Here is a 72,089-nt window from a genome sequence, read left to right as displayed (position 1 = left end):
GATCCAATCCAGGATTACTCTGGTATCTACCAAGCATACCAACTGTAAAACTAATATCTGGTCGTGTACAAGTTTGAGCATACATTAAACTCCCAACAATAGATGCATAAGGTATATTCTCTATCTGTTTCCGTTCCAAATCATTCTTTGGACATTGTATGAGACTAATTTTGTCTCCTTTTTGTATTGGAACAGGAAATGTTGAACATTTATCTATTCTGAATCTCTCTAAAACTTTATTAATATATGTTTTCTGAGACAAACCTAACAGTCCTTGTGATCTATCACAGAATATTTCAATTCCTATCACATAGTATGCCTCACCCATATCTTTCATCTCAAATTTATTAGAGAGAAACTTCTTAGTCTCAATTAATAGACCAAGATCATTAGTTGCAAGCAAGATATCATCAATATACAAAGTCAGGAATATAAACTTGTTCCCACTGACCTTCAGATATATACACCGATCAACGATGTTTTCCTTAAATCCAAATGACACAATAATATCATTGAACTTAAGATATCATTGTCTAGAAGCCTGCTTAAGCTTGTATATTGATTTCATAAGTTTACACACCATGTGTTCCTTTCCTTCTTCAATGAACCCCACTGGTTGGTCCATATAAACATCCTCTTCTAAATCCTCATTCAGAAAGGCAGTTTTGACATCCTTCTGATGCAACTCAAGATCATAATGAGTTACTAATGCCATGATAATTCTAAAGGAATCTTTCTTAGAAATAGGTGAAAAAGTGTCCTTATAATCAATGCCATCCTTTTGAGTAAAACCTTTAGCAACAAGTCGGGTCTTGTAACGTTCGATATTGCCATGAAAGTCACGTTTAGTCTTAAAGATCCATTTACACCCGACTTTCTTGCATCCTTCTGACAATTCTATAAGGTCCCATACATCATTCTGTGCCATTGATTTAAGCTCATCTTTCATGGCATCTAACCACTTATCAAAATTATCATCATTGATGGCGTCTGAAAATGAAACTGGATCATTATCAATACTTAAGTCATTTTCTGACTCTTGTAGATAAACCACATAATCATTCGAAATAGCAGACCTTCTTTCTCTTTGAGATCTTCTTTATTCTATTTCTTGTGGTTGTTCCACTACAGGTTCATTGTTAACCTCGTGATCATTAATTTGTTGTTCTTCATCATCGTTGAGTGGTTCAACTACATTAGGAACAACAATACTTGAAGTTGGAGTACTAGTTAAAGGAACTTGTACTCTAACTTCCTTAATCTCCACATTTTGTGAAGTATCACTCCACTGGTTTCACCATTTTCAATGAACCGTGCATTTCCAGATTCAACAATTCTTGTGCTATGGGTAGGACAGTAAAACATATACCCTTTTGACTTTGTTGGATAACCAATGAAATATCCACTGATTGTTCTTGCATCCAATTTCTTTTCTTGCGGATTGTATATTCTAACTTCTACCTGACATCCCCAAACATGCAGGTGTCTCAAACTGGGTTTCCTTCCTGTCCACAATTCAAAAGGTGTCTTTTGAAATGCCTTACTAGGAACCCTATTCAACATATGCATGGCAGTTTTTAAAGCATACATCCATAATGAAACAGGTACAATTGACTTACTTAACATGCTCTTAACCATATCCATTAAGGTTCGATTACGCCTTTCTAAAACACCATTTTGTTGTGGTGTACCTGGCATTGTGTATTGAGCACAAATACCACGTCTTTCAAGGAACTTAGCAAACGGACCCGGGTGTTGTCCACTTTTATCATACTTTCCATAATATTAACCACCTCTATCTGACCTGGCAATTTTCACCTTTCTGTCTAATTGTCTTTCCACTTCATTTATATAAACTTCCAAGGCATTAACTGCTTGCGATTTTTCATGCAGTAAATAAACATAACCATAACATGAAAAATCATCAATAAAGGTGATAAAATACCTTTCTTTATTGAAAGAACTTGCATCAAAAGGTCCACATATATCAGTGTGTATAATTTCAAGAAGCTGAGTACTTCTTGTGGCTCCCTTCTTTGTGTGTATTGTTTGTTTGCCTTTAATACAATCCACACATACATTCAGATAAGTAAAATCCAAACTTGTAAGTATTTAATTCTTTACCAATCTCTCCATTCTTTCTTTGGAAATATGTCCCAAAAGTTTGTGCCACAAGAAAGCAGAACATTCATTCACTAAACTACGTTTAGTGCCAACATTATGATGCGAGGTCATAAGAGTTTCAGCATATAAATTATCAAGATTCAATCTATATAATCCATCATAAAGAGTACCAGATCCAATCAAATAGGTAAACTGATATAAATTGAAACATCCATTCCCAAATTTAAAAGAGTATCCAGCAACATCAAGTTTAAACAATGAAACTAAATTCCTAGATATACTAGGTACATAAAAAGTATCCATCAAGTCTAAATAAAATCTAGTCTCGAGGATTAAACGATAAGTCTCAACTGCTTCCACTAGAACCTTCTCTCTATTCCCCATGAAGACAAACTTTTCATTTGGCTTTATGATTCGGGTTGAAAGAAATCCCTGCATCATATTAGAAACATGAGTTGTGCATCCAGAATCGATCCACCAAGAATATGTGGAACTTCAGTTAAGTTTGATTCAAAACATACATAATAAGCATTATGCTTACCCTTCTTTTCGAACCAAGCCTTACGTTTCAGACAATCCTTTTGAAAATGTCCAGCTTTCTTACATAAATGACATTTGTCATTCTTCTTTTGGAGCTTAGTAGAGGACTCATTTATCTTCAGTGGTCCTTTACCCTTTCCATGTTTCTTGAAAACTTTCTCTTTCCAACTCCCTGATTTTTCACATAATGTATGGAGTGGTTTCCTCGATTCCTCAATCTAGTTTCTTTCTGAATTAACATGCTATGCAATTCATGCATATTCCACTTATCTTTCATAATGTTATAGTTCATCTGGAAATGACCATACTCAAACGGTAAAGAGTTCGAAATGAACTGCACGAGAAAATTATCATCCACTGTCATTCCAAGAGACTTAGTCTTGTCGCAATATTAGTCATTTCAATGACATGTTCATGCATAGTACGAGAACCATCAAATTTCATGGTGATTAATGTACTCATTAATGTCTAAGCAAGAGACTTATCAGCTGTTTAGGAGCGCTCTTTCATAGACTTCATGAATTCTTTTGCATTCTCAGTTTTGTGAAGAGCGGACTTAATATTGTTTGCTATTCTCATTCGCATAAACATCACACTAAGTCTATTTGACTTTTCCCAAGCCATATAATGAGTAAGCCATATAATGAGTTTTCTCCTTATTGCTATTATCATCAGTAATAGCAGCAGATTTCTCGATTCGAATGGCCAAATCAAGATCCAATACACCTAAGTAAAATTGGACTTTTTCACTCTAGTAAAAAAAATTTAGCCCATTAAAGACTAGAACAGACGTAGCTTGCGAATGTAAGGTTACAGGAACAGATATTGCAATCACACATGCTTAACATTAATACTTCGAGTCATAAACTAAACATACAATACAAATTCAGAAAACATTCTATGTATACTAATGTTCTCCTTTGGGAGATTCATTAATACACAAAACATAATGATGCTAATAGTATTAACTTTATTTGGCAAGATATATGCATTAACTAGAAACACTTGTTATCTTTGGATATACAAGCAAAACTAATAACACATACTCACTATCAACAATCATATCCATTAATTATAAGGACAACTAATCAACCTTTGGGTGATCCAAAAAGGCCTTATAATAATGAATTTTCATTTACCCATATATAAATAATTTAGCATCCATTCTATAGGTAAATGAAATAAAATTTATCAGTAGTCTGGAAATTAAATAAAACTTAAAGATTTGATCACTTTGGTGATTAACAAATCTATCATACAAATAATTCCACAAATTATATCATTAATTGAAATAAAATTCATCCATAATTTGGAATTAAATAAAACATAAAGATTTGATCACTTTGGTGATTACCAATCTATCATACAAATAATTCCAAAATTTTAATTTAAAAAATTAATACATAAAGTGAAAAAAATTAATTTTCCATTCCTCACTTTCAATCAATTAATTAAACGTTAATATAATTCAAATTGAATTAATTATAATAATAACATAATAAAATAAAATAAATTGATGACGTAAAGCTGGATTCTAAAAAAATGGGACCAAAATGCTACCCCACATTATTCACAATTAAAAGTGCAGCCAATGACGTAAGGTGCACATGTGATTCATTAATTGAATTAAAAAAAAATTATGACTTGCAGGGAATCATTCACATATGGTTTATTTTTTTCTCTTGCTAAAAACCCCATAACATAATCACCACCACAGCACTACCATCGTGCGAACAAGGTCCATGAACTGCGACCACCGCTCGCGCCGCGCAACCTCCTCGTCACCGTGCCCCACTGCTCGAACCACCGCTCTGCGCGCAGGTTAGAAAACATAGTCGCGCCACTGCACCGCACATGCCACCGCACCGCTGCAGTTATGGTTGATGACGGAAAAACACAGGATGACAGCGGTGAAGGCTTGCGGTCCCACTAAATAGGTTCATAGGGTGTTTAACGCCATTAATGGCATTAGGTGCAGAAAATTTTGATCCATAAACCCTAATTTTAAAATTAAGGTTCTTTAATTGGGATTAATTATTGGGAACAAAATTAGGGTTCTTAAATTTTGGAAAAACACTAATGGAGAATCACAAAAAATGAGCAGTGAGGCTCTGATACCACATGTAAATTAAAACATGATAGTGAACGCACAATTGAACACATACAATAATGTTCACATACAGATCTTATCATATTATGATTCTCACATTCCATACATCAATTATAATAGAGATAGGCACTTACCTTGATCCATGAGAGATCCTATGTGAGTAGTTCCTTTACATACTTTTGTCCCAATCTATCTCTTGTCAATTCCGTTCGTGTCACACACTTTCTTGATGGCTAACAGTAAGACAAAACCTTATTGCTATAGATATATATTCTCACGTTAACCAATGGACCTTTAATTCTATTATTAATACTAAATCATATTCGGGCCCAAAGCCCAAACTCTAAGTCATGTGAGTCACTTTATAGAAATTAATTTACATAGTTTCTTACACATTTTTGTTGTTTTCCTCTACCGCCACCTTCAAATTTTGTTGATTTACCATATACTTTTAGGCTTTTCTTAATTTTAATGATGTTACTAAAAATACGTGTATGTGGTGACGATTATTTTTGTATGTAGTGTCATTTATAAATGTCGTTATTTACACGTGTGGTGGTTCCTCATACCATCACAGATCTGACAGCTACAAAGTATAATATGACGGTCAATTACTAACCTCCATAGCACCCGTCATACACTACAAAAATAAAAGGTTTTAATGGAGGTTATTTAGCAGAGGTTAATATAACCCTATGAATTGATTTAATTAATGGAGGTTTTTTTCTAAAACCTCAACAAAATAAGGGAGGTTTTTTAACCTTAGTTAATTTTCAAAGGTTTATTCTAAAACCTCAGCAAAATAATGAAGGTTTTTATAACCTTTGTTAATTTTCAAATGTTTATTTTAAAATCTCGACAAAATAACGAAGGTTTTTTTAACCTTCATTAATTTCCAAAGGTTTATTTTAAAACCTCCGTAAAATAACGGAGGTTTTTATAACCTTTGTTAATTTTCAAAGGTTTATTTTAAAATCTCGACAAAATAGCGAAGGTTTTTTTAACCTTCATTAATTTCCAAAGGTTTATTTTAAAACCTCCGTAAAATAACAGAGTCTTTTTTAACCTTAGTTAATTTCCAAAGATTTATTTTAAAACCTCTACAAAATAGCAGAAATTTTTTTTAACCTTAGTTAATTTTCAAAGGTTTATTTTAAAACCTCTACAAAATAGCAGAAGTTTTTTTTAACTTTAGTTAATTTTCAAAGGTTTATTTTAAAACCTATACAAAATAGTGTAGATTTTTTTAACTTTCGTTAAGTTTTAAAGAATTATTTTAAAACCTCATCAAAATAATGATTTTTTAAATTTTTTTTAAGTTTGACATGTTTATTGTAAAACATCAATAAAATATTTTAGATTTTCTCACATCTCAATAAATAAATGTAATTAAAGTTTTTATAAACAAATAATTAAAAATATAATTTTAATATATTTGATAACTAAATCTTTTAAAGTTTTGAAAGTGTAAATTTAAATATGTTAACGTTTTTCAAAATTAATCTGAAATATTTATTTAATAAAAAATTATTAAATTTTTTTTTTATTTAATTTTTTTTTAAAAACTAAAAATATTATTAATTATATTTTTAATATGTTTATAGAGAAATATTATATTAAAATAAATTTATTTATCAATGCTTAATATAACTTTCAGAATAAAATTAATTAAGAAAAACTTTTTTAAACTCCTTTAAATATCAAAGATCTATTTAACCAGATTTATTTGAAAACAACTAGGAGAGGTTTATTGAAAACCTCCAGTAAATGACAGAGGTTTATTTGAAAACCTCTGGTAAATGGCAGAGTTTATTTTAAAACCTCTGGTAAATAGCAGAGGTTAATTTGAAAACCTGTGATAAATGGCAGAGGTTTATTTTAAAACCTTAGTAAACTATTCTAATTTTATTTCAAATTCTTTCTTTTTTTATTTTTTTCTTATTTTTTTTCCTTTCCTCTTCACTTCCAGTAGACCTAAACCTGCCTTTCATTTCCATCTTCTCTTTTCTTCACTCTCATTTTTGTCTAACTCGCATCTCACTCCCATCGCACACCACTGGACCTTTGCTTTTACTGCTTCAACACGAAACGTGCTTCTACTATTCCAGCACGAAACATGGTTCTGCTACTCCACCATGGAACTTGCTTCAACCTTCGCTCCACCACAGAAGCGCTTGTCTACAAAGCGCAAGTATGTTCTGCGATTAGTGATGTGATGTTTGTTATTTATTTGACGATCTTGGAACTCTAATTTGAAGAACGCCGAACAAAGGTAATAATTAGTTTTTTCTTCTTCTTCTGTTTCTATGAGTTTAATGTTAATTAATTTTGTATATGTATAGCCTAATCAAGAGTTTGATTATGATTTTGTTGATAGGTATCGATTCTATTCATTGGTACCTTTTCCTCACAGGCTTCTTCTTCTCGTTCTCCCTTCAATCGGTGAGTTCTTCTCTACCTTTTCTCTCTCTCCAATTTGATTTCTTTCTCTTACAGCACTGAACGATGTGTGTCGACTCAGATTCTTCAATTGCTATGTGTTTTTTATATCGTGTCAGATCTCTGTTTCTCCCTAATTTTTTTCAATTATAATTTTGCTCACTTCGCTTGGTTTTCCTGTAAATCCCTTAATGAAGACAATTGCACCGATCTAGTCAGTGCTCTCAAGGTATCCTTAACTGTTTTGCACTTCCTGAAATCGATTTTGTATAATCTTTGTAAAGTTTTAAGGATAACGATTCTTCTGTTTGCCTCGCCAGAATACAAGTTTTTTTTTAATGTTTTCTTGAGTATTGGATTCATTCATGATTTTTGTTGGACTGAATTTGTGTGCAGAGTGAGATACAGAGTTTGGCTGGAGAGTATTATGATATTCTGGAGAGTTTATCGCCTATCGTCAGGAAGCTTTTGAATCTCTTAGAGAGATTTAGGTATATACTCTTTTTGTTAGTTCTTCAGTATTGATGCTGCTTTTTGTGGATTGCTTATATTTTTATAAGTTCAAATTTTAATTGGGAGGATTGATTTGTAGAGTTCCTGATATTTTTATATCTTCAAGTCTGTGTTTGTCTTCTAGTGTGTCAGGCTGCTGTCCTGCCCAGCGAATTACTGATATTGAAGAAAATATTGTTCAATCTTCTTGTCCTGCTTCTGCATTGTCTGATAGAGATTGCTCAATATTAGTTGAATCAGATGGGAACCAACAAAGATCAGTCAAGCGAAACATACAACATGTGCACAATGAAGATGTCTCTGAAATTTCTGAAAGTGAAAGTACTCAGAAACAATGTTGTAGTTCGCGGTCTTGTTGTGTGCCAGCTTTAGGAGTCAGCAGGAACAATTTGGGGCTGGGTTCACTCACTACAACCAAGTCCTTACGCTCTTTATCCTTCACTGCTTCTGCCCCGTCCATTAATTCTAGTCTTTTCATATGGGAAACTGACAACAACTCAAGTGATGTTGGCTCTACAGAAAGACCAATAGATACCATATTTAAATTCCATAAAGCCATACGCAAAGACTTGGACTATTTAGACATTGAATCTGGAAAGCTTTCTGATGGTGATGAAACAATTATTCGGCAATTTAGTGAAAGATTCCGGCTTTTGTGGGGTTTATATAGAGCTCATAGTAATGCTGAAGATGATATAGTATTTCCTGCACTCGAATCCAAAGAGGCACTTCATAATGTCAGCCACTCTTATACCCTGGATCATAAGCAGGAGGAAAAATTACTGTTTGGAAAGCATTTCACTGTGGAAGAACAAGATAAGATAGTGATTTTGTCATGACAATGCAAGCGACCACTCAATGGATAGGTATATTTTTCACAGGATTTCTTAATATTTAGTAATGGAATGTATTTCTTAATATCTGTTTAATGATTACAGAAAAGCAACAATGGAAATGATGTGTATGCGGTGCCTTACTATACAGCCTGTTGGGTCTGTATGCATATCTCCTTCATGTGATGGACTTACAATGGCAAAGTACTATTGCAACATTTGCAAATTCTTTGATGATGAAAGGTACTTTTTGGTTCTTTAGAAATCAATAGATTTAGTAGAAAACTGTTGTTTTCTTTTGTTTTTTTGTTACAGAAAGAGGCCTTAGTTATAGGCCTAAGAAAGGGGTCAGGGCCAGAACAGAATCCATGATATCAAAAGCACACCATTGTAATTATCATTCTAGCTGTCATGTGAACTATGAGCTCCTTGCCTGCTTTTTCCTTCTTACTGTCTTTATATACTTGCCTATTAATGGGCTAATAGTTGGAACTTACTTTCTGAAGTTGGCAGAATCTTGGTTAATCGTTAATCCTTCTCTTGGTTGAACTTATATTATTATTTCCCAACATACTGCACAATTTCTCAACCTTACCATTTCTATTAGCATTCCAATCCTGCATAATTTTACAATTCACAGAATTCATTCCTTAAGAATTTATCTCAGCCACAATCTTCTTTTCAGTTTTATACAAAAACAATATAATATTTTTAAGTTTTAGTTATAACTATTTTTTTTCATTTATAATTAAAAGTTGTAAATGTTATAACAATTATAACTATTTATTGTACTAATTTACATATAAAAGTCATTTACTTAGTGCTTGCTAAACACTAATTTATCTTTGCTTAATCTTCATCCTAAGATATTGTTGAAGATAAAACTTGGTCCCAATTATTTCTTTTATTTATTGAAAAAAAATACTTTAACAAACATAGATAGATAAATACAATAAATGTAAATAATTGTGGTTTAAAAAACACATGAATGCCTAAATGGTAAATGAATAAAAAAAAACAAATTTCATAATTTTGAAACCTATGGTATTTTTTAAGGAGATTCTAAAACATTTTATGGACATTTTGAAACCCATGGTATTTTAACGGGGTTGAAACCTATGGTATTTTACGGAGGTTTTGAAACCTATGGTATTTTACGGAGGTTTTGAAACCCATGGTATTTTACGGAGGTTTTGAAACCCATGATATTTTACGGAGGTTTTGAAACCCATGGTATTTTACGGAGGTTTTGAAACCCATGATATTGTACGGAGGTTTTGACACCCATGGTATTTTGAAAGGCTTTTCCTGATGTTTAAAAAAACCCTGGGGAACACATTCCCCAGAGATGGTTTAGCGGGAGAAACTACAACCCTGGTAAATGACTTAATGGAGGTTTTAACCCTGGATAATGTAAAAATAAACCCTCGTTAAAACCATTTTTTCTTGTAGTGATATAACATCTTGTATAAAGTTGACGATTTTAAGTGTGTAATTTACGTTAGTTATAAATGTCGTAATTTTGTAATTTGTCAAGACAACTTCAGCACAAATAATAACGTTTTTAAATGCCACTTTATACGTTACAACACGATATTTGTAATCACCATTATTATATTAAATTGTGAAATATTATTCATTGGTTATAACTATTGTAATTCGAGTATTACATATTTTAATTTTTAATATTTAATTTAACATGTTTTCATAATTTAATTAAACATATTTGCATAATATAATTAAACTTGTTTTCATATAATTAAACCTATTTTTATAACTTAATTTCATAATTTAATTAATTTTTTTCATAATTACTAATAAAATAGTTAAACTATGTACACAAACTTATAATAAGAAAACATATTCATTCATTCCATTTGAAAGATCAAAGTTCACATATTTTTAAAAGTACACCAAATTAAAGTATGATAACTTAACATTTGCAAAATAAATATTGTTCTTAATGTTGACACAAATTACAAGACACGTGTTAATATGTCTTTCTCCCTCCACTTGATTCTACAATTTATTGTAATTTATTAATTTTAATTTTTATAAAATATATAAAGACAACAATATTATTGCAAAATAACAAAGATAGCATTTTCATAATTCATAAACAAAAATGTTATGAATATGTTTTGATATTTTTTTGATAATTTGTAAACTATATTGAAAAAATGCAACACTTTAACATAGTTATTAAAATAGTTATTATGAATAAAGAGTATGCTTGGATATGTTTCTTTGTTAAGATGTTTTAAAAAAATATATATAAGATTATTCATAATCTAAAACTTTTAATTAGTCTATAGTTATTAACTTTAATTTATAAAAAAAATAATTTTAACTTTTTTTCTTTTTTAATTTTGTGAAAAATTACCTCCATTCCTATCAAATACACAATGATTAAGATTGTAAATCTATTCATACTTTATAGAAGAACTTAGTTGATGTTTCCACTTACTTTTACCTATGGAAGGAAGACACAGACTCATGTTTTATAAAAATCAAAACAAATACATGTTCTCTTTAACCCCTTCATTCCCATCTTTTTCTTTAGAAACTATTAATCCTTTCACCAATGTCCAACCAAGTTAGTTCAAGACTAGTATCCTCTATTCAGTGTGCAAAACCAACTAAAATATTAATAGTTCACGTAACTTTTAGTCAATAATTATTTATTAAGGGAAACACTTTGTATTAAAAAGTATGTAAGAAGAAAAATATAATAAAAAGATAGACCCTATAATCTAATACATCATTGTAATATCTATAATAAATTTAGAATGAAAATACATGATACCTCAATTAACATCATTCCATAGTTGATGACATATGCATAACATGCGAACAATTAAAAGAAAATTCAAAATAATGAATAATAAAAGTAATGATCTCGCCATCTTGAGGCATGATACAATACAAGAAGAAACTATAAGAAGTGAGAAAGTAAATAATATCATGAGAAAGAAACAATTGTCTAAACCAGGAAATGTTATATTTTTTAAACTTATTCGTACTCAATAACTACAGCCTCTCGGAAAATTCAATATTTCCAAGCCTTTCTAAATTATATTTCCTTTGTAAAAAAGATGCAATCACGAACTTTGAACTTAAAGGAATTTAAGTAAAACCAGCTTTGTGAACACAATGTGATAGTCAACTATGTATAGATATAGAGAATCCATTACTTTCTCTGCATTAGGTTTGACACTTTTCAGAGTGATCTCGAACACTTTTCATAGTGACTCCTGAACACTTTTGAGAGATCATCTCTGTAAGCTAACTCCTTAAGATTTTGGCCTGATGCAGAGTTATTGGATGCCAAACTGAGCACCTTGTCATGATAGTTGCAGCTGTTATGGAAATATGAAGACCAATAGGTTGATTCTGAACAGCTTTCCCATGGACGATAGGGCCACCAACTTGTTTTTTAGGGTCTTTAATACAAAGAAAGAAAAAATGAAAAACACAGGATGAAAAAGCAGTGCTTATATATGCAAGATAATTTATTACAACATAAAAGAATAGCAAGAGTTTTACCTTCATTGGTTATTCTCGCACCTCCATATAATTTTTAAATACCAATGATATCTTTGATGTTTTTTTATACAGAATTGATCAATCCATAATTCCTTCATTTCTTGAATTGAATGTCGACCTGTACAATCCAGAAGTTCGAACTAAATTTGATGTTGTATTTTGATTTGTCTAATTTGGTTTGAAAATTTAAAACACAAAGTACGGGATGATTACACGTGCTAAGGATGGAGTTTTTAAACCTCGCACTTTCGTTGCGCCTATTTCTGGTCTACCCAAGTCCACAAAGGATGCTTTACTGCATCCATAATGGTTATTTGCAATGCACGACGAAATCAAAACTTTACAAAATAATAACACATGGTTTCTCACTTATATTCCTTTTGGTGTTAAACCCATAGGCTGTAAATGGATTTTGAAGATCAAATACAATACGGATGGCTCATTCTAGGGGAACAAAGCTTGTCTCGTTGCCAAAGGATTCCATCAACTGCTAGGTTTTGATTATTTTGAAACTTTCAGCCCTGTTATAAAACCTGTTACTATACATCTCATTCTCACCTTAGCTTTACAATGAAATTGGCATGTATATCAAATAGATATAAATAATGCTTTTTTGTTTGGGGATCTGGAAGAATCTATTTATATGGTTCAACCACCTAGATTTGTAACTGGTATTCCAACATTATGTGTAAGCTCAACAAAGCTATCTACGCTTTGAAGCAGGCACCCAAATCCTGGTTTCACAAGCTAAGTGAAACTTTATGCTCTCTTGGTTTCAATTCAACCAAAAGTGATACTTCTCTATTTACTCATTTTAAAAATGATACCATTTTATTCATTCTAATTTATGTTGATGATATTCTCATCACATGGAACTCTCCAAATGCCATTCAATCACTCATCACAACCCTTAGTCATCATTTTGGCTTAAAGAACCTAGGTCGTCTTCAATATTTTCTGGGAGTTGAAGTTCATTGGACACTGATGGCGGTTTACATCTCTCTCAAACAAAATACATTCTTGATCTTTTATAGAAAACTAACATGGGTTCTTCGAAACCGCAACCAACACCAATGCTATCCATTTCTCGTCTCACAAAGGATGCCACCACTGCTGTTGAAGATCCTTCATTGTATCGTTCTGTGGTTGGGTCCCTCCAATACCTCCTTATCACTCGTCCAGAACTAACTTACAGTGTAAATCGCGTTTGTCAATTCATGCATAATCCTCAACACCATCACTGGAAAGCTGTCAAACGAATTTTATGTTATCTGGCTAGGACTTCTACACATGGCCTTCAACTTCTTCGTTCTTCCCAACTATCTCTCAATGCCTTTGCGGACGTTGACTGGGGCCTTGATCCAGATGACCGGAAATCCACCTCTGGTCTTGTTGTATATTTTGGATCCAACCCTATTGCTTGGTTGTCCAAGAAACAAAAGGTTAATTGTCTCCCGCAGTTCTACAAAATCAGAATATTGTAACATTGTTGTTGCTTTAGCTGAACTCAAGTGGATTCAGAACTTGTTAACTAAGCTTCATCTTCTTTCCACCACTCCCACCATTCGCTGTGATAATCTTGATGCAGTTCTTCTTGCTCCAATCCCATTATGCACTCTAAAACCAAGCATTTTGGGTTGGACCTTTACTTTGTTGGGGATGCTATTCAACAAAAACAATTGCACCTGCTTCATGTTCCTACAACTTTTCAAATTGTTGATATATTCACAAAGCCTACCACCTTTAATACTTTTCACGTAAATTAATGGTTTTTGACAAAACCAACCATTAATTTAAGGGGGTTGTTAGCTATAGCAATTATAACTGCTTTCTACTGCATACCTTTGTAATACTGGGTATTATAAATACTCATCTCATTCTCTCCATACAAAATACACTGTATTATATTTCTCTTTCATTTCCCTTTCTTCTTTCTCTCTCCTCTCTCTCAAACCTTATAATCCTCGTGTTCTTAAACTTATCATTAATAATTGTAATATTCATCATCCAATAAAAATATCTCTAAATTTTGTTCTTCTTGTTTAGGAAAGTCATACAAATTTCTTTTTTTTTTCTTTGAAACTATTTAAACAACCTTCTCAAAATTAATATTTACTAGCATGCAAGGAATCTCTCTAAAGTTCACGTGGATTTATTTTTAGAGATTCAAATATATGAAAAAAAAAATCAATAATATCAAGTCAAACTTGAACTTCAACTAAACACCAAAAATAGAAAAGTTTCCAATTGGATTGGGAGAAAAATTCAAATCATTTACTAATTTTCTATCCAGTCATGACAATCACTCAGAAATTAATTTGTCCTTACACACTACATGCAAGAATATTACACTCTTTTGAAGAATCACATGGGATTTAGTTCCTATACCCTCTAATAGAAAAGCAGTCAGGTGTAAATAAGTTTTCTAAAAAAAAATAAAAAATGTGCATGGGTCAACCAATAAGGACAAAACACAATTAGTGGCGAAGGGGTTCTATCAAGTTCATAATCTTGATTTTCATGAAATTTTATATTTTGTTCCCAAACCTATCACTACTAAACTTATTATTACTCTTTCGCTTGCCAATAATTAAGAATTATTTTAGTGGGTTGTGAATAACGTTTTTTTATGATCTTTTAGATGGAACAAATTACATGGTGCAACTTGTAGGATTTGAAGTTGAAAATAAGCCACGTATGTGTAATCTAAACACATTGGTTTGAAATTAACATTTAATGACGATTTACTATGATAACTTTAATCCACTCATCATAGTAAATTAGACGATAACACAATTGTAATTGTCATAAGACTTACTATATCATTTATTAACATAACCAATATATTAAGTCCTTACGTGAATAGTAAATTCTTACCATGATGATTCAATTAAGAAATTATATAATAAGTGTTTCCTAGGGTTAAAAATAACTTTTATTCATAATCATCCCTTTTTTTTTATTTGCGTTGGCCTCCATTTTCATCTTCAGCAAGTATGATTTTAGTCTCAATTATCATTTGTTTCTTTATTGATGCATATACTTTATGAATGGTTATGTGATTTTGTTTGCCATATATTTTGTATATGATTTGGTTGTTTCTCTATTTTAGTTTCGCCTGTTTATCTTTCTCATTGTTTTTATGACCCTTTTTGCACTGACCGGTGTATAAAGTTAAACACCATTAATAAAATTGTAATAATCTAATTAAATGGGCTCAAAATCAAAAAGTATGAAAAAGAAACATAACTGGAATAAAATGTGAAAATTCTTTTCTCAACGGTCAAATTTGTCCGTAGGGGTTTTGGATAAATGTGTATGGAAGTTGGATGAAAGTTCATACTATTTTATTAATTCGGCGTATAGTAGATTAAGGTTTGTTGAGGAGGGTACACATAATTCTATATACAAGGTTTTATGGAACCTTAAGGCTTTATCATCGTCAATGACTACTGCTTGGAGAGTCTTGGTTGATAGGTTACCAACACGTGAGAACTTGGTTAAAAGAGGGTTTATTTTGAAAAGTAGTTTGTGTGTCCTGGGTGGGGATGAGGAGGAATCTGGGAGTCATGTTTTCTTTAAATGCAAGGTAGCTTGGAAGGTGTGTAGTAAGTGGATTGGGGAGACCTCAGTATATCATTGGGATGCTTGCTCCCATTTCAATCAGTTTATCTTGGATTAGACCTCTCAAAAGATTAACAATTATTGGAGATGTATGTGGATTGTTGTGATAGGGAAAATTTGGAAACAAAGGAATCTCATCATTTTTAAGAATGGAAGAGTGAATGGTTTGGAGATTTTCACCTTGGTCCAACTCAAGGTGTGGTCTTGGCTCACGAGTAGAGTAAATGGTGTTTCGTTTACTTATGTCCAATGGTGTTTGGACCCTTTGGCATGTTTGAAGTCATTTAAAAGTAAGGGTGGTGTTGGAGGTCTTTATGGGCGGATTCGGCAGGTATGATCTTTATTATGTTTTATTCCCCTGTTATTCAAGTTGGATGTTATTAATGTTGGTCTATGGCCAAATTTGGAGTTTGGTTGGTGTTGCAGGTCTTTCAGTTGGTTCTGAGGTTGGGAAGAAGAGCGGGCACTTTTGGATGGGTGTTGTGTGGGTGGTTGTATTTGATTTGTATTTATATAAGGGTTTGTTTTTTTGTGTATTGTGTGGACTAAAGACTGATTGTTAGAACTCGGTTAGTGTAGCACGGATTTTTTTTGGCATGGGCTGCCATGCATTTCTTTAGAGGTTTAGTTTGGAGATATTTTGAGCTTGATTGGTCAGGTGTTGAGCATATTGGCTTTTGTCACTTTGTTTATAAGGGTTGTGACACCTCTGAAGTGTTTGTATAAGGGTTGTGACATCCCTGAAGTGTCTCATTTTATTTTATTTATTCTTTGCTGAGAAAAAAAAATCAAAGCATACACAAATTGGAATCTTAGCTAAGACTATAAGAAAATGATAAAAAAATGGTAAGAAGAGATGTTTCTTATTCTCTTATGTGTATATTACATCACTTCATGTATAGGAAATATATAGGGAGTTTCTCTCCCCAAATTACAATCTAATTAGGTAGGATACTAATCATGAGATTCTATAATTATTAAATTAATTGCATATAATTGGGTACAATATCGTCAAATATTGCATACAATAATTGCATATAATTTGGTAATTATTATTTCCTTAATACTCCCCCTCAAGTTGGTAGGTGAAAATCAAGAACCCCCAACTTGTGTCGTAGCGTCAAAAATCGTTCCTTGCCCAATGTCTTCGTAAAAATATCTGCGAGTTGATACTGTGTCGGCACATATGAAAGACTGATTATCCCAGCTTGTAATTTTTCTCGCACAATGTGGCAGTCTATCTCAATGTGTTTTGTACGTTCATGAAATACTGGGTTTGCTGCTATATGTAATGTCGCTTGATTGTCACAGAAAAGTTGAGCTAGCAAGTTACATGGCACCTTTAAATCCTGCAACAGATATCGCAACCAAACTATCTCCAAACAAGTATTGGCAATTGCGCGGTATTCTGCTTCCGCTGATGATCTTGATACGTTTGTCTGTTTTTTTACTTCCATGAGATAATAGAGGAACCAAGAAAAAATGCAATATCCAGATACTGATCTCCGAGTTGTCTGACAACCTCCCCAGTCTGAGTCGCAATAAGCTGTCAATGTCAGATTGTTTTCGGATGGCAATAACAATCCTTGTCCTGGTGATCCTTTGATGTACTTTAGGACTCGAATTGCGGCATCCCAATGAGGTTTTCGTGGATCCTGTATATATTGACTTAGGGTCCGAACCGAAAATGCTATTTCAGGCCGAGTAACCGTGAGGTATATTAGTCGTCCCACGAGTCGCCTGTATTTGACTGAATCTTTTAATAACTCTCCATCGTCTGGTGTGAGTTTTAGGTATTGTTCCATTGGAAATTTGTCTGGACGAGCACCTGTGAGTCCCGTATCCTGCAAAATATCAAGCACATATTTTCTTTGGGACATGTAAATACCAGCTTTGGAACGGGAAAATTCAATCCCTAGAAAATATTTTAGGTCTCCAAGATCTTTAATGCGAAATTGTTGTAATAAACAATCTTTAACACGCTGAATTTCTATCAAATCATTTCCTGTCAAAAGAATATCATCCACATAAATCAAAAGGACAGTAAATGATGAGTTATTCTGTCTTGTGAATATAGAGTAATCTGTCTTGGACTGTTGAAATCCTACAGATTTAATCACATGAGAAAATGTTGAAAACCATGTTCGAGATGCTTGTTTGAGACCATAAAGGGATTTGTTGAGTCGACATACAATGTTCTCCCCCTGTCGATGATGCCCGGGTGGCAAGTCCATGTAAATAATTTCATGCAATGTGCCATGTAAGAGGGCATTTTGCACATCTAACTGGTGAGTAAACCAATTTCTGGCTGCTGCAATGGTGAGGAGACACCTCAAAGTTGTTAATTTTGTTGTTGGTGAAAAAGTTTCTGAATAGTCGACACCTTCAATCTGAGTGTACCCCTTTGCGACAAGGCGCGCCTTATATCTGTCGACGCTACCATCTGAGTTGTACTTTATTTTATAGACCCATTTGCATCCGATGGGTTTCTGCCCAGCGGGTAACGGTGTCAAGGTCCACGTTTGATTTAGCTGCAAGGCGGAAAGCTCTTCGTCCATTGCTTTTTACCAATTTGGATCAAGGATAGCTTGAGCATAAGTGTGAGGTTCTTTGGTGGCTGTGATGTTAGCAAGATATGCACTATGTGTAGAAGAAAATCGTGAATTAGAAAGAAAATGATGCATAGGATACCTGGTTCCATTCGGTCGGTCTTGGGCAGTGGTCGAATGATTGGCTTGGGATCCCGTTACGTAGTCTTGAAGCCAGGAAGGTTGGGTTGATGTGCGACTGGATCGTCGAACAGGAAGGTCGGTTGGAGAAGGTTTGGTAATGGGTGCTAAACTTCTTGGCATGGGAGAAGAAGGTTGGTCTACTAGAGGTTTAGGTGTATTATGACGAGTAGGAGAAGAAGGTTGGTTTGATGGAGGTTCAGGTGCATTGTGACGAGTAGGAGAAGAGAGTTGGTTTGATGGAGGTTCAGGTGTATTGTGACGAGTAGGAGAAGAAGGTTGGTTTGATGGAGGTTCAGGTGCATTGTGATGAGTAAGAGAAGAAGGTTGATCGAGTGAATGTTGGACAGGAGTGGGTAAGTCAATGTCAATAGTGGACAAAATACCTTGTAACGGAGGTGAGGATTGTGTCTGTGACTGTTGGCAGAATGGGAAAACACTTTCATGGAAGATGACATCCCGACTTGTAAAAAAAGTGCCTGCATCTATATCAAATAATTTGTATGCTTTTTGACTGTGAGGATAACCAATGAAGATGCATTGTCGGGCACGCAGATCAAATTTTTGCTTAGGTGAAACAACAGTTGCGTAATTTATTTTTTAGTAAAGGTGATGGCAAGCGATTAATGATATATGTGGCGGTTAAAACGCATTCTCCCCAAAATTCTAATGGTAAATTAGACTGAAATAGGAGGGCTCGTGTTGTGTCTATGTTTGCGTTCTACTACTCCATTTTGTTGAGGAGTGTAAACGCAAGTGCGTTGACATTCAATACTTTTTTGAGAAAAAAAATCATACATTGAAATAAATTCCAGTCCGTTGTCAACGCGGATGGTTTTAATAGATGCCTGAAATTGATTTTGTGCAAATGTAATGAATGACTCTAAGAGATGTTGGGTTTCAGATTTGTGATTCATAAGAAATAGCCAAGTACATCTAGTATAGTCATCGACTATAGTGAGAAAAAAACGTTTTCCAAAATGAGTTGGGGTTTTATGAGGACCCCAAATGTCACAATGCAATAGATTAAATGGAGAATGAGATTTTATTGTGCTTAAAGGAAAGGGTAGCCTTGTCTGTTTAGCTTTGGGACAAATACTACAATGATTATGAATGGGAATGAGATTTTTACTGATAGGGATAGGTAGTAAGGAAGATACAAGTTGTAGACACGCCGGAGAAGGATGTCCAAGGCGCTTGTGCCATAAATCGGGATCGGTCGATATTTGAGATGCGTGGGCTTGGTTTGGAAAAGGGGACATGTAGTATAAGCCTGCGTGTTGTTTACCCGAGCCAATCATCCTCCCCGTAGCCAAGTCCTGTAAAACGCAACCATGTGGAGTAAAAACGACACAACAATTTAGTGAACTGGTTATCTTACTAATGGACATGAGATTTAAATTAAAAGAAGGAACACAAAGAGCATCTTTGAGAGTGATTTTGTCATTAAATTTAATTGTGCCGGTAGATGAGATGGGCGCAGTTGAGCCTGTGGGCAGATTAACATTTGAAATAAATGATGATGAAGTGTGTGTGAAAAATTGTGAATTAGATGCAATGTGATGGGTTGCTCCGCTATCCAAAATCCATGGTTTCGTAAAAGCAGAATTAGAAGGAGTTATGGGCAAGCAGACCTGCAGAGCTAACAAACGTGTCACTTTTACCGTTATTGTTGAGCGAGTAAATAGCCCTTGCCAATTGTTGAATTTGCTCGGCATTGAAGCGTTGTATGAGGTTTCTATCGGACTCGTTACTGGTGCCTTCTTTGCCAGACATGATTTTTTTATTTAGGGGATAAAAATGGAGAGGCTGTCAGGGCACCAAGATCGGTGCTCTGATACCATATAAAAAAATGATAAAAAATGGTAAGAAGAAGAGATGATGTTTCTTATTGTCTTATGTGTATATTACATCACTTCATGTATAAGAAATATATAGGGAGTTCCTCTCTCCAAATTACAATCTAATTAGGTAGGATACTAATCTGAGATTTTATAATTATTAAATTAATTGCATATAATTGGGTACAATATCGTCAAATATTGCATACAATAATTACATATAATTTGATAATTATTATTTCCTTAATAAAGACAATTTTAAATACAAGAAAGGAAAAAACGGAATTGTTTTTATTTTTACAAGATTTTTTGGCTTGTTCATAATCAAATCAAACAGATCATTACTAATTAATTATTTCCTTCATTGGAATTTGATTTTGGGATGCAAACAATTAATTTAACTTTGTATGTGTATTCAAAATAGTGATTAATTATTGACTAATTTTAGGTTTATTATATGTTATGTTGCACTGTGGTGGCTGCTAACATTGAACTTTTTCTTCATGTATCGTGGAACATTATTGGCCTTCTGACTACCGTGGGGTTTAACATGGTTTGGCTAGTATCGACACCCTTTTTTGAAGAGATTTGAATATAATTTACTTGATTTTTGCTTTGTGAGTTTTATGTGGAATGTTCTCACTCTTTGTTGTGTTTTGTAGCAAAAGAAATTGTCTATATTGATGGTGTCGACCTTGTACCTTTGCACCTTTGATGGGTGATTCTAGGAATGAATCTGTTGTTGTTTTCTTTTATACTTCTAATTATTATTATTATTATTAGAGTTATTGATGTTAGGTATGATTCTTTTGATATTTTGGTTGTCTTCTTTGCTTATTAGTGAAGCTTATTTGGACTTAATGAATATATGTGGTTTTAATTTAGGGTATATATTTTGATTTATGTTATATGCTCTCTCTTCATTTCTCTCTTCTCTATTAGATTAGTGTTTGGTGTTAAAATTTGATGTGTTAGCAATTATAGCTTATTACGATGGGTAGCATGTTCCCGATAAAAAAAAATATGATGGGTAGCATGCATTTTCTTTATTTCTTTATTCTATACAAGGATATTAGTTTATAGGTATGTTTTCTTCAACAATGCTAGTATCCATATCTATCTATAGTAAATTAAGAATATGGTTTAATGTTTGCTTTGAATGGACTTTTCTTGTCTACTAGAGTTATTATATAATTAATAGAATATCACCACTATATACAAATATAATTCCATGATACACAAAACCCTAAAATGTTATTTTTTACCCAATATTTTGTTTGATGGGTATTAACAATACAATTGCACACTCCTATTAGTTATCATTTAACATTTATGTGAGGACCACTAGTTTATCAATGAGACATACAAAATGGAATGCTTCTTTAATTTTTCATTCAACCATATAGGATCCATGTTAAGTAAGAAGCTAATAAGAATAGTATCTACATTCTTTGCTAAATTTGATGTTTTATGTTCGTTACTAATATGTATACTACAAGAAAAACATGAAATAAAAACCAATTTTAGATATAAAAAATAATTAGTTGCTATAGTAACTAAATAAAAGACATTTAACTTCCAGATTCAATAACTCAAGAAGTCTCTGAATTCCACATTTCAGAATTAAAGAAAAAACATTCAATAAAAATGTCAAAGGGTAATTTGAATATTTTTTGAAGTATGACGTGCAAGAAGAAAGACATGGAGGTATAGGAAGAAACTACCCTCAATCCCTATTCATAACACCTTCACAAAATTTGATAATGGTTTTTTAATATTTAATAGTGTTTTGTCTTTTTAAAATGCATAGATTGTTTTCAATATTCGTCAAGTGGTAGATACACTAGTCGGACTTTAATTTTTTTATAATAAAATTTAAATATTGTATCATATATATATATATATATATATATATATATATATATATATATATTATTTTTCAAATTAGAATAGTAATCATGTGTCTACATGTACTACCTTAAAAAAATTATATATTTAATAAAATATTTTATTAATCAATTTATTAGTATGATTGAAATTTAAATTTCGTTGAAAATCACATCACTGTAATATTTTTTATTCATATCTTATTAGGCATATATCATGAAAATAATTAATATTATGACATCATTAACCTAATTCACCTAAAAATAAATTTATTCAAAATTTATATTTAAAAAAATATTTTTCATTAATATTTAAAAAATATTTCTTATGTAAAGTAGTCCACATGTCAACCGGCATACAAAACAGAACCAATAAAATTAACTTGCATCCTCAAACGGACCTATACGAGACGAGTTTGTATTACCGTCCCTAACTCTCAGTGGTTACTTTCTTTAAAATATATGAAACCAAAGCAAAGCAAATCACGTACAACTTATCTTAAAATAATCTAAATTAATGACATAAAATAAGACACTAAATCAAGTAAAATTCTCAAAGTTAATTAAACTATTCGTACGTTGAATATTAAATAATAATAACTTTGAAAGAGAATAAATTATCTTATGATGAAAGTTAATGATAATGATATACGTTCCTCTTAAAAGTCAATTTTATTAGCCTTATAGTCTTTATTCTTTCAGATTAATTTCACTCACTGGTCCTGCCATGGCTATTCACTATACGGAGCTACACCATTAATAGAAATCCTACACAAAACTAAATATTTAAATGGCATCTTTAAGGCATACAAGACTCAGTAATTAAGATGATCTCTACTTCAACTATGATTCTAATTCTTAATTTTTGTTCTCGTTATATTATATATTTTTTAAGATTTTAATATTAATTATTCTCTCTTGAAAATAATACCTCATAATGCATAATCATTAGAGAAAAGGGGAGAAAAGAAAAGAATATAATACATTAGGTATATGAATCCTAAATAATTCTAAAAATAAGTTATTTCTTCCTCTAACCACATAGAGATTAAATTAATCCTAAATATCTAAATAAGTTACTCCTTCTTCTAACCACATAGAGATTAAATTAATCCTAAATAATTCTAAATAAGAAGCTATTCCTTCTTCTAACCACATTGATTTTTTCAAAAGCCTGATGCTTAAAATTGATTTTTCTTAGAACCATAAGATTCTTTTATGCGACTTTTTTTTTTTACAAAGAAAACATTACCTTTATTTTTTTTTTAATTCAAACAACTGTTTAAAAAAATTATAGTAGTAATTAGTATAGTTTTTAAAAGGAAAAAAACAGTGTTTTCTTATGAATATGAAATAATATAACATGTAGAAAGCAGTGATTCATTTAAATTTAAACAAATGGGGCTTTGCATATTCGAAATTAATAAAGTTTATTCAACAAATACCATAAAGTTTGCATTAAATTTGGAAGAAGAAAGACAATATCCATCTAAAGACATATTAATAACACATGTGAGAGGCTTAAATGACAGAAACTAACATAAATATGAAATATAAATGTTTTGAACTGAGTAAATTGACACACCAAACTAAACTTAGACTAAGAAATAATGAATCTCATGGTTTAGGCTTCATTCTTCCTTCATTGGCCATCTTGAAGAGCTGAGCTTGTGCTTGTGCAGCCTTGTTAGAGGAGAGTGAAGCCACAAATCTGTCCCTCACTTGGTTGGTTGTGTAAGGGAACTTGTTGTTCACCATGGAGTTGAGGAAGGAAGCTGTGCCTTCTCTGTAGAGTGCTCCTATACCATCACTTCTTGTGTTGGAAAGTGCTTGTGGCAAGCTCAGACCAGGACTGAACCCTGGAACACTGCTCACACCAAATGCACTTCCTAGGGTTCCCCACCAACCAAGGATTCCCCATATGATTGCTGGGTGATTCCTCCAGTAGCTGAACATTAAAGGAAAACACCCATCAGGTTTATAACAGGAAAAAAAATACATATTATCCACACAAAAATTGATTTTTTTAAGTTTGTACATCTTGAGAAGAAAGAATGAAATGATAAGAGATAAGAAAAAATGGGTGTACAAAAAATTTCACTGAAAAAGTTTTACAATGTTCTTCTGAAAAATAAGAAGAGAGACAAGGGAGATAAATTGATGGTGTAATGAGAAGTAGAAACAAGAGTATTATAAAAAATTACTGTAACAAGTTTAAATTAAAAGAACATGTAAAAGCTTATTATAAATTATATATTACATAAAAAAAAAATCATTTTAGGTCACTTTTTTCCCTGTACTTCTCCTTGTACCCTTATCTCATAGGTATAAACTGCTAGGTGACATGAAAGGACAAAAAAAACAGAATAAAATCAACAGGTGTAAAAATTATGGAAGTAACTTGATATATTTTATACAACCTAGGTTTTTTTCATGTCACAACTTTCTCTTCCTTTTTGGTCTAAGGATGTGTATATTATAGTGAAAAAACAAACATTTTCTGAAAAAAGAAATGTTTCATGTAAATGGTGATCTACATTATAAAGCTGTGAAAGTAACTTACTTGCATGTGCCAGTGAAGGGAGATGGGGAAGGAGTGTAAGGTGGTGAGGGGATAGAGGGGGTTCCAGGGTCTACTGGGGTGGTTGGTGGGCTCACAGTGATGGGTGTTGGGGGGGTACCTCCATAGTATCCACCTGAAGGAGGTGTGGATGGGGTTGATGGAGTTGATGGTGTTGGATCATGATGTGGGGGTGATGATCCACAGTTTCCACCAGAGGGTGTTGATGGAGTTGGAGTATAGCTTCCTCCACCATGTGAGGGTGGAGAGCTTCCATGGCCATGAGGAGGACTCCTGTGTGAGCCTGAAATGAGTGAAGAAGATATCAAGACAATGTACATCAATATCATCTAAACCTTCTATAAACTTCTAACTTGGTCCATTTCAAACTCCATGAATGTAAGAGCAACAAATTATAATTTATGAAAATACATCTTTGCTCATGAAGTTGTTAGAAACATATACTATTTGTGTTTTTTGTATGAATATTGAACTAATATTGTAAGTTAGAGGATTACACAGAGAATCGGAGAAACCTGAGGGGGGAGTTCCAGCATGTGGATCAGGGGTGTAGTAGTTCTTCTGATCTTCAACAGTGATGGACATTACAGGAATGACAAGGCTCTGAGAGAGCAATCCAACAAGCATTGCAAGCATGGTAAGAGAGGCATGGCTTCTTTTTCTCTCCATTGTTGCTTCTAGCTGCTTAGAACACAGGAGAGAGATATAGAATAGAGAGAAGGATTTTGAAGTGGTTTGAAGAAGGGAGAAAGCATGGAATATAAAATGGTTCAAAGAATAGTGAAGTAAATATTAGCAGGTGGGAAGAGTGTGTGGTTAGTTGATGTCTTGCAGGGTGCATTTACTCTTGATATTAATTCTCTTCTTCCAGTAATAAAGCCTCAAGTTCTCTGAAAAACCAATTCAGTTGGACATGTCTAAACATACAAATCCTCTCTCCACAAACCCTTTCTTTTTTATCAAAATCTTAAGGAATTAGTGTGCAAATGTGGTACTAATTGAAGGTCCACATCATTTTCTTTGCCATGCTTGCTCTGAAATGGTTTAGGAAACAGAAACCTTATTTTGCATTGCATCTTGTCCCCTTAATATAATTAGAAAAGTTCTCTTGAATATATAATAATCAATAACACAGTAGCTCCTCATTTATTGGACAATGACAGAGACATACATGCCCTAAGTATAAACAATATCAACATATATAATATGTTACCCTCTGAAACAGTTGCAATTGGTTGATTTTAACCACCAATTGATGGTATGTAAGTATGCATATATATATGGTTTCTGTATTCAGAAATAGACATTGAGAAGGCAATTACATAAACATGGAAGCTTGAGTGCACCTGATAGAAAGCAAATAATCTGATTTACCAATTTTCAATTTCCAACCCACCTTGGTTCCTACAAGGAAGAAAACTTTAATGACAATGGCTTGGAAACAGCTAGCAAGTTCTATATATAGGTTGTCTTTGAGTAGAGTACTATAGGTTACTGTGGCCAATATACATACACTAAACTTCTTCTACCATTGTGTTTGTGTGTGGTTGGAGTCAACAATGCCATAGATTTTCAGTCTTACATTAAATGAGAGTGACCAACATTGTTTTGTCTGAAAGTATGGTAAACAGTTGTAGTATTGAATTTTTGTATTCCAGAACAGCAAAAATTTTAATACATATTTCCTAGGTTTTATATCTTCTTCTACTACTACTGTTTCCATAAATCAATAAATAAAAATATACTCTTTGATGTTTTAGCATTTATAAAATCATACTCATTTACATTTTCACATTTTAATGAAGAGTTAAAACTTTTATTTCAATTTCGTGTGTTTTAGAATTTATAAAATCATACTGATCTGCATTTTAGATTTTAATTAAGTGTTGAAACTTTTATTTCAATTTCGTATTCACTTATAAAAAATTATTAAATATAAATTAATTTTAGAGACAAAAAATAATTAATTTTCATATGGACTAATTAGTACTACTTTAGATACCAAAAATATTATTAATATTTAAATTAGTTTCTATTATTTCTAAATTAGTATCAAATTAGTTACTAAAATTTTAACTACCAAATTTAGCATCTAAATATAATTGGTAGCTAATTAGAAACTATTTATCAATAACATAAATAAATTTAAATATCTATAATTTTTTTAATCTCTAAAATAATATTTAATTTAATCAGTATACCAACTATTTTTTTTTTCCTTCTCTAAGAATGATTTTCTAGTAGAACCTATTAATAAATGTTAAGATTGCGTTGATATATTGCATCAATCAATTTGTAATGAAAAAGTATAATAAAAATATATTAAGTTTCTATATTAAAATAATTTGTTTTATTGAATAATCAAAAAGTTTACATTTATCAATTGAATAACCATTAGATTTTTTTTTAATTAGGGTGACTGGTGGTTAGTTTTAGATTGTAGTTTTACATGGCACTCACACCGATACTAATACGGACACGAACACGAAGATACGTATAATCTTTATGTAAGACACGAGGAAACGAATTTATATATTATATAATTATAAATTATATAAATTGACAATAAAGATTTATGTGCACAAGTATTTTTAAGTTTTTCTTTTAGTAGAAAGATATTTTTCATGGTTGGTTTAAAAAGATTTGTTTCTTATTTTTATAATCATACTAAAAATTTATACAATAAACTTGAGTTTTTAAAAAATTAATGAGTTTCTCTTTTTTAAAATTGTGTTAGAATCGTGTTATAATTGTCAGAAATCCAACAAATATTTGTTGAATTAGACATTTCACCAATACATGTTCTACAAGTGTCAGTGTCAGTGTCAGTGTCTGTGTCCGATACGTGTGTCCAAACACACCATTTAAGAGGAATGTACAAGTCTCATGTAGTTAGTTGTTCACATGTGTCTACGTAAAAATTTAAAGAACGGTTTAATTAAGTTTGAAGTGTTTTTTTAATTTGAGTATTTTTAATTGAATATTTATTTTAAAAGAAAAATATTTTATTGAATATTTAAAAAAATTATACTTTTTAATTGACGATAAAAAGTAAAAAAAAAATTTAATTATCTTTATAAAAAAAATAATCATCGTTTTGTTTTATAAATTAAATATTAAAATAAAAAATAAAGTCAAACAGTCGTATTACACCAACTCACGACAAATAGTCAATTAAAAATAATTAAATTTATAAAATATTTAAGGTTTAACTGAAACAATTTTTATTTTTTAATTATGTAGAGACAATTAAACAATAACGATGCAAAATAGTAACTACGTCATCTCGCGAAATCCAAGTATACATAAACTCAATGGAAAAATGTAAGCATTTTAGATACTTAATTAAAAAAAATTATTTGGAACTTAATTAAAAAAATTATATTTATTATAAACTTAAAATTTAATTAAACTTAAAATATATAATTTTAATAACTTTTTTATTGATAAAAATGAAAAAAATAAAGAATCACTCCTACCAATAATAAATTGGAATTCGAAACAACTATCTACTCTAAATATTATTCACATGTCGAAATTTTGAATAATTTGAAGTTCTTTAATTTTTAGTTTGGATTCGAGTGAATATGAAAGGCATTGATTTGCATAAGAATATTATGTTTGTTTCCAATAAATTGTATAGAATGAAAGCAACTAATTGCGGAAGAAGAAGAAAATGGCAACATGCAAAACGGGAAAAGAAAAAATTCTGAAAACACTTATGTAATATAATATAATAATAATAAAAACTAATATAATTATATAATAATATAAATTTATTTATAAAATAATAATCAAATAAAATAAATTAATAATATAAATATAAAAATTATAAAATAATAATAATATACGTAAAATTTAAAATAGTAATATATAAAAAAGTAATAAAATTATAAATAGTAGTAGTAATTAAAATAAATTTTAAAATAATAATAATAATAAATTATAAAAAAATAAAAACAAATATAAGTTAAAAATCTAATAATAATTAAAATAAATTTATTAAATAATAATATTAAAATTAATTTTTAACTTTATTTTTATTTTATAATTTTTTTAATGTATCTATAATAAAATAATATTAAATATTAAATAAATTTAAGCAATAAAAATATTTAATAATATTATTAATAAAAATAAATACTAGCAATTAATAATAATAAATTATTTATAATATATAAAAATAAGTATACAAAATTTTAATTAACTAAAATTTATAAACAAAATTATTTTATTTTTAAATATTAGGATAAATTTGTAAACTTACATTCTAATATTTTTTTAAAATTCAAAATTCTCTCATGAACATCACATCGTTCACAAACATTAATAAATTTTTCTCATAAATTTACTCTACATATTTTAATCCAAACAACCGAATTTTCTTCACACTTCCCTCTCAAATCACTCTAAATTCACTCTTTCAAATCTTTACATTTTTCTTCCCTAATCCAAACACACCTACTTTATGAATAATAATTTTTTATAACTAACATATATTGTTAGTTTGAACAAAAATAAATCTAAAATTCGCGTTTTGTGAATAAAAAGACACTTAACTAGGAGAAAAAATTTCATTAAATTATTTAAAATCTTCAAATAATCGTACTTAAAAAATATTATTATTAGTTTTGAATTATTAAGTGTTAAATCTTATTTCTCCTTAACTCAAATATAAGAGAGAGAGAGAAAGAGAATAGGGCATGTTTTGTAGATTTAAATACAAAAAAAGTTGCAATCCTATTTAGTGCTGCTATAACTAAAGGTAATTTAGTAAAGGTGTCTCTTTATTTGTATGAAAATAAGACCAAACTTATAATTATTCTTCACAAGTGTGAAACAGTTAATCTTTGTTTATATAAGTTTAAAGTATTTTAGTATAATATATAATTTATTAGCTAAAACTACATAGTCATAATAATTGGACATTTAAAAGGATGGATAAGAAAAACATTTTATTATGATATTGAATATCTTAATTTATCCATAAAAACATATATATCAAAAAATTAAATGCAAACAAAATATATATTCCACTAAAAATATTAAATTAAATAAAATTGTAATTTCTAAATTTGTTTTAGACTTTTAGAATTCTTTTTGAAAAATAGGATATATAATTACAAGTAGAACTAATAAAAAAAGTATAACTATAAATTAAATATCAAAATTAAAATATCACATATATGTGGTGGAATTGGATTTAATTTGATTCAATCACACATCACACATAATACCCCAATTCAATATATCGAAAGTAAATTGTGTCTTATTAAAAAGTTAACCGAATAAACATCATAAATACAAATGTGTTCTTGTGGTTAAAGTGTGATTCTTATTTGGTATGTTATGACTATGTTAGGATTCAGCTGCTTTGGTTTATTAAGAACATATTTATTGTAGAAGTATTGTTTTTAAAGTTTTTCACATATTTAGAGAAAGTAATTATTGTGTGGAAGTATTTTTTTTTAATTTTTTTCATAAGGGTAGATGGTAGTTAGAATTTAGAGTATCAATCTAATTGAGATGTTAGGTTTTGTTATAATGTCTAACCTAAAATATTTTATAAAAAAATATTGTTTGTGATAAATATAAATGCATATGTACTAAACACTAATATAATGTACTACTTGTGAATAAGAAAGAAATATATAATTTATAAAATAAAGAAAATTTAATATTAAATTAACTATAATACAATATTTTTTATTAATATTAAAAATAAATTAAATATTAAAAACGTGTTTTTAAAGCTTTATATATATATATATATATATATATATATATATATATATATATATATATTTATATGTACAAAAGTAGTTAGATTTGGTTAATGGAAGATCGTTTTAATGATAATTTATAAATGTTTATCTAATAAATTATAAATGCTGATAGAAGACTACAAGAAAATTATTAAATAATAATTAAATTTAGATAAAAAAAATAATGAGTTATTATATTAACTAAATTAGATACTATTTTAGAGATTAAATAATTATTGGTAACTAAAGTAGTTTCTATTGTTAATAAAAATTTGTAAAATAATTTTTAAATTGGTATCTAAGTTAGCTACCAAAGTTTTAGTTACTAATATTTTAAATTATAAATTAGTCTCTAAAAAACTAATAGAGACTAATTTAGATTATAAAATATTAAAAGTTAAAACCTTTATAGCTAATGATTAGATATCAATTTAGAAACTATTTTATAATATTTTATTAATAATAGAAACTACTCTAGATATTATTAGTTTTTTTAATTTATAAAAAGATATCTAATTTAGTTAATGTAGTAACTAATTAATTTGATCTTTAAAATTAGTTTTATATAATTTTTTTTTTAGTGGAAGAAACCTGAGTATTAATTATATAGGAAAAGTAAAAATTTGCTTTAATTGAATAACTATATAAAAATATCGAGTTAATGGTGTTTTTAGTACCTAAATGTTTTTAAATTTTGATTTTACCCTAAAATTATAAGTTTCATCCATAAACCTTTTGAAAATAGCTAAATTTTGCCCCTAAACTTAGCACTTTTTTTCAGAGATCGGATTTTTTATATTACCAAAGCTATAAATACTAAAACCAATGTTTTAAAAGTTAAAGAATAAGTATAAAATTGAATAGGTTTTAAACATCATTAACCCCTTCAATTTCATATGGAAGTTGAATAAAAAAAGGAATTACTTTTTTTATACTAAAATGTATAAAGACTAATAATAGTTTAATATTTTTGGGAAATAATTTAATATTGAATTCCACATAAATGTAAGATGTGGTCTTGCTATATCTAAGATGACTTGTTTAGGAGTATTTAACATACTCTAGTCTATTAAATACTTTAATTATTTATAAAATATTAAATTAATGTCATATTTCTAGTTAGATTTCATTCAATATTACGATTTTAGGGACTTTTATAGATTTCATTTAACTTAACTTTTTTATAATTTTTCTTTAAATGAATAACTAGGTCAAATGTAGTTCTGACAGATAATGAAACTATCTTCTCTTAAATGATAAAAGCTCCAAAATAGAATTGTTAGATAAACTAATAAAAAAATCTTTAAAAAACCAAAAACACTAAAACAGATACTTTAATAACTATATAGATTAAGTATACTTTAACATATATTTTTACAAGATTAGAGAAGAACACTACAAATTTGAGTATAAAACTTAAGTCACATATAATGTAAGTGGAAGACCAACAAAAGAAGTTTTTATAAAAAAAATATCAATGACTTTTTGATATGATTTGAATGCATTTAAATGAATTTTTAGAAGAAAATGTTACTTATTAATTCTTTAACTAATACTCCTACTACATTTTTAAGACATTAAGTTAGTTACCAAGAACTTGGGTGTGTCTAAATGTTTTGCAGATAGTATTGTACGAAAAGGAAATATTTGGCATATATATAGGTGGAAAAGAGGCCCCCCAAATATTGAAATTAAGAGTAGGAGTTATTCCAAAATAAATAACACTGACAGAAAGTAGGTGAAGTTGAACAAAACTGTAGCAAGAGAATTCAATGTGGGTGGAAACCTTGCATTCACTCAAGCTTTTATTAGAGAAGGAGGGAGATTTTGGTTTAGATTCATTTTTTATGGGGAAAAATACAAACTAGTGTATGTAGTAGGGTAATGTGGTTTAAATTTTTTTTATTTCATTTTAAAAATAATAATAGTTCTAATTCACACAATAAGTTCACTTATGCTTTTAGTTTTCACTAAAATATTAATTATTGTATTTGTATTTGGTCTCTGAATAAATTATGTTAATGTTTATATAAAAATAATATTTTTTTTAGATTAGTTTAATAGGATTGTTTCAACAAGTGAGTTTTTATTTAAAGGGCCTTGAATTTGAGTATTTTGGGATGGAGAGAGCACAACAATATTTTTTATTTAAATACATAATTTTTTTTTAAGTTTTTACTACATTTTTTTATATAATTTCTGAGAGACAAACTCTTTTAATTTCTTAACGAATTGTTTGAAATAGTAGTTATTGAAGTTGTTTTTGTGTAGGAAAAAAGCAGTGGGAAACAGTGAGGCAATGGCTGTTGCATATGTACAGGCAGGACATAACACGTTATGGATGAGAGTGCAGAATCTATTTATGAGAATGTAAAATGGTAGCAGAAATTGTAGGAATAATGTTAGAAGCTACTCTGTTATTGTAACTTTTTTGTTGAACATGTTTCCATGATTGTATTTTTATTTTTTTTTATCTTTTCGTTTTCTCTTTTTTTTCCAACAATGAATTACTCAAATAAGAAGGTAAGCTAACAAGAATTAATTACACCCTCACTTATTTAAAAATCTATTCCCAAAAATATTACAAAGTTCCTTTATCTTTTAAGGTAAGGATAAACAAAAAAAAACAGATGAATAAAAAAACTAGAGACTAAAATTTAATGAAATTCCCAGCAACAACATCAAATTTGATTGATATTAAGTCTATGTTGTTTTTGATAAGTTGGTTCGTTAAGATTTTGGATTGTAAGTTAGGTGGTAGATAAACTTAAGGGGAGTTTCGCTATTTCCATCCTTTTTCCCTTGTTTCTTGAATACCCTTCTTAGAACTTTCTCTCTTCTATCGAGTTAACAACTTTGGATGTAATTTGCAATTAGGCATATCAGTGAATAGAGTAGATTTATCAGAAAGAGATGAATGTTTAGTCAAAGAGATATTGTAATAGCCTATGGAAAATGTAATTTGTTCATCTAAAACCAAAACATTCTTCTGCATCAAAAAATTATGACGAAGAGAAATGGAGGTCAGGGAGGCGCTGATTCTAATCGAAATAAACAGAACAGTTCAAACGATTTCACGACTTTCTTCTTTGCAAACTTTCCGAATGGATATGGGGAGCTGGATATGGTCAGAATCTTTAAAAGATGGGCTAGGGTTAAAGAGGTATTTATTTCAAGGAGAGTGAATAAATGGGGGAGGAGGTTTGGGTTCGTTAGATTTTTTGAAGTAAGGAATGTAGGGAGGTTGGAGAAGGACCTTGACCAGATTTACATAGGTAACAAGAAGCTGCACGTAAACATTCTGAAGTACAGGAGGAGTGAGCTGGAAGCCAAAGGGCTGGTGAGCGAAAACAGAGGGCTGGGGAGTGTAAACAGAGTATATCAGGGAGGAAACTCCAGGAAACCGCAAGAGGGGACAGTGATGGCTCGCGAACAAAAGAGAACTAAGGAGGTATGGAAGGTGAAGACGGAGAATAAATCCTATGCAGATGCAGTTAAGGATAACTCACAAAGGAGGTGGAAAGGGCCAGCTATCTTTTCCAAAAAACAAGTGCTACCGTGGATGAAAAACAGCTTGGTAGGGCATTTCAGGGAAGAGTTAAACTTTGAAGAACTTGGTGAAGAGTTTGTCAAAGGAGGTATGAGCATGGTCAGAGTGAGATATATGGGGGACAACGTTGCACTTCTTACTCTGCGAGAAGGATCGAATTTGGAGGAGTTAATAGATCTTAACAAGGCTTGGTTTGAAAGTGTCTTCCAAAAAATAGAGCCTTGGTCGGAGGAGTACGCTGTGAATTACAAAGTAGTGTGGGTGCGATGCTATGGGATACCCTTAACATTGTGGAATAAAGAATGTTTCACGAAAGTAGTCGGAGAGGTAGGGTCCCTTATATCCATTGATGAGTCCACGGTCATGTGGGAAAACTTGGAGTTCGCAAGGCTTCAAGTTTGTGTGCTTAGAAGTAGCAGTGCTAGAATGGCCAAGAGCATGAAGATTAATGGACAAGTGATGGCCATATTACTTGAAGAAGAACTGCCCACAAGACTAGTAGGACAGTGTATGTGTCATCGGAACTACTTTGAATCTTCAGAGAGCATCTCATCTTCAGAGACTTATGTGGAGGAATCTGATGTTTCGAGGTTCATTAGTGTGGGGGAGGACGTGCATGCAGGGGAGGTCCGGCAATCGGAGGAGGAGTTGGCGGACGGAGAAGATTGGAGTGGGAATAGGACAAAAGTTCCTCTATCTAAAGTAACTGCTACGAGAGGAATTAGGATGCAGAATAAAGATTCTATGTTAATCACCAAAGAGGAAGTCAAGGGTAATGAGGAGGTAGAGGTGGCAGCTTTATGCTATCAGTCTGAGCACCTATGTGCTGCTGCACGAAATTACCTAAATGGGCATGCTGAGTTGGCTACGTTAGTGGTGGATTTGGAGTGTAGGGATCTGCAAAGTCAGCCCACTTTGCCTTTGGGCCAACAACAGGAAAAAGAGGCCCAACTTTGTAAGGGGGGAGCCACTGGGCAGTCTCATTCACGCAACTATTTTGAACACCCTGTGGAAAGGGTGAACGAAGCCGAGGAAGAAGCTAGAGATAGCCAATTGGGAGCCTTAGATTCACAAACTGAGGTGGAAAAAGAAAGTAAAGCAGGTAAGTGGCAGAACCTTATTCAAGAGGTACGGCTGCCCATGGAGAAAGGAAGTAGATCTGGATCGACGCCACATGAACTGCCTGAAGAAGTAGAAGCAGAAGTGGGTAGTCCAAGCAAAAATCTATCAAGGAGGGGTAAGCTGAAAGCGTCAACTGAGTTGGGAAACCAAAAAACCTATACTAGGCGATTAGTTAGGTTGAGTGAGAGAACACCTAACTCGAAGAGGGACATGGAAAATAGAGAAGGTATGTTCGCAACATCTGATTCTGACGGTGACACAAATCAAAGGAAGGCCCGAGAATGCAACAATGTCATTAGGGAGGAGCCAGAAAACCTATGGAGCATAGGAGAACGTATTGGGCTTGCATGTCGTGGGGTAGAAGATGAGGTGGTTCAAGAATACAACTCGATGGAAGATAGAGATCTGGAGGTTAGGAAGATTACAGAGGTGGGTAACCCAACAGATTTTTATGTTGATCTTTAATCTGAACATTAGAGGTCTAGGGGGAGGAACAAAAGCAAGGTATTTGAGGAGGTGTATATCGGTAGAGGGAGTGGAATTTATGTGTTTACAGGAAACAAAGTTAGTAGAAGTAATAGATGCTAGGTGCTTTTCTATATGGGGGGATAACAATATTGGTTGGGTGCATAATGGAGGGGAAAATGGAGCTGGAGGTCTTCTTTCTATGTGGAACAAAGCAGCTTTCAAGTATGAGGGCCACTTAGTGGGGAAAGGCTATATAGCAATAATGGGACAACATGGGAAATCTGCCCAAAGATGTTGTGTGGTCAATGTGTATGCGGCCTGTACACTAAAAGATAAGAAACTTCTATGGGAGGAATTGTCCAAATGTAAAGAAGATTTACAAATTGAGGCGTGGTGTTTTTGCGGGGACTTTAATGCTATAAGAAGACGAGCTGAAAGACAAGGGACAGATAGGGGAGACTTTACAAATGAGATAGTGGGGTTTAATGAGTTTATTGACTCAAACATATTACTGGAACTTCCCATTGTTGGGAAAAAATTTACATGGTTTAAGTCAAACGAAATGGCAAAGAGCAGGATTGACAGAGCACTTGTAACAGAAGGATGGCTGCACTGCTGGCCTATGTGTAAGCAGTATGTTCAACGGAGGGAAGTCTCGGATCATTGTGCTTTGATGATTAAGAGCTTGGATAAGGACTGAGGTTCAAAGCCTTTTAGGTCTATTGATGCCTGGCTCTCGGAAAAAGACTTTGTTGGGATGGTGGAGGAAAGGTGGAAATCATATGAGGTCCAAGGAGATGTGATAACAGGGCTCAAGGAAAAGCTTAAACTCTTAAAGACAGATCTAAAAGTTTGGAATAAGGAGGTTTTTGGGAATTTAAACTCTATCAAGAGTTCTATTCTGCAGGAAATAGAGATCTACGATTGCCAGGATAATAGAGGTCATGTTGATGAAAGTGAGAGGCAGGCCAGAACCGATCTAGCTAGGAGACTTTGGGAGACTGATAGAAAGATAGAATCACTCACCCGTCAAAAGGCTAGAACCAATTGGTTCAAACATGGCGACTCATGCTCAAGGTTTTTCCACTCATCTCTAAGGTGGAGAAGGCTAAGGAATGAAGTGAAAGGGGTTGAGGTTGGGGGTCTATGGTGTGAGGAGCCTAGTACAGTAAGGAGGGAAGCGAAGATTTTGTTTGAAACCAGGTTCAAAGCTACAAAGGACTTTGGGGTTAGACTTGATGGGGTGGAATTTAAAACCCTAACCACGGAAGAAAGTCTACGTATGATAGAGGTTTTTTCTGAGGAAGAAGTCAAGGAGGCAGTATGGCAGTGTGAAGGCTCAAAAAGTCCAGGCCCAGATGGATTTAACTTCAATTTTATCAAAAAGAACTGGAAACACCTTAAGGTAGACTTTATAGCAGCTATAGAAGCCTTTCATAAAACAGGCCACATTCCCAAGGGGTGCAATGCCTCCTTCATTGCACTTGTGCCCAAAGTAAAGGATCCGAGTAAGCTTGATCAATTCAGACCCATCTCTTTAGTGGGTGCATTATACAAAGTCATTGCTAAAGTGCTAGCAGGAAGGTTAAAGAAAGTGCTACCGTCAATTATAGATGAGAGCCAATCAGCATTTATAAAGGATAGGGGACTCATAGATAGTGTTCTGCTGGCAAATGAGGTAATTGAGGATCTTAGGAGGAAGGGGAAAAGTGGCTTATGCCTTAAGGTAGGTTTTGAAAAAGCCTACGATTCAGTTAGGTGGGAGTACATGTATGATATGCTTGGTAGGATGGATTTTCATTGCACATGGATCAATTGGATTAGAGGATGTATGGAGTCAGCCACAGTATCAGTGCTAGTGAATGGGAGCCCAACAGAAGAATTCAGACCGACAAGAGGGTTGAGACAGGGTGATCCCCTTGCACCGTTTCTTTTTACAGTGGTCGCAGAAGGCCTTGCTGGACTAGTCAGGCAGGCGTCAAAAATCAACATTTTGTCGGGTTTGAAAATTGGAAGTAAGAAGGTAGATGTGAGGTTCTTGCAATATGCAGATGACACGCTTTTCTTCTGTGAGGAGTCTTGGAATAATGTGGTGAGCATGAAGGCTATTCTAAGGGGCTTTGAGATAGCATCTGGGTTAAAAATCAACTTCCACAAGTCAAGACTAGTTGGTATAAATGTTGAGAATACTTCTCTTAGTTGCTACTCGAAGATTTTAAACTGTGGCTTGCAGAGATATCCGTTTAAATACTTGGGACTAGAAGTAGGAGGGAACCCAAGGAAAAAAGCATTCTGGGAACCTGTTCTGACCAAACTGAAAGCAAGACTGAGTGCATGGAAGGGGAGGTTTCTATCTTTGGCGGGTAGGAGTTGTGTAATTAAATCTGTGCTCACAACAGTACCCCTCTTCTACCTATCTGTTTTCAAAGCCCCGGAATCAGTTTATAAAAGCATTATCAACATTCAAAGAAGATTCCTATGGGGGTGGGGTAAGGAGAATAGACCGATCTCATGGGTAAGCTGGGAAGACGTATGCAAAACAAAAGAAGAGGGAGGACTGGGAATCAAAGACATCAGAAAACTTAACTGTGCCATGTTAGCGAAATGGAGATGGAGACTTATCTCGCAAGAGAATGGGAAGTGGAAGGAGGTGCTTTTGTCAAAATATGGTCTCCAGCAAGAAGGTTCAAGTTATACAAGTATTCCTGTGAAGTACCAGTCGTGGTGGTGGAGGGACATAGGAAAGGTCTGTAAAGAGGGGGAAGGAGAAGGGTGGTTCCAAAAAGAGTTACGGTGGAAACTAGGGAGAGGAGACAAGGTGAGATTCTGGGAGGATGTGTGGGTTGGTAATGCAAGTCTAAAAACATCTTTCCAGAGGTTGTTTTCTCTATCGGCTAACCAGGAGCAAAAGGTGGAAGAAGTTGGTGGGTGGGAGGGTTCCGAGTGGCAGTGGAGGTTACAGTGGCGGAGGAATAGATTTGAGTGGGAATCAGAATTGGTGATCAGTCTCCACCAATGTATTACAAGGGCATCTGTGAAGAGATACATATCTGACGTCCGAGTGTGGGGGGAGGAGGAACTAGAGAAATATTCAGTAAACTCAGCATACAAATGTCTAGCAAGGAAAGCGAATGGGACACAGCAGGAGGTTTTTGATATCCTTTGGAAAGTTACTGCTTTTCCAAGCGTGCTGACAACAGCTTGGAGAGCTCTTTTGGATAGAATTCCAACAAGGGAAGGCCTATATAGAAGAGGAGTGCAGGTCACTTCTACTGAATGCGGACTGTGTCGGAGTAAGGAGGAATCTTCTAAGCATTTATTCATAGAATGCGTATATGCACAACGTGTATGGTCTATATGCCAAAGGTGGTTGGGAATTACGTTAGTGCAACATAATGAGATTAAGAACCATTTTGAAAGTTTTCAATGTAGTCAGGCAAGTGTTAAGCAGAATCAAGTTTGGAAAGGTATTTGGGCAGCTGTTGTGAGGTGTATATGGGACCAAAGGAACACAATTCTGTTCAAACAGGGAGTTGTGGATGTAGAAGAGATACTGCAGATGACTCAACTTAAATCGTGGTCTTGGCTTAAACATAGGACTAAATCTTTTAATTACTCTTTTGTAGACTGGACTTTGAATCCAGGCATCTGTATAGAGAGGTTGTAATAAGCTGGAACGAATGATAGAGGAAATTCTGAGGTGCAGTAATAAGACTGGCAAAGCAGGGCAGAGGGAGAGGTGGAGAATTCCTTTGTGTGACGCTGACAGGTGCTTTTGCTGGTAAATGTTGAAGTGTGGTTAGTCAGCAGTGGCAGCACTTACTACAATGTTTAGGCTTATGACAAACGTGGTGCAGGGGCTAAGATTATGCAGGTGCCTAAATGTGAAGATTGGATGTTCAAATTATGGGTTGGAAGGTCAACATGATCGCCGGTCGATGAAGCGGCGATCTCCATGCGTGCGTAGTCGGTGGTCGCCGAAGTTATGCAAATACCAAAATGATTGCCGGTCGAGGAAGCGGCGTTCTCCATATGTGTGTAGTCGGTGGTCGCCGAAGATATGCAAAGGTCAACATCACCGCCGGTCGATGAAGCGGAGATCTCCTTATGTGTGTAGTCGGTGGTAGTCGAAGATATGCAAAGGTCAACATGATCACCGTTCGTTGAAGTGGTGATCCCTATGTGAGCGTAGTTGGTGGTCGTCGAAGTTATACAAAGGTCAACATGATCGCCGGTCAATGAAGCAGCGTTCTCCATATGTGTGTAATCGGTGGTCGCCGAAGTTATACAAAGGTCAACATGATCGCTGGTCGATGAAGCGGCGATCCCCATGCGTACGTAGTCGGTGGTCGCCGAAGTTATGCAAATGCCAACATGATCGTCGGTCGAGGAAGCGGCGTTCTCCATGCGTGTGTAGTCGATGGTCGTCGAAGTTATGCAAAGGTCAACATGATCGACGGTCGATGTAGCGGCGTTCTCCATATGTGTGTAATCGGAGGTCGCCGAAGTTATGCAAAGGTCAACATGATCGCTGGCCGATGAAGCGGCGATCTCCATGCAAGCGTAGTCGGTGGTCGCTGAAGTTGTGCATCATCGCCGTATCCGAAGAACAGAAGATCAGATAACTGGAAATCGCCGAGGTAGACACATCGCCGGGTTCTCCAGAAAGCTTATTTGAAGCTGTTGGAGCTTTAGGTGAGTAAGTCCAGATGTGTTGGTTCGATAAAGATGTATGTTAAACCTCATCATGAGCAATGAGATGAAGGGAACAGCTCGCCCATCGACGAGGGGATTTCCCGAGTGGATCCTCGTCGAGAGCGGGGTTTCCTTAGGTCAGAGCATACATGGCGAGTAGCATTGGCGGCAGGCGATTTTGCAGAGATTGTGCTCCTCGTGGCACTTAGTGCTCACCAGAGTAAACTACATGGCGAGTTATTCCCTGCACGGGTAATTTGTCGTGTGGCGAGGTGAATGTAGGTGGCCTCGGTTCTGGGGGTTTCGGTAAAGTTGAATGTTGCTTTGAGGTAACTTGTTGGTTATATTTTTGGGTATGTTTTTCTCACTTTATGGTTGTTCTGCTCCAACCATAAAGGAGAGTTTCTTTTGTGGATGATATAGGAAGTCCACTTCTGGTTCTGTATATGGGTTGGGATACCCCTGAAGTATCCCTTTTAATTTTATTTATTCATTGTTGATCCAAAAAAAAAAAAGTTAGGTGGTAGATATGTTTGGGTACTTGTATAAGAATTAGGACATCCTTGAAGTGTCTCCTTTTATTCATTTTATTTTTTACTAATAAAAAAATTGATTAATATGTTTTCAATCAAATAAAAGAATGTGCACCGTTATAATTCAATGTGAAATCACAAAAGAATTAACTCATAAAGGTTTAGTCTTCCATACGAAAGAAAAACGAAAATAATTACAAAGAAAAAATAGAAGACTAAGGAAAACGACATCACTAGGTCAAAACGCCTTGAATGTGGAGTGTAAGATGATGTCCTTCCTCCTTATGGCTTATATCCGTTTATATATTGTTTTCGTTGTATATTTTGGATTCAAATTCTATTTAAGATATTATTTTCAATATTCTTCTTCTCAATATTTTAGATTTTGTTTATGATATTTTGTAGATTTTATTCTCCAATTCTTTTTCTCAGATTTTGTTTCCAATTGTCCAAATTTTGTGGATTTGTTTCCAATTATCTTTCAGATATTTTGTTTCCAAATCTACTTCAAAGAAGTGAATTGGACTTTGAGTAATTAGAGTCACACACATCAATGTAGCAGACTCTTCTTAAACTTTGCATCAGTGTAGCGGACACTTCCACAAGATCGTCTATTGCAATAAGAATTAGATTGTCTACTATATTAAATTTTTTAGATTAAACAATAATTGCAGCTAAAGCCCAAGTAAACTCAATTAGGTAAATTTCAATTAAAATAGTGAATTTATCCATAGTTATAGTCCAAGAAAGCTAAGATTAAATGTTCTAAGTATGAATAAAAATGAGTTCATCAACATATGTTTAAGCTTACCTTTATCTACACAGTAGTAAGGAGGACAAAAAAACACCTTCAACCTTGTGTAATCAGTAGGCTTGCTTGGCCAAACCTGAGTTGGAATTTTAAACTCATTGGTTATAAATAATTAATCATTCTCCAACTAACAAGATGTCTTACAACCTTATCCCTAGTACTTTCTATCCAAACCAAAATGTGACAACATGCTTGTTGTTCTCTTCAACAAGGTTGTGTTCATCCTTTCAACAACATTTTTTTGCTATGGAGTATAATGAACAATCAAGTGTCTTGCGATGCCTTTATCTCTATAAAAAAATTTAAACAACTTAGACCATAACTTAAGATCAGTGAATAATGCTTAGAAATAGGTAAGGCTTATAATGGGTTAGTGTTGTTTTGTTTGTTTTGAAAACTCAGAATGTATGCTTTAGAAGTGTAAGCCTACACATGGTGAGGGCTTCCTGTTACTTGTATACGGGATGAGACACTTCTGAAGTGTCTCCTTTTCATTCATTTAATATTTTGCTGATAAAAAAAATTCACTCTTAGCAAGTGAACCTAGTATTATTTGCAACAATAACTACTCTTAACTAAAATTTAAGTGTTTTTTAGAACACAACCACTTTTAACTAAATAATGGTTATACAAAGATAAATTATCTATAAGATTATAAGGTTTTACTCATTAAGCAAAGAGGTAACATCTTTCAACGGATACAAAGATATACAATCTTCTAGTTTGGTAATGAACACAAACAATGTTCTTACGAAGCTTAGGGCATAAAAAAACTTTAAAGCTTTAAGCATTAAGATTGGTAGCATTTGGACAAATCTAGTTCTCTTGTATGTTTTCTTCAACCTGGAAGATTGCTTTATATAGAGCTTTGAAGAAAGTTATAATTTCAAATCATTTATTCTCGTTGAAAAACTTCAACTCAGAACTTAACCTTCAAGGTTAAATATGTCCATGCAAAGACGTACAGATGCATTAAATGCATTCCGTGCAACATTAAATATTTATCTCTTCCTTAAGTAACATCCTAATAATTAACATGACTTATCAAGCCTAAATCATAGAGCTTTCACTCAAATTGGAGTAAAGAAATAAACCATATGCGACAGATAACCTTTTCAGAGTTGACATCACTACAAGAAATTTGATTGTTACTTGTTGATAATTACCTACAAATTTGGATTCGTATGTAAATTAGAAGTTACATACGAATATTATGTACAAATTATTATTCATACATAAAATCGAGTTACAAATGAATTTTTTTTGTATGTAACAATAAAGTAGTTTTGTGTCAACTATTCATTGGTATAATCTGTACGCAATTTTTCCTCTTTGGGGTGAAATTCTTTTTCAAGGATATTATCGGAATAATTGAATTAGTACGTAAATAAAGTCAAGCATTACATATAAATTTTACATATGAATTCCAATAATTTAATTATTAAAAATTAAATTTCCAAAATGTTAAGTTTAGATTAAAACTTCTAAAGTAGACGAAGGAATAGTTATTTGAAAATGGAAAGGAAGTCGGCGAAGGAGGAAGAGGAGCAGCGGGAGTGGTGTTCACTACAAGAAAAAATAGTTTTAACGGGGTTTATTTTTACATTATTCAGGGTTAAAACCTCTATTGAGTCATTTATCCATGGTTGCAGTTTCCCCAGGGTTTTTTTTCAGAAGCCCTGTTAAATACCATGGGTTTCAAACCTCTGTTAAATACCATGGGTTTAAGAACCTCCGTTAAATACTGATAGTTGTCATTTTGCTGTCAAATTAAATATGATTCTAGCGTAGACCTATCTAACGCTAGAGAGATGATAGTATAATTGTGGTCAGATGACCCCAAGTCATCTCCCAACGAATCCAATAGTTGTCATTAGTAGATCGATGTTTAGAATCTATCTGCAAAGTAATAAAAGTTAGCAATAACAATAAAGATAAAAGGGGGTTGAGGTAGTTGTACAAAAAGTATAAAAGATATTAAAATAGCAACTAAAAAGTGGTTGATCCCTAAGTTCTTCCATCATTGAATTCTTTCTCAATCCTCCAACAGAGCTAAACCAAATTAAATATGTGTTAATCTAATTCAATTGAAGCTCACCAGTAAAGCATGTGTCTACTGGTTTAATGAATACCAACTTTGTTCCATGCGTATACTCCATAGGAATGCTTATCTCCTCTCTCTTGAATCATGCGCCCAAGAAATTAATTAGAACAATGTGAATTAACTAAAATAGCAAAGTTTAAGATAAGGAAGAATCTCAATCATGCGTTCAAGTACAACCTCTCACAAAAACCAGTTTTCCATAAGATTAGAATATTAAAACAACTGTTATAGAGAATTAAAAAATGAAACTTTTATTGACCAAAACCTCAAAACTTAATGAGAAATTACAAAGGAATCAACCAAAAAGGTTTAGCCTTCCATGCGGAGGCAAAACAAAAGAATTACAAAGAAGAAAAGAAAACTAGGTCTATAATGTGTTTGCTCCTCTAAAACGCGATCTAAAAAGTTGCTTCTTCCTTCCTCTGAAGTCTCTTTTATAATCTTCTTTCCCTTGCACAAAATCATATTAAAAATACGCCTTATGATATTGTTTTACAATTATCAGATGTTTCCTTTCCTGTTTCTAAATTATTAAACATATATCTTCATTCCCAAATAGTCTCAGATTTTATTCTTGCTTTTCTTCTAGAAATATTGTTTCCAATTTTCTTCAGATTTATGTCTTGATTGTAATTGATTCCAACATTGTTGTGATAGATATTGCCGAAGATTTTCTTGAATAATATCTTCAAAGTATATTTTCTCTATTTTTGAAGCATTTTGCTGAAGAATTTTACTTGCAGAATTTTTAGAAAATATCCCAACAAAAATTCTTAGATATTTGCATATTTAATTCTCTAATTCTTTATTTCAGTTTCCTATTTTGATCCAAAAGAAGCAACTTAGGTTAAAAATACAAAATTAACAGAGATAATAATAAAGGCCCAAATAAACTCAAATAGAAGAATATTAATTAAAACAATGGATTTATTTATTATTATAGTCCAATAATTTATTATTAAAGCTATTGAGTGTGAATAAATATATGTTCATCAAATACCATGGGTTTAAGAACCTTCGTAAAATACCATGAGTTTTATTTCCGTAAAATGACTTGTCGTTTGAAATAACCTTCAATTCCATTTCCCACCATCTCTAACAATTCTCCTGACTTTTCTCTTCCACCATAGACACACTGCTCTCCGACACAGGCTCAATTGTAGTTGACGGCAGTCCTAACAAGAAATCACAATTCAGCCACACTTATATCTATTATAGCTGAGAAGAAACACTAAATAAGACACTATCTTCTTCTTACTCTAATATTGATTCTTCCATCACCTTACTGCCCCAACTTGGGTCATAACACTACAAGAAAATCATTAAATAGAAACTAATTTTAGAGACAAAAAATAATTAGTTGTTATAGTGACCAAATTAGAGACCATTTTGAAGACTAAAAAAAATTTGGTTTCTAAATTAGTTTATATTATTGTTAAATGATTTCTAAATTGATATCTAATTAGCTACCAAGATTTTAACTACCAATTATTTAGATTCTAAATTTGTGGATAATAGTGTATGAATATATTTATGAATTTTGACAATCCATAAATAACAATTACCTACATTATATTTATCTACAAATTTTTGTAATAAATAATAATGATTTTTTTTCATAGTGCATCAAACATGTCAAGATACTTCTTGGTGTAATACAAATTCAATGTACATTCAAGATAACTTTATGTATACATAAATTTTAAGAGATCTTCTTAATATAATGTACATTCAAGATAACTTTATGTATACATAAATTTTAAGAATTTTCTTAGTATACGTGAAGATAAAAACACTCCTTATAACATATAATAAGTACATAAAAATGATATGAACTATGACATTAGCTTAAAAGCCACCTTCTAATTCATACACTTTTATGGAAAAAAAAAATAAGAAGCTGCTTCAAAATTTTAGAAAAAAAATAAAGGTTTTATATTTTAGAGAGATAAAATGTTTTAAATAAAATAATAATAAATTTGTTTTATATTGTATATAACCTTTAGAACTTTTAAATTTATAAACCTTTCTCTTTTAAATTTATAAAATCGGTCATATTATATATTTATATCAACTATACGTGTAATAATCGTCATATATTTTAGCACTCATTACATTTGATTGAATTAATTGAGTGTAGTTTGATTATTTATATAATACATTATATTTATTAAAAATTTATGGATCGATCATGTTATGTGTTTGGTATTTGTCTAGGAGCATTTTTAGATGGAATAAGAGAAAATTTGGTTACCCGTTTGAAATATCAGAAAGATATGTAAAGAAGGCAGAAAAATAAACTAACCCTAGCGAATTAAGTCAATTTTGTTTGGAAAAAAGCATGATAAAAACAAGAAAAGGCATATAATAGGCATGCATGCAAAGGCAAAAACTAATGTTATTACATATCACTCTTTGTTTAGCATTTCTATCTTAAGCAATTACCCATTTTGATGAAGCTTTTGACCTTTTGTCCAACACCAAATTGGAAGGGCCAAAGATGAAAATCATTGGTGCCATGAAATCCAACTTTTGTCGCATCTCTCTCCCCCTTTAAAAAACCATATTATCCACTGAACATTTTCAATTGCAGTTCCCAAAACTGCAATTACGACAACCACATTGGGGTTAAGGCCATAGTCATCACAGCCTGTGTTTGACAGATACGTTGACATACATATGAAGCAACCCTTTTTCCCATGAAAAGGTGATTTAAATACACATTTTTTTACACTCAGCATTCACACAATTCAAAATGGCTTCTTCTTCTTGCTGTGCTTCCGTTTCTCTTCTTGTTTCTGTCTTCTTGGCCATAACGACACTCGCATTGGGTGGGAATTTCTACGAAGATTTTGACAATCTCTTTGGAGATGTAAGGGTTGACATAAAAGATGAAGGACAAAGCATGACCCTCACCATGGATGAATATTCTGGCTCAGGCATTGTGTCCAAGAATGAGTACTTGTTTGGACGATTCGACATGCAAATCAAGCTCGTACCAGGAAACTCTGCTGGAACTGTCACAGCCTTTTACGTATGTCTTCCTCCACATTCATTGTTAATATCTTTTCTTTCCACCAAACCCTGCATCAACATAAGATTATATTTTCAATTAACAACATTTCACTTTGTAGAAAGCATGATTGGTTTATGGCAAAGTTGTTGATATCTGTTTGATGTGCAGCTAAGTTCTCAAGGAGACAACCATGATGAGATAGATATAGAGTTCTTGGGAAATTTGACAGGAGACCCTTATCTGCTCTCAACCAATATATATGCAGATGGTGTTGGAGGTCGTGAGATGCAGTACTATCTTTGGTTCGATCCAACCGAGGACTTTCATACTTATTCCATTGATTGGAACCCTAATCGCATAGTGTAAGTAACAAACGGATCATTATTACTACACTAATCTCTTTTGTTTGTTCAAAATCCCTTTATACTGAATCACAAAAAATGTTTTTGCTGTGATTTCAGAATCTTGGTGGATGACATTCCCATCAGGGTTATGCTGAATAGAGAAAGTATTGGTGTTCCTTTCCCAACAAGCAGACCCATGAGGCTTTACACAACTCTGTGGAATGGAGACTCTTGGGCAACAAGATGGGGAGCAGTGAAGCTGGATCTGTCAAATTCTCCATTCGTTGCAGGCTTCAGACATTTCAATTCCAATGCTTGCATTGCAAATGATCAAGATGGTGCTGCAGGATGCAAAGGTTTCAATGGTGGAAAAAGCACTGGTCTTAGTCAAGAGAAAAAGAATGAAATGCAAAGGGTTCTTTCCAAATGGGTGGTCTATGATTACTGTCAAGATTTAAGACGTTATGCACATGGTCTCCCATATGAATGCCGCAGGGAAAATCTCTTAGATCAAATTGAATAGACCTTGCATCAATCATGCATGTTGCATGCACCTCCACATGATTTCATCAATTCAAATGGACATTATATGAGGAAGGAAAACACATGGATTCATTATAAACACCTTTGGATACAAGTTACATAATTCTTTTAATAGACAAACTCTAAAAATATTCTCAAAAACAATTCTACCTTGGATCCAAACAAATTCTATGAGGGAAGATGTTCTTGTTATATTGCATGTAAGGTGTATTGGAATTGCATGAAATGTTGTTAAGGGAATGGATTTGAAGCTATTTATATCCCGTTTCATGGAATTATGTATTCACAATGGTTTGTCTCTTTAATGTTTTTATTTTACCTTTTTTTATAAATTTATAGGTTCACAAGGCTTATTAATTAAATTTTGTTTAGACATTGACTGTTTCAAAGTTTTTTCTTTCAAATTTCAACCACCCCAAAAAAGAAATAGTATATTTCAGAAAACAAAATTGATACTTTTTATACTTTTTTTCAACAAAGAGTATTATATATCTATAATAAAATATTTGAAATATTTCAACCCATATATACTATAGGAGTTTATGTATTTAATTCTTTGATATATTAGTTATCGCCTTGAATAAACAGTATTTCCTTTTTGGGAGAATCACACACAAAATATAAAAAAAAATGTGATCATATAATACTTTCCTTTAATGGTGAGGATAACCATGATAATATACACAATTAGGATACTCAGTTAAATAACATGAGTGAAACTTGGTAATTCTCTCAAGGACACATTGACATATCCAATGATGTAATATGGGAAATAACATATGAGTGAAACTTGGTAATTCTCTCAAGGACACATTGACATATCCAATGATGTAATATTAGGAGGTAATAGAAAAGTGATTGTTCATCAATTTAATTTAAACTTAAAAATTGAATGTAGAAAAAAAAAAGTAAAATTATATAATTGATGATAACATCCTATATAATATGTATTTTGAAAACTAAATTTTCTTCTAGATTGTACCATTTGAATCGTAATATGTTATGGATTGGACAATTTGGATGACACTTTCAAATTAGTTTTATCTTTTAAATTGTACAATCCAAAATATATATATATATATATATATATATATATATATTACAGTAATGGGTGGTAAAGATTGGTATAAAAAAAAAAACAAATGAAAAAGAACTATATAAACATCACAAAACTTACATCAACCACCAATATTCACCACCATCGACCAGTATAAAATTTTTTTATCAGAAAAAAAAAAAGTAAAATTAATACAAATATTTTTTTCTAACACAAGATACAAAGGCTGCTCAAATATATAACCATATATACTACTAACATCTAAGAAAACCAAAATGCCACAGCTAAGCATATTTTTATCTGTAGTTTCAACACTACATAAAAAAACCCCCTTCACCAAGTAGCTTCAAAGTCAATAATCAAAATTGACCTAACCTACAAATCATTAATAAAAAAAACTTATATATAACATTTGATGTGCACACAAAAGAAAACAATTGACATTTGACATACATTATATATCTATTCTTTTACTTTTATCATTTGTTAGTATGATGTATCAATGATAATATATATTCACATTTTCTGTAACAGAATTTAAATTTTTGTATACAGAAGTTATACCAATAGAGCTAAACCATTTATGCATGACCTTCTATTCCAGCAACAACCACTCTTAACCTAAATTCAAGTAAGACTCTCACAAAACCCTCCAAATTTAGCGATAAGCCTCATCAATCTTCTCCCACTAAAGTTACTAAGAGAGTTAGGAAGAAAACCCACCAAGTTATCATTTATTTAATGATTATATATGAAAGTTAGTACAAGAGGATAACTTTAATTATCTTAACTATGTATACAAAGTTGAACGTAAGAAAGTCTTCTGTTGATGAAAATAAGTCTTTACAATAAAGAAAAGTGATAAAAAGTTAATTAAATCAGAATTATTTTAAGTGAAAAATCATGTATATAGAAGCAATGTTTGAAGAACAATGATCTAAAATATATAAAAAAAATCATTCGAGAAAGTATTTATGGATTGATGAAACATCACTTGTTCAATCATTATATATGCTTAAAATCGTTATATAAAAGCTTCCACAATAAGCATACATGAACTCATTTTCATGTTTTACGCCTAAAAGTATACTTCACATATAAGAGCTTTGATTTTATGCTTATTGCCTCTCACTAACTCATAAAATGATTACATTTAATGAATCCTATTAATGAGTAATGAAACTAAAGTTACTTTGATTAAATTGTGAAATTTCTCAAATTTTAGGTCTGAAAAACCCTTAGTTTTAGAGTACCAAAATAAACCCAAATTTTCGGTAAGATTTAACATTGTTATATAAAAGTTGACAGGAATAAATTTACGCCAAAATGTTAAAGAATCAAATCAGGTAAATATTAAATATAATTAGAGGACCAAAATCCTATGATTAATTTTTTTTTAATTTTAAATTAATATTTTTGCATTAATATTTTAACTAATATAAACAAACATTAATCAACAAAATTCTAAAAAACAATGTAAGGTGATGCATAATTTGTTTTTAAATGACTAATTCTAGCCATTCACAAATGTTATCAAACCAATAGAATAAAAAACAATTATCATTTGGAGGAGAGAATATGTTAAGTGAATTTCTCTTATAAAAAAAATAAAATATTTTATAATGAAATAAGTTGTTGGAGTAGAGAATTATAAAAAAAATTAAAATTTTACAATGTGAGTAATTTAATTATTTAAAAATAAATTATTTAAAACTTCATTTAAGTAATAATTTGATATTATTTCATATTACACTGGTGTAAATAAAGCATGCTACAAGAATATATTAAATTGGTTAATTGATAACTAGAATAAATAAAAACGTGATGTCATTTTTGTAAATATTTGATATCCAACTCGTGTAATATGTTTCTGAGAGTTAAAAAAAATTAAAAAAAGATAATTTAGCGTTAGACATATTACATGGTTGATCCAACCGGTGTAATATGTCTCTCAGAGGTAAAAAATAAGTTTTAAAAAAAAGTTTGACACTAGACATATTACACCAATTGGTTAGTCCAACCGGTATAATAGGTTTCTCATAGATAAAAAAAAGTTTTAAAATAATTTTATTTTAATTTTAACTTATTATTTGTTTTACAAATTAAAGTATTTGCTTATATAGGTAATCAGTTTTATTATAATGTATATGGATGAAATGTATTATATTTTAAATTTTGTAATTGTTATATGTTGAACACTTTGGTATTGGGTTTGGAGGTGATCAACCCTCAGACATGTGTATTGTGTTTTATAATATATTATGTTTTAATTTTTTTTAATTATTGTTTTAATTGTTATATGGTGAATGCTTTGGTATTGGGTTCGAGGGGATCGACCATCAATAATGTGTACCGTGTTTTATAATGTATTATGTTTGGAATATAATGTATTATATTTTAATTTTTTAAAATTGTTATATGTTGAACGCTTTGGTATTGGGTCTAGGAGTGATAGACCCTCGAGAATGTGTATTGTGTTTTATAATACATTGAATAAAAATTGAGAGACAATGATAGATAAGTTCTTCTATTACGTAGTCATGGATCGAAGTTGGATAAATGTGAGTTGTATCACTGATGTGTATGAAAATGGTGTTGAAGAATTAGGATCGATTGTGGGTCCTAACCGGTGTAATATGTGGATTGAATGTGACTCTGAAGCACCTATTATACCAATTATGGCATACAACCGGTGTAATATGTTCCTTCTGGGTGCTATATTTTTTAATTATTTTACTCAAATTTTGACACATATTACACTGGTTTTTATAAACGGTGTAATATGTGATTAACATTTTACATCGTTAAGATCTATGTCAATAGAAGTATCGATGTAATATGTCTTCTAGAACTAGTGTAATATGCATTATTTGCACTAGTGTTATCTCCTTTTTTTGTATTTTTTTCTTATTTTACTAATTTGAGAAAAATCAATTTTGATGGAGATATTACTTATTTAAAAGGTTTTCTTAATCAATATTTATAAGATTGTTTTTTTACTAGGCTTGTTAGTATAAAGTCTAACGGATCCTTATTAATCTTGATTAAATGAAGTTAAACAACAAAGTGTAAGCAGAAATATGATTCGTCAGTAAGATGATAATTTGAAAATAAATCATGTGAAACACATAATGTTTTATCTGATAGACGATATAGCATGTGTGAGCCTCATTTGAAAAGCACAGTTTTTATTAAAAAAATACACACATTTTTTAAGTTAACGTTGCACCTAACGAAATTCTTTGAGTTTATTTTGTATTGTAGAAAATGTTCTCATCTTCACGTCTATCCAACAGATTTTGCTTATGTAAACATTGGAAAGACTATCTGTCACATGTGAATATAAGTTTTACTCCATTTTAGATGAAAGTTCTCTCACTAAGGCCTTATAATTTATTTTCACAATCAGAATGTTGTTTAAAGAATATACAAACATTAAAGCCACATAAATTTTCATATCAATAGTCTTCCAAGTTAAAGAAAGATAACGAAGTGGTCAAAAGTCATCAAAATATTACAAATTTGTTGCTCAAAGTTTTTTATGCCCTTAATTTCATAAGAATAATATATGTTCATATAACAAACTAATAGTGTTCTACCCTATATTCGTTAAAAGATGTGTTTCTTTACCTAGTGAACAAAATCCTTATGATTTTTTTATTACTCTCTTTCTTTGTAAAACCTTTAATCAAAAGTAACTATATTTTCTATAATATTTTAGATCTAGTGAGTAGTAATTATTGTTTTAAACAATATTCAAGGTTAAGTTATGAGTATTTATATTCCAAATAATAACTAAGAGTATATATGTTTTAAATAATACTTAAATTTTTAATGATAAATAATTATGTTCAAATAATAATTAAGTTGTTTTAATCAAGAGGGATTAAGATACAAATAAATACTCGCTCCCTTGTACATTTAAATTGTATTTCACATGACTAATTAAAGAAGAAAAAAAATATTCTGATAACATTGATTAATAAAATTTTAACCAATGTTCACTACTACATTTTTCTCAGTATCATTATTCAAAAACTTGATAAAAAAATACAATAATTATGATTAATATCAACCAAAATTATTATTATCAATATGAACTAAAGATAATATTAATTAAGAAAAACTTATAAACTTTAATAAAAGAATAATATCCACCGAAAACTTCACTTAATATTATTTAATATTAAATCAATTTTGTGTTTAGTGGTAGTAAACTAAATATTCAATTCAAGTAAATCAAATAAAATTTAATAAACCTAAATTAATTTTCAAACATCAAACGAAAATTTTAAAAAAAAAAAATATTTTATAATTTTAATTGCTATATTTTTTTCATATTATATTGTTTTTATTATTTTTATTATTATTATTATTATTATTATTATTACTTCCAATATTTTTATTCAAATTTAGAATAAAGTATTCCATACTTTTTTAGATAAAACAATTTATGTTCATTAATGCAATACTTAAAATATTTTAAAATATAATTCTAAAAATAATATAATATTGTCATAGTTAAAAATAACCAATGTAAAATAATCTTGTAAAAGAAACATGTTATTACAGATAAAATAAATAATGTAATATAACACAAAATAAAACATTTTTTTCGGTGTCGGTATGTTATTTAATAAAAAGTAAAATAAAAAATTTCCACATCATGTTTAAGAAAATAATGAAGTTGTGTTTTGTAAGTAAATAACAGAATATCAAATTATTTCTTATATAAAAAACAAAAAATAATAATAAATATTGTAAAGACAACTAAAATAATTATAAAAAGTTAAAAATTAGAGCTTACTGAACACCATTTCAAAAAATATTTACAAACGTTACAAGCTACTACAAAATCGTGTTTACTCAACATTAGAAATAAAAGTCAAATAAACTTTTCAATTAAGTAAAAAAAACATAAACACTAATTAAAATCACTAGTGCATAGTCTTGATATATAAAAATGTCATTAATTCTGCAATAAAGAATGATTTTATCAAAACAATAATTTAAATATAAAAGTGTAAAAATGTAACAACAACAATAAGTGATTAAAATTAATCTTTATACTATTTCAATGTATAAAGTTAACAAAAGAAATTCTCTATACTCTACTTTTTTTTTAAATAATCATTATTAATTGAAGAATAGTTCATTTTAAAGTGTTAAAGAATATTAAAAAAATATTATTAATATAATTCCTATTATTATTAAAAAAAAAAGAGAATGAAGTTGAGTATGTCACCTTGAAGTGTCACCTACGTTTTCGAAAACAGAAATAAAACACAGCAACCACGGCGGCACCTCCGGCAGCCACCAGCGGCCACATAAACCCTAATCCTTTCTTCTCTTCTTCATTTCCTCTTTCTCCGTTCCCTATCCTTTCAACAGCCTTCCCTTCCTCTAAATCTTTGATTCTCTGCTTTAGCGTTTCAATCTGTTTCTCTTTCTCGCCAACCTTTTCTCTCATCTCCTCCTCCACGCGAACTCTCTTGCTCTGCTCCTCGCTCTTCCGCACTTCCAGAACGCCGATCCTCCGCTCCAGATCGCGCACCTTCATCTCGCACTCTGCGTTCAGCTGCTTCAAAGTCTTCGTCTCTCTCTCCAGAAACACCAGCGTTCTCTCTTGATCCTCGAGCACGCTGCTCAGCGCCGCCGCCTCTGATCCAGCCTCCTCGGCAGCATTCACCTCTGACTCCAGCTCCTCCGCCTCTCGCCGCAGCGACTCGATCTCCTTCCTCAGGTCCTGGATCTCATCCTTCTTCGACGCATTATCGCGCTCCAGCGCCTCCATCTTCGACACGGCGCCGTTCGCGATATCCATCGCGGTGGTAGAAAGTAAATCGAGGAGATTCAGATCGGTGTGAAGAGTGCTCGTGATTTCTCGGTGGCGAAAGGGAGGAGCGAGGGGAACAGTGGAAAGTAGTGCGAGAGAAACGATGACGAGGTCTCGAGGACGAGCATTTTCCGAGAAATTTTGGGAGGATTTTCAGGGAAAGGGAGAAGAGAATGCAACTTTCGCGCGCTTAGAGTTTCATTCTGTTATGCTTTTCTTTTTCCCTCGTGAAATGTTGGATTTAAACGTCAAAAACCTTATCTAGCTGAAACTTTATTTAATTAACTTTTATAGAAAAATAAAAATAAAAACTCTTTTAAGGTTAAATTAATTTATTATAAGTTAAACATCAATTTTTATAGAAATTTAATGAGATTTTATTTAGGAAACATTGGGTGTAAGAAAAATAAGATATTCCAGAAACTAACAAATAAAATTTAGTAAAAAATATTTACATAAATTTCCTCTTAATTATTTGATACATTAAATAATTTAATGAACATAACATGCTATTTTTTTATATTCCAAAATTTCATTTTAACTTACAAAGGTTATATGTCACCTCATGAGAACTATTTTTTAGAAAATTTTACCAAAATTCATTTATGAGAAACATTGTTTACTATTTTTTTTTAAACTAAATCAAATGTAATAAACATGTCCAATTTAAAATTAAAAGAAAAACTAAATCAAATATATTCTATCAAATGCCTCCTTAAATATTGAATTAATCTCAATTTCACACATTCTCATGACTCCCTTAGTAAATTGTCTTCTATTTTAGTAATTTTGACTTTACTTCTCGTTAAATATTTTACTTTTCCTATGATTTTTCTAAAACCTAAAATCACTATTTTAATTCTCGACTTTATTTTAAATTAAATTGAAAATTTTAAAGATCTTGTAATGACTCACTATCGTAAAACTAGTGTCACCGTTGGAGTACAGTATCGTTTATTAAACACAAACAATAATTGACCCATGACAACATAGGCCAAAATAAATAATTTAATTTTTTCAGGAGTGAAAAATTAAAGACCAAAAAACAAAACTTGTTCATTTAAGTTGTTTATATTTTTTATTCTCATCAAAGCCAATATTTGTTGAGGTATATGAGATGCTAGTTTTGTGAAATCCAATTAGTCCATTTAGAAGTACAAACACTCCAGATATTTGTTTCAAGGATGTGTCTTCACTGCACACACCAAAACTGAGGTTGTGGGGATTAACTTATAATACAGGTCTAAATTTCTTTATCAAAAGTCTCTTGATAGCATAGTTGTAACCAAAATTCATACCTTTATAGAACAGAGAAAGCTAACACTTTTTTAGGGAAGAACTCCCTCTAAGCTCCCTCACTCCCATTTTATACAAACCATCACCAAGACAACAGCTCTCTTGTCCTAAAAATGTCCTTTTTCTGCAGAGATTTCCTCCCCCCCTGGTCAAATTATTCACAAGAAAAACACCCTTCTTCTAGAACATTCTTGTCATACCATACTGAACAGGACCTACCTTTCTATGAGCAGGGGCACCAGCTGCAGCACTGTTTCCACCATATGTCTTTGGCTGCAACAAGTTTGTATCTATGACTATTTGATCACCTTGCTCTAACTTGTTAACTCCTGCCCTTGTCATAAAAAAGGGATTTGTATCAATATTAATAGCTATCTCAGGTGCCATCTTGGGATTAACTCCAACTTGTTCTTGTGGATGTGTTGCTTGCGAAGGCACACTCTTGCCAGCTTCTGTTGCTGCCCTTTCTTGGTTTCCACTGCTAGATCTCTGATGATAATAGTAAGCTGGGGGAACAGGTTGAGTAGGAAGCACAGAACCTCTGACAAACGACCTAGGATTATAAGAATCCTTGACAATGTCATCGAAGTCGTATGGAACAACTGGCCCCACAACTTTACCAGGTTTTGCTGGAAAAAAAAAAAGAGATTATTAGGCCTTGTTTGTTTATTGTTTCAAAAAAGGGTTTTCGATTTTCTATAATATAGTAACAAAAGGTGGCTCCTAGAAGATGATACTGCATTGAAGGATGAGAAAACATTCATCAGTTCTTTCCAAATTTTGGCTTAAAAAAAATACACTTGTTCCGAAAACAAATTTCAAAACTAAACAAATTTTGGATAAGGAATTGATTGCTGAATAATGTGAAATTAATTGCTGAATAATGTGAAATGGTTTCAAAACACAAAAGGTAGAAGGGAATCAAACATTCCCTTAATTATTAATCAATGATTATGCATGTAAACTTAACAGATAACAATGATAACAACCCCATACCTAGTGGAATTCTTTGTGGTCCCTGCATTGACCTTGGCACTAGAATTTTTGCATCTCTGGAATTCCTGTTGCATTCCTCAGCAGTTGGTCGGTTTTTGCTGGCAGCAATGTTTGTTTGATCTTTTGGGTGTATTGTATTTGAATGTACAATGGTTGACCTGTCAATAAGTCAAAAGCAAGAGAATATAATCAAACATATTATGGTCTCCTTAAAATCAACATGAATCATACAAATTATTAATAGTTCCTCCATTCCCTTTTAATTGTCATACTTTTGAACGATTTTTGTTTCTATATATATATATATATATATATATATATATATATATATATATATATATATATATATATATATATATATATATATATATATATATGTTGTTTTTAAAGTTCAAGATAATACTAATTAAATTTTTGTCAATTATATCCATATTATCCACCTAATCTTTAATTAATTTAAATATATGTATTTATTGTGAAGTAGAAATGAAAATGTTAAAATAGCAAACCTTATAATTATTTTATTGGGATCAAGAAAGCTTATTACATATCTTGGTTTCTACATAAAAACCTTAAGAGACAGATAAAAAAGAAAAGATATTAGAATGGGAGAAATGCAGCATGGAGTTGTTGAGGTTGATTTTGGTCTACCAAATTGTCATTGCTGCACATTATGCTAAGATATTGAAAGAGCAGCTAAATACTAAGGTTGGGAAGTTACTTCAACAAGAAGTGCTTGTCAGCTATAAATTACCATACTATAGACCACTCTGACTTCATAAAAAATGTTAGCAGGCCTGAACAAAGGATCAGCAACTCCTAGTTGTTGCCATTTTTGGTACTTTACTTTTAAAAGGAGAGTCAGTCACATCTTTGTAAAAAAACACCATTCTCTTGTCAACAATTGTTACTTTGCTATTGTAACAAAAACCAATAAAATGGATAAAATCTACTTTTGCATGTCTCTATTTGATAGATCATGGCTAAAATCAAATTAGTGATTTATATTATAGGACTTTCAATCTTGTGATTAGCATCTTAACATATGCATAATATAATAAAAAGTAACCACTGCAATTTGAATGTATCAAATGTCACAAGAAATCCAATGAGCAACTGAATTTATGAATCAGAAATATTACCTTGGAAGAGAAACGTGCTTTCTTTCAAGTGGCAAAACATGACCATTTTTACCATTTTCCTCCAGATGAGCAAACTGCTTTCTGAATTGATCAACGGCACTGTAAAGAATTGCACCAAAAAAGTAAACTACGATGAAATTGAAATTCGAAATTGACAATTATCAAGATGGCAAAAAAGATAACATGGATAAACAGTTGGAAACCAATTACTAAAACAAAAACCTTGGATAAAGAAAGTTAGTTCTCTCAGTTCCATTCATGTAGTCTTTCAATAGTTGAGGATGATACTCTAGAATCTCATGGAAAATCAGTTCTCGAATTTCATCCTTTGTGACTCTTCGTCTTTCAAATTCAAATTCCATTTTTGTGATAGGCTGGCAAGATGGCTCCTTCTCAACTTTTGCCAGCCCCTTGAAGTAAGGATCAGCCAACGCCTGAACACACAAAAATATTTAAGAAACATTAAGCACGACTGTCAAGATACCACATTATAGATTGTTATTCACTGTTATGATTCATTATATATTTTATTGTCCACATTATAGATACCACATTTCAATACACATACATAAACAGTAGAGCACAATGTAACAAACAAACCTCTTCGGCGGTAGGCCGGTCTTTTGGATCAAAGGCCAACAACTTTTCCAGTAGTCTCAGTGCTAAAGGGTCAGCATTGGAAAACTTTTGAGCAAATGACACAGGCTGTTTTTTCCTCATGCTAGTTAGGTATCTCCTTGCTTTCTCATTGCGGACCTGCATCCATCACAAAAAATGGTTACAAGCTGGCTTTGGTAACTTTTGGTTCAGAACTAAGCTACGCAACTTGAATGGTTCTTCTACAGTTGAAGAAAATATTTACCCGTGATATAGTATCCAGTGAAGGTGTCCCAAGCAGATCTGTCATCAGGTCCAATTGGTGTACTACATTTTTCCCAGGAAAAAGTGGCTTTCCCGTTAGTACTTCAGCAAAGATACAACCTATACTCCATATATCAATTGCTGGTGTATACTGCATCAAAATTTACTAAAAATTTAGACCTACAAAATATGAACCTAGAAATGGTACCACTGTGGTGTATCATTTTGCAACCAAATAAAATAAAAAGTTCAGAATGGACTATTTAACAACAGCCACTATTCACATAAATAGATGTTTTCCCTTAAAGCTATACAAGAAATAGTGTCCCATGTTTACTATGCTTCGTAAGTTTATAATGTGCGAGAAACATATGGATATATCTCTACTTGTAAATGTAAGTAATTTGCTTCCAGTCCACTCACAAGATACACCACATATATGCTAAACCGTATATTGCTACTATCGATAATTATGATTCTTGACAAAAAACAAATACCAATGACGTACAAAAACTACCGGTACAGAGAAACACAATTAGCTTCACACAGAGTAAAAATAATTTATTATCGAACACCAAAATGTTAGTTCAATGTATCACAAATTTCCTTCACAAAGACAATGGTATTGCAGTCAAAACTGAAGTGTTGGTTTGATGGCAGATAAAAAATACCAGAAACATATGTAACTTACAGACTGATAGCAAAAAGAACAGATTGGCCTTCAGTCCTAGGTCATGTGGTTAGCTAATTGATGGAAAAGGAGATAAAAGAATGAATGTTTGATGACGGCATGGTAAGTCGACACTCAGTACATTACTTTGTCTCTCACTTTTTTAATGTCTAGAGAAATCTGGAAAATCCATACCTTTGAGTAAAATGATCCACATAGCTCTGGAGCTCTATACCACCTTGTAGCAACATAATCCTACAGACAAATGCATTAAACAAGGAAAAAGAAAATTCATTCTCTTCCCTCCCAAATAACAACAAAAATGAAAACAAGAAAAGCTTAAATAAATTAAAATATATGAAGGAAGCAAACGATGCAAATGTTCAGAAAAAATACCGTCCAAAATATAGTTGTTGGTGTGTCACTGAAGGCAACTCTAGCTAACCCAAAATCACAGATTTTAAGCTTACAGTTTGCATTTGCCAATATATTCTTTGGCTTCAAATCTCGATGAAAGACATTTGCTGCATTATACAAGTTAAGAATTAGATACCCAATATTGACATCAGTGCTAACATACTTGTTAAGAAATAGACAAATGTTAGACCCTCCCCTTAACGAAGGTCTCACATTTTGACAAATACTTAAGGCATGCAATTTTAAGAGGATTCAAGGGGGAAGTGAAAATAAAAAAGGAAACCAAAGCAACTGATAAAGATAATGTGCACAATTCTAACATCACTATTGGTTGGAATGCTTGAAAAGCATTCAGTTTCAGATACAACTTCTGAAAGTAGAAGGCACACGTTATAGGCATTAGCCACACAATGTGCATTCACATATACAAGTAACTAAAACATAGCAATGTTTACCAGTATGAATGAACTTGAGTGCTCGAAGTAATTGATAAAGAAAAAATTGATAGTGTTCTTTTGTCAAGTCATCATTGGCTTTAATGACTTGATGAAGATCAGACTCCATGAGCTCAAAAACAACATAAATATCTTTAAAGTCCTTCCATGATGGAGGCAGGATAATGTGTTTTATTTCTACAATATCAGGATGTCGAAGAAGTCTGAGCAGCTTTATCTCACGGAGAATTCGAGCAGCATCAGATGTATGCTCGAAGATATCATGAATCTTCTTAATTGCCACTTTTTCTCCACTGAGAGTGTCAATGGCTGAACAGACAACACCATAGCTACCCTTTCCAATGACTTCTTGAATCTTGTACTGGTTGGCATCACCATATTCAGAGAAAAAGTCCATCTCTGTAACTTATGAGCAAAATCCAGAAAGTTAGACTTTGAAAGTCTGAAAACATTCGCAAATCAAACTAAAGCAACAAAGTAAAAGCAAAAACTTCAATATAGATAGAAATTAAAATAAAAAACATGTTTTCCTTCTCACGGATAAATTAACATACAGAATAAAAAGATTGTTTTATATTAGAAAATTCATATCATGGAATTACCATAGTATCAAAAAGTGTTATAATCTCAAAAACAGTTAGATTTTGTCTCCAAGAATATGATCATTTTCACACACATTGGAATAACACAGCCAAACTAACCTATATATATTAAACACAAAAACATGCATTGCTTCGATCTATGTTTTTAAAATTGAACTGGTAATTGCTGGTTCAAGGTATTGTTCAACTGGGATTGAACAAGTATTAATAAAATTATTTTAATAAAAAAATACAGAAACAAATATTAAAAAATATATAATATCATAATTTTATGATGCTAAAAACTAAAATAAAACACAAACTTATATAACATTTAAAATACATGTAAAAGTTTAAATAAACTATGTGTATCACGTTTAAATTGACATTTTAATAATATACATCAAAATTTATTAATAAAATAAGTTTATATGTAGACTAAAAAAGAAAATTACTTATGCCCTTCAATATCAAATACATATTTCTACATTATGTCACCACTTATTGTTCAAAATCAAATACATATTTACATGGAAGCAAATCAAGATTTTCTATTTTCTTTCAATTCAACAGGGATGTACACACTGATTCTGCAAGATCAAGCATCAACACATAAAATCCACATGCGTTCACCGACTCCAAATCTCAAGTGTTTATACACTTTATTAAACATAATTAATTATTCAAAAATAAATGAAACTCATTCCATAAAATCTGTAAAAGAAGGAATGCAGGCACAGAGAAAATAGAATAAACTAGAATCCTAACAAAACAAAAATAAATAGTAGACAAAATCCTATCCGATTAGGTCAAACTTGTAAGCATGTAAACCAGGGAATGCCATTTGGTACTGACACCAACTTGACAAGGCTCAACTCAACAAGTGTGGAAAGAGAAAATCAAAATATTATGGGTCAATAAAAAAGCAATCTAATTCGTTTAAAAAGCAAGTAAATTTCACCAAACCCTCCGAAAAATGTTGAAAAAAAAAAGATCTTGCGGTGCCAACCAAATCATGTGTTAGAAACATTCTAGAGAAAGAGAAACCAAATCATGGATGGACTCTAAGGAGACATGCTATATTGAAAAATTCTCAGCATAAACCATTCATTCACCAACACAACCATGGACTCACCACACTAAAAAAATTTCTCTCTCACACAACATTCAGATTAAACAAAAGCACACAAAATCAATCATTTTTCCCCAATCCCAATTACACAATTACAACGCCAATCAGCACAAATACACACCACACAATAAAAACTCCACCTTTTTCCAGTGTTCTCGCTGCATTTTCCCCTGACACCCAAAAATTCTCCAAAACATACCTATAGAGTGAAGATCAAGCCCAAACTGAACAAAATCAGGTCTCAAATTCACCTCCCTCAAAACATAAAATTTCTCACACCCTTTTCCTCACCCACATTTGCCCCACCTACCCCTGCTCATTATCACAAACCCACAACAGTGCCAGCTTATTCTCCCTTCCCCCAAACCCTTCTTCACCAAACATAGAACCCAGTTGAGATCCCACATGCACCTTCCCTTTCCAAAACCACCAAACTGCAAATCCAGAAACCACCGTCTATCATACACTCCACCCCACCAGCAAAAGCACTCTCTTTTCCACACAAAAATCCACCTTTCAGTTACCCTCAACCAAAAAACCACAATTTGTTACACCCCACAAAGCCAAACCAGAAGAACAACAACAGAAAGCAGGTGCATAAGATATGCGTACACCGACAAAGAGAGAGAGAGAGAGAGAGAAAAAAAATGGAAATTTCTTTTAGAACTTTGAGGCTTAAATCTAGTTGATGCCTTTAGTATATCTTATCCGTAACATATATGGAGAGATACGTACCTGAATACACAAAAATACACATACGAGTGTGCTATTGTTAATTGTTATATACAAATTTTACAAAACAGAGGCTGTGTAATGGGGAAAAGGTGGAGGGTAATTTAGTAAATTTGTGTGGCACAGGGAGATTCTCTTACCCTTTTATGGAATTATTGTTACGTCTCCCTTTGCGACCTACAGGTGGCATGTTGGGCAGGTCCAGGACACGTGGCGGGTTTTCAGTGGCTTGTGGTTGTAAGTTGAGTGCCAGGTGGCGGTAATTTTTTGTGTAGTGTGTCATTATTAGGAGTTTAAATTCTCTATTAAATTTTTTTATGTTATTGTTCTCTTCAAAATAAATAATGCATTAAAATTCAGTAAAGAATTTAAATTTGGTTATCTTAATATTGTTTGCTTTTTCTTGAAGTAGTGTGGAAAAATTAGCATGAAAATGTGGTGGTATTCACTTTGAATAAAAAAAAATTATTTGATTTATGTAATATATTCTAACTAATAGTTGAAAATTCTTAGAATATTTAAAATATTTTTTTTCATGAATTTTTCTTCATGAGCATAATTAAATTAATGAATATCCCATTAGTGAACTTTACAATAAATCATGAATATAATACAGAAGTTGACACTACAAATTATCATTGATTTTATACAGATGTTTACAATTATGTTAACAAAGATATATATCTTCATTTACTTCTTTTATAAATAAATAAAGGTAAGGTGATGCCTTTCAAATAAAACAAATTAGCATAATTGTTTTATAATTATTATACAAAAGGGTAAAAGGAGAATTTTAAGAATTTAAATTCAAGTCATCTTTGAGATTTTAATCAAACATTTATTCACTTGTGTAATAGTATATATTTCTATAACAACTTGTCTAGTATTTTACAAAGAAAGTATTAAATGAAAAATAAATATATTTAATATGTTGGGAAATTTAACAGTATTTAATGATTTTTTAATTTAATTTTAAGAGAATTAGTAAAAAGATTTTTCAGGAAGTTTATAATTAATATATTACAATAAATTCAAATCGCATACGGATAATTCATAATTATGGTCATAGTCAAACTTGTTAAATTAAAATAAAATAAAGGGAAGCTATTTTATGTTAAAAAGATTATTAAACCACTTTTTGGATAATGGAGTAGAAAATAAGTAAAAAAAATAAAAGAAAGAGAAATAAATTGGAAACAGAAAATGTTTAAATTAGGGTGAAGTGGGAGAGGAAGTAATAGGTGAAGAAAAATCAATACAAAATTTATGAATAATTTAATAAATATGATAGAATAAAAAAATTATAAATTAATATAATTAAAATATTAAAACTCTCTTGTACTAAAAATAAATATAATTAAATATTAAAAATAAATATTTATTATCTATCTTGAGTTAAAAAAATTGTTACATAAATATCAATAAAATATTTATTACGATATAATTACATTTTATGCATAAATTTCGTTTCAATTTTAGTTTTTTAGTTTATTTTTCCTCATACATCATGTGCACTTTGAAGCAAACAAGAGGTAAAACATATTTTGAGAATATGCATTATCCTATCAACAATACTTTAGCAACACATACTACTAGTAAGACTTGACATCCTTCTTTAAATAATTATGTAACAATTGCATTTCAATAATATAATAATATATCAATATAAATTAGTAGGGCGGTGTTATATTTATTAAAAATAGAATTTTGTTATTATATTTAAATTTTTAAGAAAAATAAAATATAAGAGTATTAGTAGAATGGAAATAGGGAAATGAGATATTGTAAGTAAAAAGAGATTGTTCAATAATGAGAAGGTTGGTGAAGTGGTGGTTTTATAACACTTTGTCAATTAACATCTATGGAAGCATTTGATTAAGGTTTGGGGTTCTTGTAAAATAAGAAAAAAAATTAAAAGATAGATAAAGAAAGAAAGATTGTTCAAAATATTTTTGACCAATTTTAATAAAACAATTTTATATCTAGTATTAATAAACTATATTTTAGAATCATTTTGTTTATTATCTTAAAAAGTTCAGATTGCAAGTATATTTCATATGCAACATGTGTAATCACACTTTTAAGAAGACAATACACCAACATTTTTCTTTAACAATTCTCTAGAACAATATCAAAAAAGACATAAATATTACATCAAATATAGCAATCATACATGCATATTAAGAGTTTACAAGAATTTAGAAAGATGTCACCTCACATTAATGAATCACGAAGATGTAGAATAATGAGTAATTAAATAAGAAGATCACCACACAACCTCCAACATGTCTTAAAATAAGAGAGGATTTTTCATAGTATTTAAGAGCTTTTAAAAAAGATTATTGAATATTTGAAATATTTCTAGAAACAATGTTTTCAGTTAATCAATTATTTGCACAAGTAAGGTTTTGACATTTGAAAACAATAATTAATTATTCTAAGTGATAATTGATTATTAGTACAAGTATGTAATGAATATTTTTTTAACAACTAGAAGTTTAATTGATTATTCATAAAGATAATAATTAACCATGAAAGCAATGACTTTGAAAATTTGGATAGCATATAATCAATTATTTGAAGGAATAATTAATTATCAACAAATATGGTATTTTAAAACAAGGTGTGTTATAATCAATTATTATTAATGATAGTCAATTATTCATTTATGATGGTCAATTATTACATGTGATAATTATTTAAATATTTCATTAAAGATTTTTGTAAAATAGTTTTTGAAAATCATTAAACACTTTGAAATTTTGTAGTGATTTATGCTTTTAACTATAGATACTACGTTTGTCATGTGATCACACATATTCATTTATTAAGTTTATAACATACGACACAATTGTCAACTCTTCATCATCAAAATATTCATATGATGAATCTTGGTCAACAAATAGTCGTGGGTAGATCTTGTTGGAGAGGGACCAAGATATCTTTGAAGCAATGTATTCATGAGTGTCGTAGGAAGCATAAGAGAAGTATTGTCAAATGCAAGTGTTTTTGTAGAAAGGTTTGAAGACGACTGAAGTGAAAGACAAAGACTACCTCGTCACGTTTGAAAATACAAGCTCGTCATCGAAGTCGAAGACAAAAGTGAAGTTGTTATAAAAAATGTGATTATGCATAAAGGCTTGAATTACTTATGTTAAGCTACCTATTTTTCTTTTTATTTATAAGACTATTGCATGGACATGATAGCGAGCATAGAACAACATTGAACACCATCAACATTATTCATAGAGTGGCCTTTGGTCATTTGTATTGTTAAATCTTATGAGCCTAATGGCTTTGAGACATGGCAATTATAATTTAAGGTAATGCAACATTTATGTATCACAATATTATATTGCAATATTATTGTTAATGTGAACATTTAGTTGTTGTTAAGGAAAAATTCAACACTCTGTAATTTTGATTAAGTGTTGAAAACCACAAAGTATAAAACATGAATCACTCATCATCTATAACATGAATGTTTTCAACAACAAATCATATAAGATACAAGTGTTTTGTTTGTTAGACGATACAACATGGTGCAGTCTTTCTTACGTATGATAAAGCATCTTATAAATCATATCATACGCTTATAAGAATTAGACAATACATGCAACTAACATTTACAACTTGAATATGTGTGTGATGTGAGTTGATTTTAGGATTGTTCATTTGATTAGTGACACTTTACTTAGATTTAGATTTTAGAACAATTATAGTTGAGAAGCCTAAGGAAAATTCCCACTGGACATTAACTTAACAAGTGTTAAGTAGATGTGAAGGTTCATTTCCATAAGGTCAAAGGAAAAACACAATTAAAGGTGAATATGAATGACAAACTAGGTGCAGAATTTAATCAAAGACAAGGAGTGTAAGAACATGAACCGAATTGAAATTCAAGAACAAGAACAAGACATATTTTAGGAATGGAAAAATATGAGTGAAAGGAAACTTAGAAGTGGTGGAATTGTGAAGGAGCACGCCACTTAGATGGTGAATTGAATCCAAGATAAGTGTAGATGTCGCCACTTGAGAGCTCACAACACTCACAAGATAAGACCAATGGTTTAGAGAGACAATGCTCACAAACTCTAACACAAACTCTAACTTTACTCTTCATTCAACATTTTTTAAGTATTTAAGAAGACTAGCGTGAAGAACTTTAGGTGCTCCAATCCTTGTCCATTCCTCCTACTGATGAGGTCTTCCCTTGATTGTTGAGATGACCCTTCATAGTTGGCATTCTTGGTCATCTTCTTGTGGATTTGGGTCGTATCATGCCCCCTAAGTTGGAGAGAATTCAACCTCGAATTTAGAACTTCTACAAATAACATAGTGAGTTTGTACACATAGAAGATATTTCTAAATTTAGGATGTGAAACAAATTTATGTTCATGAAGCTTGGGGAGTTCACATGGGTGAATTCTAGATACATGCCATGTTTCTAGAGAATGTTTAGGGAAGAGATGATGTTCTTGTGAAAATCCTCTTAAAAGGGTAGAACCTTTGGGAGGTTTTTGAGGATCATCCCTAAACTTCTTTAACAAAGATGTCAAGTATGTAGAATTATTTGGGAATGAAAAAGAAAAGGAAGAAAAATACCTTTGAGATGAAGGGATAAGACCCATTTTATCTTGTCCTTCTTTTTCTCTTTCATTGTCACTTTTGGTTTTTATTTTATTGTGGTCTTGAGTTACCGCTTGTAACATTATGGTGCTTTTATTTGGACAATTGGCAGATATGTGCCCAAAACTTAAACATTTAAAACATTTAGTTCTTGAAGTTTTGGTGGGTGACTTAGGGGTAGAGGGAGAAAGAGTGTGTTTAGAAACTTTTTAGTGAGAAGTGGTTACATTTGAAAAATTGGAAGGAGGAGGTTTTGGAAAATTTTCGTTTGTATCCTTCGAAGAAGAGTTGTAAAAGTCATCATTATAAGTATTTTTGAAAGTTGATTTCTTCAAAAGGTGTGATTCTACCTTGATGGCTAGGTGAACCACTTTCTTTAAAGAAGAGTACCCATGTAATTCTACAAGATCTTTAATTTCTCTTCTCAAACCACTTACAAACTTAGCTATCTTGAATTCTTCATTATCATACATATTAATTCTAGTCAAGGTTGTTTCTAAGTCTTGAAAGTATTCATCTACTGTCCTATGTCCTTGATGAAGCCATTGGAGCTTCAACAAGTGTTCCTTCCTATAAGGAGGAGGAACAAACCACGCGTGCATACATGCTTTTAAATCATACCAAGAGACCACGGTTGACCTCTTGTTTAGCTCAATGTCCATTACAGTTTGTTGCCACCATTGGTTGACATAATAAATAAAAAACTAGGGAAGCTAACCTAACCTTTTGGTCCTCGGTGACCTTATACACATTAAAAAGATGTTCAACCTTAGCTTCCTATGCTAAATACGAAGAAGGGTCATTGGACCCACTAAAACTAGGTAACTTTACAAATGGTAAATAAGGCTTTGCCACATGTTGGCACCTATCTTCAAAATTGTGCATCCTCCATTCGGCTTCTTCTTCATGGCCATCATAATTTTGAGAATTTCTTGATTCATGTCTTTGATGATGTCTTCTTCCACAGTGGGGTCTTTCATAGGCCAATTATAGCCTTTGGAGTCTTTCCTCCATTGTCTCATCTCTTCCTCTTTTTGTGCAATGGTGCGCTTAGCCTCCTTCAATTCTCCAATAAGGAAAGCCTTTTGTGGAGAATGGGGCTTAGATGATTCACCACTTGAAAGATGATCCATAACAACAAACAACACAAAACACAAAGAACAAACAATTAGAGAAAACAAGTTAGAAACAAAGGAGAACTTGCAGCAATATGAAGAAAAACACTCAACCACTCAAAGAAAAAAAATTCTTCCCTTAACCAAAGTCTTTCTTGTGGTATGAGCAACTCTCAAGTGAAAAGGGACAAAGCCTCCACACTTGCTCAAAGATAATTCACCACAAAACTTGAGGAAATAAGAAAAGACAAACAAGAGGTTAAACCAAATTTGAAGGAAAAGAATGTGACAAAACTTTGAAAAGATGATAATCAAGAAAATCACAAAAGAAGACTCTAAGAACTCACTAAACTTTTAACTATGAAACTTTGTAAATAGAAAAATGCTAAAGCAAAAGGATAAAAAATTCCACAAAGTTGAAAAATTTTTCCAATCAAGTTGAATCCATAGTTTTGAAAATGATGTTCTATACCAAGTGATAACCAAGATGCCTTTGGACAAAATTTCTTTGTTGTTTTTTATGTAAGATTTTTTTTTAAAAAAATGTCACTGTTTTGGTGCAGTAAAAATGGTACTGTTTTTTCTCTTTTAAAATACCTTGCTGTATTTTTTTTTAGCCTAATGTGACTTATGGCAAAGAATGATCATAGGTTGCATCATGTACATTTTCAAGAACATTCAATTTTCACAAAATTTTTGGTGGATTCAATATAATTGAACACTTGAAATCATATGTTTGGAACTTAACATCAACTTCTACTAAAACAAGTTTCTAATTAATGTGTAAACTTCACAATTAAAAGCAAGTAAGAAGAATCAAAATAAGGACACCTAGAACACTAATGAACATATGACTCAAAGTAAAAAGCAAGATCAATAAAAGACATCACAAGAATATATTCAAAACAAAAAATGATATGAATACTGTTAGAATATATGGCCTTAAACAAGAGGGGTGGTGAATTGTTTATAAGAGATTTTCGAAAACTTTTGAAGGTTTAATGAAACTCAGTGAAGAAATCCAGAAGAGGAATCAAGTTAGCCAAGAACACAAACTGTTTTAAAGTGAAACACAGAAAAATAATCGGTTGTTTCTTCGAATCAATCGGTTGTTTATACCAGTTAAAACTTACACAACTTAAAAATAGAATTTAAAGGAGATCAGAGAAAGAGAAATGCACACAAGCAGTTTATACCGGTTCACTCTTACAACAATATCTACATCCAGTTCCAAGAAACCATTGGGTAATTCACTAAGCAATCAAACCAGATTACAAAACACCACACACCAAAGTAGTGACCTTTAACCCCTCAAGAAACGCACTACCTTTGGCAAACCACACCAAGAGTATTGATCTTGAACACCTCAAGAACACACAACACTCATTGGCAATACAACAACAAAAATACAAAAGATTGAGAAAAGGATTACACCTGGTCAAAGTACAACTGAAAAGAATACAATTGCATTCCTATTCCACTCTCACTTGAAAATCCAAAGCTTGATGTGAATCTTGAAAAACTTGAGATCAAATATGTCAAACTGAATTTCTCAAAACTATTTCTTACACTTTAAAAACATATAACAAACTATTTATATTTTCCAAAGATTGGTCAAAACATTTAATGAAGGAGCGTATTCAGTTAGAAAACATTTAAGGCAGATTCACCATTCAAAACTGAATTTTGTTAGGATTTTCAAAGAAACAATCGGTTGAAAACACGAAAAACCGATTGATTTGGTTTGACAGTTAAGTCAACCAAGTCAAACAACTTTCAACCTTTTTCAAAACTCCTAAGAGCAAACAACCGGTTGATTCGACAAAACAATGGGTTGTTTTTCACTTAGTTGGAAAAACATCTAATTTAAAAAAGGTTTCAATTCACATCAGTTTTAGATTCAACAAAAGAGTAGATCACACTTTATTCTACCCAAATCCCACCCACACACAACAACAACACCAACCTTTCATCAAACACCTTGGATTTGGATTCTTCAAAACTCTTGATAGTAAGAAGAATCAAAATAAGGACACCTAGAACACTAATGAACATATGACTCAAAGTAAAGAGCAAGATCAATAAAAGACATCACAAGAATATATTCAAAATGAAAAATGCTATGAATACAAGAAAGGCTTAAAAGAATCTACAAGAAATTAAGGTGCTAGAAAATTAAAAGCAAGAAAATAATGACAAGAAAGTAAAGGTCTTTGAATTTAAAAACATGAAAGTAAAGGTACTTGAATTTAAAGACAAGAATTAAAGATGCTAGAATGTAAATTTATTGAATGTAAAGTGCCAAATCAACTAAAAAAAATAAACACAATTATAGCTCTTGATACTGTTGAACAAGATGCTTTGATGTCTCCAAATCCAAGAGGAAAGATTGAAGACCTTGTTGTTGGGTGTGTGTGTGTTGTCTAGTTGTTTGGAACTTGTTAATTCACTCCTTAAGATGATCCAGGTTTATTTGAATCTTTAACCTTTTGAAAAGATGAGTTTTCTAAAATGTTGTTAAAATTTCAACAGGTTTTTTTTTTAAACAACAGGTTGTTTTACCTTAGCAGTTTTTGAAAAGGTTTTGAAAAGCTTGACTTTGCAGTCAAGTCAATTCAACCGATTATTTTGACAAAACAATCGATTGTTTTTATGAAAATCTTAACAAAATTTTGTTAAGTGGTTTTAATATGTTTTAAATGATCCTAACTAACTTGGCTCCTTTATTAAATGTTTTTGACCACTTGGTTGGTATATATAAAGGTGGTTTTACGCTCCTAATCTTGGAGTAAGAGAAAGAGTTTATCAAAACAGTTTTTCCAAGATTTGAAATAGCTTTGGATCATTCTTAAGTGTGTGGAATAAGATTGGGTTGTAATTCTGAACTTTAAGCTTTGTAATACCCAGGTGTATTATATTCCCTTCTTCCTTGATTACTGTATTTCTGTAGTTGTGTTGCCAAGGAGTGTTGTGTGTTCTTGAGGTGTTCAAGATCAACATTCTTGGTGTGGTTTGCCAAAGGTAGTGTGTTTCTTGAGGGGTTCAAGGTCACTACTTTGGTGTGTGATGTTTGTAATCTGGTTTTGATTGCATAGTGGATTACCCAGTGGTTTCTGAGGACTTGATGTAGCTCTTGGTGTAAGAGTGAACCAGTATAAATCTGTTTGTGTGATTCTCTCTTTCATTGATCTCACATATATTTGTTTTAAGTTGTTTTTATTAACTGTTGATAAAAACAACCGATTGTTTTTCTGATAACATCTTAAAATAGTTTTGGGTATTTGTTTACTTGATTCTTTTCTTTGTAATCTGGCATTGAATTTCATTATACCTTCAAAGTTTGCAAAAATATCTTATAAACAATTCACCCCCTCTTGTTTAAGGCCACTTATTCTAACAGATACCACATAATGTGAGTTGATTTTAGGATTGTTCATTTGATTAGTGACACTT

At 31.6% G+C, this 72,089-nt stretch overlaps 4 protein-coding genes across 8 annotated transcripts; 1 reads left to right on the top strand and 3 right to left on the bottom strand.

The window, feature by feature from the left end:
• Positions 1-23,596: 23,596 nt before the first annotated feature.
• Positions 23,597-26,244, bottom strand: LOC137831137 (protodermal factor 1). Of its 2 annotated transcripts, none has more exons than XM_068638689.2 (3): positions 25,282-26,244; positions 24,749-25,049; positions 23,597-24,133 (listed from the first exon to the last, which is right to left on the bottom strand). In XM_068638689.2, exons 1-3 carry the CDS (start codon positions 25,433-25,435, stop codon positions 23,803-23,805), a joined length of 786 nt encoding a protein of 261 aa, XP_068494790.2. In that variant the 5' UTR covers positions 25,436-26,244; the 3' UTR covers positions 23,597-23,802. The 2 variants fall into 2 exon arrangements, with proteins under 2 accessions (XP_068494790.2, XP_068494789.2); XM_068638688.2 differs by having other exon boundaries at positions 25,264-25,631.
• A 20,057-nt stretch (positions 26,245-46,301) lies between these two features.
• On the top strand, positions 46,302-47,992 carry LOC137833043 (xyloglucan endotransglucosylase protein 1). Its single transcript, XM_068641432.2, has 3 exons — positions 46,302-46,848; positions 46,999-47,192; positions 47,292-47,992. Exons 1-3 carry the CDS (start codon positions 46,570-46,572, stop codon positions 47,695-47,697), a joined length of 879 nt encoding a protein of 292 aa, XP_068497533.2. The 5' UTR covers positions 46,302-46,569; the 3' UTR covers positions 47,698-47,992.
• A 5,918-nt stretch (positions 47,993-53,910) lies between these two features.
• Positions 53,911-54,826, bottom strand: LOC137833042 (uncharacterized). The gene has a single exon (XM_068641431.2). The coding sequence runs from the start codon at positions 54,596-54,598 to the stop codon at positions 54,029-54,031; it is 570 nt and encodes a 189-aa protein (XP_068497532.2). The 5' UTR covers positions 54,599-54,826; the 3' UTR covers positions 53,911-54,028.
• Positions 54,827-55,835: 1,009 nt separating this feature from the next.
• On the bottom strand, positions 55,836-62,913 carry LOC137831136 (mitogen-activated protein kinase 20). 4 transcript variants are annotated; one of them, XM_068638687.2, is made up of 10 exons: positions 62,360-62,913; positions 60,448-60,852; positions 59,972-60,099; positions 59,771-59,830; positions 58,907-59,056; positions 58,645-58,800; positions 58,267-58,478; positions 58,045-58,143; positions 56,903-57,060; positions 55,836-56,535 (listed from the first exon to the last, which is right to left on the bottom strand). In XM_068638687.2, exons 2-10 carry the CDS (start codon positions 60,842-60,844, stop codon positions 56,087-56,089), a joined length of 1,809 nt encoding a protein of 602 aa, XP_068494788.2. In that variant the 5' UTR covers positions 60,845-60,852; positions 62,360-62,913; the 3' UTR covers positions 55,836-56,086. The 4 variants fall into 4 exon arrangements, with proteins under 4 accessions (XP_068494788.2, XP_068494786.2, XP_068494785.2 ...); XM_068638685.2 differs by having other exon boundaries at positions 60,448-60,846; positions 62,360-62,905; XM_068638684.2 differs by having other exon boundaries at positions 60,448-60,846; positions 62,301-62,901.
• Between the last annotated feature and the right edge of the window lie 9,176 nt (positions 62,914-72,089).

This window comes from Phaseolus vulgaris, chromosome 6 (assembly GCF_051622355.1).
Source record: "Phaseolus vulgaris cultivar YP4 chromosome 6, ASM5162235v1, whole genome shotgun sequence".
NCBI lineage: Eukaryota > Viridiplantae > Streptophyta > Magnoliopsida > Fabales > Fabaceae > Phaseolus > Phaseolus vulgaris.
This window is presented reverse-complemented; position numbering and strand designations above follow the sequence as displayed.

Bases quoted from the DNA above. Each gene is read 5' to 3' on its own strand.
- LOC137831137 (XM_068638688.2), bottom strand. From the start codon at position 25,435: ATGGAGAGAAAAAGAAGCCATGCCTCTCTTACCATGCTTGCAATGCTT. The intron at 25,050-25,263 runs GTAATCCTCTAA...CACTCATTTCAG, and splicing joins AGGTTTCTCCGATTCTCTGT to GCTCACACAGGAGTCCTCCT. The intron at 24,134-24,748 runs GTAAGTTACTTT...TTTAATGTTCAG, and splicing joins CCCTTCACTGGCACATGCAA to CTACTGGAGGAATCACCCAG.
- LOC137833043 (XM_068641432.2), top strand. From the start codon at position 46,570: ATGGCTTCTTCTTCTTGCTGTGCTTCCGTTTCTCTTCTTGTTTCTGTC. The intron at 46,849-46,998 runs GTATGTCTTCCT...TTTGATGTGCAG, and splicing joins GAACTGTCACAGCCTTTTAC to CTAAGTTCTCAAGGAGACAA. The intron at 47,193-47,291 runs GTAAGTAACAAA...CTGTGATTTCAG, and splicing joins TGGAACCCTAATCGCATAGT to AATCTTGGTGGATGACATTC.
- LOC137833042 (XM_068641431.2), bottom strand. From the start codon at position 54,598: ATGGATATCGCGAACGGCGCCGTGTCGAAGATGGAGGCGCTGGAGCGC.
- LOC137831136 (XM_068638687.2), bottom strand. From the start codon at position 60,844: ATGGACTTTTTCTCTGAATATGGTGATGCCAACCAGTACAAGATTCAA. The intron at 60,100-60,447 runs GTAAACATTGCT...TGTATAATGCAG, and splicing joins ACTCAAGTTCATTCATACTG to CAAATGTCTTTCATCGAGAT. The intron at 57,061-58,044 runs GTAATATTTCTG...ACTTATTGACAG, and splicing joins AAGCACGTTTCTCTTCCAAG to GTCAACCATTGTACATTCAA.